Raw genomic sequence first — 72089 nt, forward strand, 5'->3', positions numbered from 1 at the left:
GGCCCAAAACCTTTAAATCAAAAGTAATGAATGGAAAGAAGACGATCCCGAAGACTAAACCCATCGCCTCTCAAATGCTTTATGCCTCTGACAGAAAAAAATAATAATAACTCGCCTATTCAGTAAATGCATTACGTATTGTCAGTCTTCATTAACATACATAAACTCGTTTTATGAATACCTGTTAATGTTTTTCAATGAGAGCGTTACATTTACATTTAGGCAGAAAAGGCTCGACTGAAGGAAGACACTGACTGAAGAACGGTCCTGGATACGATACGTCAACTTTATAAGAGAAAATCGACCACGCTTAGAGAAAATATAGACTGTAGCGATGTAGTTTGGCCAAATTGACAGCTCACACAATCGATCTTGTAGCCCAAACCGAGTTAAAATGATATAGCCTATGATAAAGAATAGTGATCAATTTAAAAATCTAAACTTAATTTTATCCAAAAAACATTTTATTTACTTTCATTAGAGAGCTTACAGAATGAAAACAACTGTAAATGTCTTATATGTATATGTATGTATATAGAGTATAAAAGAGTATTAAGACATCATTAATGAAACCTGCATGTCCTATATAAACCTTTAATGACCAGTTTAACTATCCCCTGAAATTATACTCGAATAATAATGTTCAAAGACTGCATTTAAAGTCGTCTGAGGCTAAAATTTGTAAATAAGGCTATATCTAGCTATAGAAATTCAGCATTAAATTCATCCAGTTAACTGAACAGCTTGTATATGATTCAGCAACACAGTGCGTATATCAATATTGTGAATACTTTTTTTTTTATTACAGATTACAGTGTATTACTATAGGCTAAACAAGCGAAATCCACAATACATACCTTTTCCTGGTCTGTTTTACTTTCCCGATCTGAAATCGCTGCTTGCTGTTCGTCCATAGTCTTCGTCTCTAGAATTAAATTTTCCACATTCTTGTAGGTAAATTTATGGCAGACTACATGAAGAAGAATCCTGGAGAGTATTTGATAAAATTCGCTGCACCATTCGTCTTTTCAGGCTCGTGCTGTCAGAGCGCTGCGCAGCGGCTCATCCTCTGGAACCGACACTGTTGCCGAATGTTTCTGCCTCTCGCGCGGCCTCATTTTAAACTCACGTGACGTCAGAGATCATGGTGCTGAAACTGCAAGCGCTTTGCAAACAACACATTTACCTTTACTTGGAGAAAATTCAGTTCTCAGTGAACTTTTACTTCAGTGTCACACTTGAAGCAAAACCACACTTTTAGTAAACACAATGAAAATAATAATAATAATAAAAAAGTTAACATTAAATCAAATCTCACAGTTTTCACATTCCTGCTCTTGTGAGCAATTGTTCTCGTCTGGATTTTTCATCAATATTTAATTTTGAATATCTTTTGCAGCCTTTGAAATGTGAGTAATTGTTCTCGTCTGGATTTTTCATCAATATTTAATTTTGAATATCTTTTGAAGGTGCGTCCCAATTTACTTATTGACTATTATATGCCATTTTGTAGTATTTCTGTAGTTTGAGTAGTGGATTTTAGCCATCCAATCAATTTACCAATAATACAAAACCTGTATTTCATATTAGACATTAGATTACAGCAATAAATCTGGGTTGCAAATTAGTGTAAAATCAGTTACACTGACTTTTAATGCACATTGAATGCAGAAAAATATTATGTGGTGGGTAAAAAGATGTTAATTAATATAACAAAATCTTTGTTTTCATCAATTTCACATTAAATTATTTAATTATTTTATATTTTATATACACAATATCTTTAATGTGGCATGAAATGATAAAATAAATCTAGCCTACTAAGGTTATTGTGTTGATTATGCTTGTCATTTTGCACCATCCTTTTAACTTTATATTAGCATTTTTTCTTATGTTTATTGATAATAATAAAACACACAAGTCTTTTTCTTCATCCATCTGTTGGCAGTGAGTAAATAAAAGCCAAAATTTAGGAGGAGAGTGTTAGGCTGTGTCCTAGGTCCATCCTTTAACATATCCTTCATAATAACGTTATAATATGCAATTACTAGCTCCACAAGACAGAATAATGCAGACAATAAAAGATCTTAGATTTTCCGTGGAAATAAAGCCTTTCACAGATCCCAAATATGTCTTGAATAAAAATTACTTACAAGACCATTTATTACAGTGAATCATTTTCAGCTCATAAATATAATTTTCTGTTTCTGCTTACTGTTTTTCAAAGTTATGCATCATTTAGTTTGACAACTCTTCAATTTTAAGGTTTATATATTTGTTGTATAAGAGGACATGATTTCTTTCACCTAAATGCAACTTCTGTAATTATCAGATCTGCTTTTTATGAAATCACAGAGGGGGAGCCTATCAGAATAGCTGACAGAGCAAATCTGCCTGTTGCACCAAATTGTCAAGTAAGTTACTGATAAATTATGCTTATACAGTTTAAAAAAGGCTATAGTTGACTCTTTACACGGCATCACAATCTCTCTGTCAAGGCCGATTTGTTGAGAGTCAAGATAGATGCAGTTACATTCTTATTCGGAAATGTTGGCTAAACATTTTTCTATGCCTGGTAATGCACGATTGACCTTAGAGTAATTAATTCGCAATTTGACATTCTCCATCAGAGTACAGATGGCAGTAATATTAGTATAGGAAAAAATATATAGGAATAAAATCGACCACAATTGCACTAAAAACAGCAGATGAAAGGATGGCATGAGCAGAGAAAAGTAATTAGGCTAAATCCACAAAGCACAATAATTGGACTGGTTCCGGCATAAACATAGATAAATGCTGAGAAAGAAACCACTTGGAAGGAGCAAAGGAGATGCATCTGTTTACTAAGCTGCAGACAGATTTAAGGCCTTGAGGAGTGTAGAGGAGATTTGTATAAATTTATGTTTAATCTCCAAATGGGGCTGGTTGCCCTTCCTGCTAAATGTGGTCTAAATAAGTGTCCATTTTGTAATAGATATTCGATCTTTATTTTTCCTCTTCAGGATAGTATTGTATTGTATTAATGACATTATTCCAGAATTGGTTTACTGGTCCATCTTGCGTAATAAAATGATCCAAGACACTGAGATTGCAATATGGACATGTTTATGACTTTTCTAGACAGATATGATGTGTTTTCTATATAATTTTAAACTGGTTAAATTGTTTGTTACAAGTTTCGTGTGAAATCATGTGTTCCTTAATAGCTACAAAAAGCAACAAATCAACCATTATTTTAAGGAGTTAATGATGTAAGACCAATGACCAAAATATAAAGCAGAATACATTGTGTTGGTTACGTGATTATTATATTATATACATTCAGTCCAGTGTAAATGCTTCACCACAGGCACAGGCTGCTACATTTCTATTAAAGCAACACTTTTATGGAAGTTATATGGACTTGAGTTGTTTGTTTTGCAGGGGGACTTTGTTTTAATTTTAAAGTCAATTCAAACTTGTAATAGAAAGTTACTTCCGAATTACATGGAGACCTGAACGGTGGTACATTTAATATTTTTTCTATAGGCCTGTTTTCAACCAAAGAAAAGCACTGCAGGGGGTCCATACTCCATAGAGAAGAATATTCATAAACAAACAAACATTTGAATTTACCAAGGATAAAACTTTATGGTCAAGCTTTTTGTATAGTGGGTCTGGGTCTGTAGAAGTTGAAAACGTGCAATCTAATTTACAGAAGTTCTGTATTCTAATGGACTACATAAAGACATAAAAAGGCTGGATGCTGATAAATTATTGTTGAAATTTCTTAGTTTTAATTAGCAGACAAGCCTAATAAAAAAATGCGTCGTAATAGCGCATTTCCACCAGCAGATGGGGTCAGTGTCCATAAGCGGTCATGCTGTCCGGAAGACAGATGTAAATATTTTCATGACGTAAAGAGACAATCTCTGTGCCCATCTTCTACTGTCGTCCACCGCTAGAAAACACTCCGTTTCTCTCCCTGAATAACCTATTCTTCGAAACAGCCTTCAATCCTACCTGTCACAAGACCATGCGAGGTTGTCGTTGACGGCATTCTGTCTTTATTTATTTATTGTAAAGCAAACAGCGATTGGTAGGGTGTGATAGGCTATTCATAGCTTACACATCACTGCTCTGTCGGCGAGTGAGTTGGTGTGATCTGCGGATCAGATTGCTCCTGTTTGAATTCTTCTTTTTACTGCCGAGAAGTCAGCTATTAGGATTCATCATGCAAAAAAGGAGGAAGCCAGAGCCGATCCAGCTGAACCCAATTCCAGACGGGAACGCTGTAAACGGAACCGGGGCCACAGAGTGAGTGGGCTTTGGTCTTACGATGTCATTTCATGTCGAACAAGCTGTTAGAGGACTTCATGAAACCAGAGCCGTTTCATTCATGGATTGTTTGGCTCAGTGCTTCCCAAACCTGTCCTGGAGGCCCCCCTGCCCTGCACTTTTTGTATGTCTCTCTTATCTAACACACCTGTTTCCACTCATCGGCTCATTAGTAGAGACTGCAAGAACTAAACTGGGTGTGTCTGATTAGGGAGACATATAAAATGTGCAGGGCAGATTATGGTTGGACTCTAACAGGGCTGCTTAATAGATGTGGCATTGCTAGATCTGCTTGGAGTGGGCATTAAATTGGTGTTAGTATAAATATTTTCAGTATTTTTGAGGTTGTGTTGATTCTAAGTGTCAACAGAATTATAAAAGCCCACGAATGAATTGTAAGCTAAAGGTGATTATTATTAGTTGACTAACATAATGCCAAATATGGGTCATTGTGCAAAATGGGTGCCTTTTTAAGTTTGATAAAGTGATTTTTAAAGTAAATATCCATCAGATTTTAACATTCTGTAAAATTTAAACACTCTTTGAGTGTTAATAAATTGTATTGTGCCATCTGAAGATAAATTCATATATTGTAGTATATGTTCGATTATGGCTATGAGATTTGTAACAGGTTTAAGGATAGCAAGGATAGCAAGGACAGTTTTACAGTTTTAGCTATTGTGCTTGAGTTCATGATGCTAAAAAGTGTGTTTTTATGTGTGTGTGTCAAAACACCTTAATTCTAACAAGAAATGAGCACCAAAACAGCATATTAGAATGATTTCTGAAGGATCATATGACACTAAAGACTGGAATAATGACTGCTGCAAATTCAACTTTGTCATCACAAGAATATATTACATTTTAAAATATATTAAAATAGAAAATGGATATTTTAAATTATTACAATATTTCACAATAGTACTGTTTTTACTGTATTTTTAACAAATGAATTCATCCTAGATGAGTATAAGCGACTTCTTTTGCTCCAAAGATACTGTTTTTTGGGCTGTGCTTATAAAAATATCTAATTAACACAGTAAAAATGCATGCTGTTTGAGGAATAACCCATATATTGGTGTTGTTTAGTATCCATCAGGTGCATATAAAAGAGCCCGCCACCAAGATCAATGAGAATACCTTATTGCATTTGGACAGAGCTGCCAACACAACACTGCTGTCCTCTGTAGTATGTTGTCCAGACATAAAGACCCAAGATAAAGTATTATAGGAGCCGAACTGGAGAGCTGAAGTATTTGAAGTTGTCTGTGTGTTTACAATTTGCAGAGGCCAAAAATCCAGGTAGTGTTTTGTTGTCCCTAATGTAAAAGAGAAATGTAAATTAATGTGTTATCATTCTCTGAGCCAAAGTATAAACATCCAGTTTACCTCAATATGTGATTATTAAGGATTTTAACTGAACATTAAATATAGATGCAAGTGACGGCAAAGTATCAATTTGTTTGTCTGCGTGAAATCCCCACAGACAGATACGGTGACAGAGCACCAGCTCTGTCTGTGCTACCTTCATTTGGCAGGCCTGTGATTTTTCTTCTCTTGAAGCTAAGCCAGTGACAATCCTCAGCCTGAGCCAGCGGTGCGTGTCATTGCCTCTTGTTTCGTCGAGCTCACTTGAGAGCTTAGACACTTTTCCCCTCATTTGACATTAAAACACTATTAATTGTTGCAGTTTTGTATATAGAAGCTGGCTATTATTTGGTCATAAATAATGAGTATTAGCTGTGCTATAGTGCAATAGAAGAGGTGTTTGGGAGAATGACAGTAAAGCAGAATTACATTCCTTCCTGGAGAGCAGGACAGGCTGTGGCGAGCTCGCTTTGGAATGTGTGTGTGTGTGTGTAGCGGTGATTCAATCCTGTGGAAGTCAGTGCTATAGAGAGAGGCTCAGTGGAATGTTAAATACTGTGACAACACTTTTTATCCCCAGAAGCCATTGCTTTAAATCTGTCATGGCAAGCCTGTCTCAGATAGTGCAGTTAATATTAAGTTTTTGCTTATTGCTTGGGAAACACTTCATATGTATCACCTCGTTCATGCATTTAGAATTTGTAAATTAGGAGTAATACAGAAAGAGTATCTGCCTCCAGTGGAGAGTGAATTGTTTTGGCAGTCATAAATATTATTTTAACAGCAATGAAACGAAAAGTTTTTTTAAAACCAGATGTGATTTTCTTCATATTTTTGTTTTGGTGGCTTAAAGGCCCATTCACACCAAGAATGATAACTATAAAGTTTTGATAATAGTTCAAACTGGAGAATAGGTAAGTCCACACCATAACTATAACGATAACAACAGAGAGGAACAATATTGTGGAAATCACTTTCAGAATGATTTTTGATGAACTGATAAACAATAGACAACCAGTCAGAATTCCTCCTTCCTTCAAGAGCTCGAGCTTTTAAAGTGTAGGTGATGAAAGATGAAGAATTTGATTATATTGGGCAGAATGATATGGTACGTTGATGTGGATGCAAATATAGTTATTGTGGTATCTTTATAGTTATTGTTCTTGGTGTGAAAATGCCTCAATTCAATCCTACATACAGTATGTCACCACATGTACGCTGAGGTTCAAAAGTTTTGGGATGTTCTCTAATGCTCACCATGGCTGCATTTATTTTATTAAAAATACAGTAAAAACAGTAATATGGCGAAAAAATATTTTTTTGTTTACATTTAAAATAACTTCTATTTTATTATATTTTAAAATATAATTTATTCCCGTGATGGCAAAGCTGCATTTTCAGCAGCCATTACTTCAGTCTTCAGTGTCTCATGATCCTTTAGATACCATTGTAATATTTTGATATGGTGCTCTTGGTTTCTTACTATTATTGATATTGAAACAGTTGAGCTGCTTAAAATTTTTGTGGAAACTGTGATAAATTTTTATTTGAAGTGTCAGACTTCAATTCTGGTGATATAATCAAGACTAGTAACCTTGTTTTATTTACTCACCAAAGCCTTCTTGCATTTGGCACTTGACAATGCTAAATTTGTAAACTGCCAATATTGTTTCATCTCTCTCTATTGGCAGAGGTACATTTGCCTTTATTGCTTCCCATGAGCTATATGCGGCATTGTGTCTTTTCAAGATTATCAGTAGGAAACCACACAGTGTTACAGTGTTACACAATCACACACACACTCCATGGCACCATCTGCTGCTCTCCATTTTACTTAAGAGTGCTGCTGGATGTATGAATGCTGCTATAGTGCATCAAGAAGAGCTTGATAATTCCCAGACATTCCCTACCTGTTCCATAATTCTCTTCCTTTATCATGTTTATGTCTGAGATCTGTTTAAATTGTGGATTTACAGGATGACAGCACAGATGTATATCATCCACAGGAATGATTTATGGAGTGTAGTTAAATATTGACCAGGGAACACAATCTCTGGTTATGTGCTCCTCCCCAGAGAAATATGGTTTGCTTCTGTCTGACCTCAGCTGATCCCGGTGCTCCCTAGTGTTTACATCCACATTCCAGTGCATTACATGTGAACCTGACCACTGAGTTCCTGTGCTTGATCATACTGTATCCACACAATAATAAAAAAAAAGGAAGAAAAAGTTGTAATTTTTTTAAAGTACTGTTCTTGGACCTTCAAAGGCTTTTCTGGGTTTGAATCTCAAACTATGAACAGCTTTACTTTTCACTTTTATGAATTTTTTGTATCTTTCCTCAGAAAATAAGCTGCTCTTTCTATGTAAACATAATGGTGTATCAAAGGTTAGACTAAATAATTTATTGCGTAGTAGAAGCATTTAATTATTTATTACTTTCATACAAGTTGTAGCATAGCATGCTATGCACAACTACACCCTACATTAATAGATAGAGTATATGTTGTTTTTTTTCTTTTCTTTTTTCTTTTTATGAGGCCCTGTGATTACTGTGTTGCAAAAGACTCCCTTGGAATAATTAGTTTCGCATTATATTATGATCTGTAAAAAATAATGTATTGTTATGTTTTGAACATTTTAAAAAATTAGTAATTATTCAGATTTCAATACATTTTTAAAATGTTATGAATTGATTTTATTAGATGCTCATTTTTTTTTTTGTTTTGGGGGGGGGGGTATCTTTCCTCATTCCCTTATACTTGCCTTGCAAACTTTTTTTTTGTGATGTATTGATTGGTTTTTTGAAGGACCATGTGACTAATGCCAGTTATCTTAAATGGTAATAATATTTTACAGTATTTCTGTTTTTACTGTATTTTTGTTCAAATGCAGCATTGCTGTTGTAAATTTATAAACCAATTTGCTGTTATGCAATTTATAAACAAATTTAGCAAATTATAAATCAGTAATTTATGTTTTGCATTACATCATGTTTTTTTTTATTAAAAAATATTTATGTAATAATATATAATTTTCAGATAAAATTGCAAAATAAAAAAACTAATATTGTTTAATAAAATAAAAAAACAAAAACAGTACATTTTTAACTAAAAATCTGAACTACTGGTCTGTCGGGCCAACAGAAAAAATCTGGCAGCAGAGCTCTTTTGTGAGCGTTATATCCTCTGAGGCTGTTCACACTGACTGAAATCACTCTGGATATGGCCTCCTACATGCAACACAAGGTTTGAGTTGTGAAGTATTTTTCTCCACTCTGGCATCTTCTGCATTCTTCACCATTATCACATCTCCACCACAGCGTGCCCACGCCACCCACTTACACCCACACAGCAGCCTCGTAACCATGGTTATATCTGGCCTTGCTGTCAAAAATGAAAACACTCCGCCTCATTCTGCATATAAATGAGACAAAGACATCTTGGAGTACTTGTGCTTTTCTCATCCACCTGAGTCATGGTGTCATTCCTGGAGCTAAAAATGTTGCAATATTTTACAGACTGATCAGCACGCTTTGATGTTAATTTATGTGTGAATGTCACTTGTTGTGGACTGAAACATTGTTCAAGAGCAGGACAACATGTTTTCAATCTGAATTGGCTCAGTGTTTAAAAGCCCTTGAGGCTCATGGTGTCCGATGGTCCTGAAACATTAATTTGGAGATACAGCATGATATAAACCCACATCACAGATGTTTGCAACATGTGTGGCACCAAAGCTTTGGGTATTTCTTTCAGCTGGAACACAAGCTGCAGAAAACCTAAGATTATGTTTAGATAATTCCTAATTAGTATCATTATCTGAATCATAAGACTTTTAATTGGTTCGTTCGAGCACACAAGAAGATTCATTTATGATTCCTGAAGAAGATTCCACCTGGTAAATGCAGTTATGCAACAGTGAAGAACGGAGTGGTGTTAGAGGAGATGCAGAGAGGATGGAGAGCGGAGGATCATGGAAGTTCGGTCTTCCAGCAGAAAGCTAAGGAAATACATCACCATGACAACAGGGCCAAGGGAAAGGCTTGCATGCTTCGAGAAACTCCCTGTTTTCTCAAGACAGAACTTTAGGAAGAAGATGTTATAAAGCCTTCCCACCACTTCCCACTCACAAATTGTACCTATATATAACCTATTCAATATTTCTACATGTTTTCTGCCTTAAAGATGGGGATAAGTTTCAGTATGCAAGAGCTTTGGCTTCTACTGATCACGAGAGAAATTCTTGTTGTAGACATCTTAATGTATAAAATAAAGCAAGCCTAAGACTGTAGCATTGTTATTTTAGTATATTTATATACTGTTGTAGTAGTTATTAATATTTTGAAGGAAGTTTTAGTAATTTTATGTACTATTTTCATTTATTTTTATATCGTTTTAGTACTTCAACCACTGCTTATTTTATTTTAGCTCAAGGCAATATTTCAATTTTTTTATTTTGTATTTTAATGCAACATTTTTAATGTTATTTTCTTTCAGTTTTTCAAAGAATTTCAGTTAACAAAAATGTTTGTTAACAATAACAACACTGGACTGTAGTTTGAAAAATGTCTTATTTAAAAATACATTAAATATGTAATGCATACATACAATGACTTAAATACACGTTCTGTGATATGCATGCTTACTGATTTCAAATTAATTTTGATATTTTTTGAGGGGCATGAAGTAAAAATTGTCAGGGTGATACAACTGTCCTGATATTGTTATGAATAAAAAAAAAAAAAGACTTTTTGAAATAAATCCTTGAATAGAAAACCTTTAGTAATTTAGCATAATTATCTCTTAGGAAAAAAAGATATTTTAACAAAATTGCTTCACTGATTATTAAAATTCGAAACGTTCACTTAACCTAGAGAAGCCCTGTAGACCCTCATGGCTTTGTTGAAGTGTAGATTGATCTGTTTAGTTCATTCAATTCATTTTTCTGTCTGTGTTTGTGTTAGGACAAATCTGGAAGCTCTGCAGAAGAAACTGGAAGAACTGGAGCTGGATGAGCAGCAGAAGAAACGCCTGGAGGCTTTCCTCACCCAGAAGCAGAAGGTCGGAGAGTTAAAAGATGATGACTTTGAGAAGATTTGTGAGTTGGGTGCAGGCAATGGAGGAGTGGTCTTCAAGGTCTTACACAGACCCTCAGGCTTCATCATGGCCAGGAAGGTAAGTTATGCTAAAATAATCTGCTACATCCAGGGATGATGTTTAGTTTCAGATTCAAGCTTCCAAGAAAGGTCACTGAAGTCCATTGATAGTCATTACAGCTTTGAATCAGTCGGATGCAGTTTTAGAGCTGTTTGCCTCAGAGCCAGTTCTGCCTCTCCAATATAGATTGAAAGAAGTTAGACATTACAGCAATAAGGTATGCCATTCTGTTCTTAGCATGCAGAATGGATCCTGTGACATTTATTGTACATGTAATACATGTAGTGAAGCTAATTGCACTTGACTCAATAGTTCTTCCTTTAGAGTCAAATGGCACTTTTCCTAACAAACTTGTACAAGAAAGAAATCTACTTTTTAAGCCAAATTACCACTAATCCACTACAGGGTGATGAAACATATCATCCTTAATACAATACCACCCAAGGAAGAAAACGAGCTGAAGTGCAACCAACACACAAACTCCAAACAGCTCATTTACAGCATACATGCAACAAAGAATTGACAGTTTGCATGCAGAGAAGCAACTCCTTGTCAGCTAACTATAAAATGCAGACACCTTAGCAATTACACAGAGAAGCGCTGCCTGGTACCGAGAGAACTTAATGAGGCTTTAGCATTATGCTTTGCACTACAAAATCAAAACATGGTAAACATCTGTTTGAATGTAAAACATCAATATAAAGTAAAAAATATGCAAAAGTTTCTTTATTTTATTACATCTTTATTAAAAGTAATAGATTTCCACCTTTTTTCTTCTTGTAACACAGTCCTCCTTTTCTTATTTTCATGCAGTTGATCCACCTAGAGATCAAGCCAGCAATAAGGAATCAGATCATCAGAGAGCTGCAGGTGCTGCATGAGTGTAACTCTCCCTACATAGTGGGCTTCTACGGAGCTTTCTACAGTGATGGAGAGATCAGCATCTGTATGGAGAACATGGTACTGTTCTCTCTAAGTGTCAAACATAAAACAGAGGAATATGAGTTCTCTCTCTCTATATATATATTCAGTTTATGCACTGGTATTTATATACATACATATATAATATACAATGTACACACTACTGTTTGATTATTTGAGGTCAGGAAGATTTTTTTAAAGAAATTAATCAGCAAGGATTCATTAAATTGACAGAAAGGATATCTAAAATGTTTAGATTTCTATTTAATATAAATGCTGTTCTTTTGAACTGTCTATTCATCAAAGAATCCTGAAAAATTACCATGTTTCCACAAAAAGATTGAGCAGCACAACTGTTTTGAACACTGATAATAAAAATAGATTAAAAAAGATATTTTACATATATTAAAATAGAAAAGAAAAAACGGCAGTATTGTTTTTACTGTATTTTTTTTATCAAATAAATACAGCATTGGTGAACATAAGATAATTCTTTCAAAAATATGTATTTCATTTTAGCATTCCAGTATCCTTAAAAACACTGACTGTGCTTTTATATGTGCCATATAAGTATTGCTGAATATTTCTCCATCAAAATGTTTTACTGCAGGATGGTGGCTCGCTGGATCAGTGCCTGAAAAAAGCAGGCAAGATCCCAGAACAAATACTGGGCAAAGTTAGCATTGCGGTTGGTATCTCTGCAACCTTTCTCAACAATATCTCCCAATGGTCTCTTATGGACAGTTTCCAGAAGGCAAGGCTGAAGCACAGTGCTTAATGTTGTATGGTCCTGTTTCCGTTCCATTCATGCAGGTGATAAAAGGCCTGTCCTACCTGCGGGAGAAACACAAGATTATGCACAGAGGTGACTGGTGTGCATGTTATCTCAAACATGTTATTTTTTTTCTTTTGAAACTGTATTTACTGAAGGAAAGACCCTTGTCCTTTTCTTGCAGATGTAAAGCCATCTAATATACTGGTGAACTCGCGTGGTGGATCACGTTGTGTGACTTTGGTTTGTGAGTGGGACAGCTCATTGACTCCATGGCCAATTCCTTTGTGGGCACCAGGTCCTACATGTCTGTAAGTTTACATTCCCAACAAAAATACCAATCTTCTATCAAATCATCTCACTATAATCCCATTAAATTATCAAAAAAAAAAAAAAAAAAAAAAGGCCCATTGTAATATAATATATTTGTTCATATATTATTTAAAAAAGATCCATGTTAATATAATATGTATATAATATATGTTAATATAATATATATATAATTAAAGGCATATACACAGTTGTCAGAATTATTAGAAGGCTGTGAAAATAAATCTGCATTGTTCATTCTTTTGAGCTTTCATTTAAAAAATGCAAAAATGTCTAAACTTTGATTGAAGTAAAACAATTGAAATTGGCCCCCTTTTATTTAATATTTTTTGCTATAGATAACAGTTCTGAGTCTTCTCCTGTAATGCCTGATGAGGTTGTAGAACACCTCACAAGAGATCAGAGACCATTCCTTCATACACAATCACTCCAGATCTTTCAAATGCAGAGGTGCCTCTCCTCTTCATTTCACCCAGCTCATTTTCTACAGGGTTCAGGTCTTCATTTTGTGCTCAGTGACCCATTTCTGTGAAGATATCTAGCAGAGGCAGTCAGGTTTTGTTTTTTTATCTATTGGTATTTCATATAATCCACAATGCCAGGTATCTGAACAAGGTGTCCAGGACCTCCAGCAAAAATATAGGCCCACAACATTTTAAAGATCCAACAGCATATTTCACCTGTTTGAAATCCCAGTAGTGTCTGGCTACTGAATATGCTGGAGTTTGTTTTTGAATGACAGCGGAAGATTGTTTCTTGAAACCCTTCGTAGCAACTTTGGGTTGAAGTAGGTGCTATTTTTAGGCTTTCTGACCCCATGACTCAACTCATTAATGAAGTTTTCTGACTGTGATCCTTGGAAAGTATTTGATCACTCAAACTAACCTTCTTGCCGTGCATTAGGACAATATAGACATACATAGTCTTCCAGGGAGATTTATAAGTGTTAGCTCATATTTATACTTCTGTGAAACAGGAAGTCATGGCTGGACAGTTTCATGTTCCTAGTAACCCTGGTGAGTTAAAAATGAAATGTAAATCAGCAACAACATTAAAACCACTTAGGCAGCTGAGAAGAAATTATTATATCATTACAGTGGCACCTGTCAAGGAGGTGGGATATATTTGTCAACAAGTGAACAGAGTTTTTGAAGTGCATGCCTCACCACATCAGAGCTATTTTGGCAGCCTGAGAGGACCTACACAATATTAGGCAGGACGTTTTAATGTTCTGGGTAATCAGTGTATTTAATTTAAAAAATCCTTTATATTTTCTAGATCTTTTGACAGTTTAATTCTTCAGCCAGGATTTGATTCCTTGGATGTTTGATTTGGAGTATCTCTGGGCGGTAATCTGTTTGTTCTCCTGTTTTTCATCACATTGCTTCCTGTATAATAATGTTCATTTCCTCTCTCTATGATCCTCGTCCTTTTATCTCTGTGTCCATCTGTAGCCCGAACGCCTTCAAGGAACTCACTACTCTGTCCAGTCTGACATATGGAGCATGGGTCTCTCTCTGGTGGAGATGGCCATTGACGCTTCCCTATCCCACCCACCACCTGATGCCAAAGAGCTGGAGCAAATCTTTGGTCAGCCCCCTTGAGGGTGACCCCTCAGCCAGCGACGCCTCCCCTAAACCCAGGCCCCCTGGTCGACCCGGCAGCTGTGAGTGTCTCTGTTATCCTGTGGGCAAGAACGTGGGAATGCTTGGAGAAACTGATCAGTTATGCTAGAGTTGTTTCTGAAAATATATAATAATCATTACATAATAAAGTGTTTTTTTTTTTTTTATCTGTTTGTCTTTTCAGCATACGGCCCAGACAGCAGACCTCCTATGGCTATATTTGAGCTGCTTGACTATATTGTCAATGAAGTAAGCTTTCTGTGGTACTTAAAGGATCACTAAACTGTTTTATGGCAGTGAATTAATTAAACTGAGGATTTATTGGCTGCTTCACTTGAATGTAATGGAGCTGTTTCTCTTTTTTTCAGCCACCTCCCAAGCTACCAAGCATATTTGGTACAGAAATTTCAAGACTTTGTTAACAAATGGTAAGTAAAAACTGCACTGTAGCTCACCTAGGCAAGATTCCCAGACAAGTGGCGTACTGATAAAAATGCAGAGTGAAGTAAAAGCAGCTTGGGACAAAATCATCTTCTAAATGCACAGATTCTTCTTCAGTGGTGCTTGCTGCCCCATCTAGTGGTTGAACTTAAACCAGTTTGAAAACTGTTGCTGTACTGTAGAGCCCCTAAATGGACATGGTGATGGGACTTATGTTTTACCCAATAAATGTTGCAATTTTATTATGTTTTCTCGTAAAAGTATTGCATTCCTCCTAAAGAGTTAGTGGTTGCTCCGAAATTTTCTTTGATTACATTTTGTGATGCTTTCTTGGGGAAAACTTTGTGTTTGCTCATAAAACTTTAGCTAGAGAACGCAGTTTCTCAGGGAATGCAAAACTTTTACAAGAGAATGAAAAAAAAAGCTCATAAAACAATATTTTTTTCCATCACCTTGTCCTCTTAGGGTCTCCGTACTAGACAGACCATTGTACTGACATTTTTAATTCTGTGTCTCATTGATTTTCCATGTTTTGTGCAGTTTAGTCAAAAATCCAGCAGAAAGAGCAGACCTCAAGCAACTGATGGTAGGAACAATTATGTTCAGTCAATCCTCATAAATATATTTTTCCTATGAATGCACTTCATAATGTCTAAATGATCTTTTTCAGGTCCATCCCTTCATAAAGAACTCAGAGGCAGAGGAGGTTGACTTTGCTGGTTGGTTATGCAGCACCATTGGCCTAAACCAACCAGCAACTCCGACTCACAGTGTGGGAATGTGAGAGCAGCCATCTTTTTCTAAGCCAACCATTTAGTGTTTCTTCACCTTCAACATCTCCAGTTCCACCCTGCCAGTCAGTCCAGAGGCCAACAGCAAACTATTGCCTCCAGAATACACCTTCTTATTTTAGATGTTGTATTAACAAAAATACTGCTGTAATTAACGATGCATCACACCTCCGATAGGTCGCTTGAAATCTATTCTGCCACATATTGGTGGTTAAAATGCTTTGATAGCATCCATAAGACCTATATTACAAAAACTTAATTTTTTTCCTTACTACAAAATCTAATTTTCATGTTGATTGCAAAAGTTACCAAAGGCTGAAATTAAACCGCAAAAACTTAAATGCTAGGGATCCTCCTGAATGTCAACTTGCTGTGCTCATGATATTATACTTTCTGAACTCTTAATTCTAAGGTTTATGACTGCACTCATCTACCCCTGAAGTGGTTACATTTCATTGTAATGTTTTGCTTTATTTCAATGGTGAATTTACAGCCTTTCACAAAGTGAGAGAAAATCAGGTCATAACTTATACAAACTTGTATATTTATAATAAAAGATTTATTTAACAGATTGACAACTGATGGAATGTGGCAGTGCTTAAGTGGTATGCAGCTGATTAAAAAGGACAGATTTATCAGAATTTTCAACAGCTGTTTTATTTGAAAATCATTCGTGAACTCCATAGTCTGTTCATGAGCTCTAAGCTTGAGCTGGAGCAGGAGCAGCTGCAGGCTTCTTGGCCTTGGTTTTCTTCACAACCTTCTTCTTCTTCTTGGGTTTTAGCATCTTGGCCTTGATCTGCACAAAATGTACAAATTTAGAAATTGCTTAGCATGTTATCACACTATAGTGACACTTGTGGGTCATGAGGGTACTTACTTCAGGTTTGTGTGCCAGGATAGCACGGCGACGGGCTGACTTGGCATATGGGTTGAGCTTCATCATCACTCTCAGGTTCTTCAGAGGGTTCTTCTTGAGCACTCTACGATGAATCTTGTGTCTGCAATTGTATAAACAACCTTGTTACTCGTACTGTAGACTAAAAAATAAGTTTGAGTTTTAAAGCAAGATGGCTCAGAACTTCCATTACAATCATTAGTCATAAACACGGACCTGAAGTAGAAATCTCATCACTGCAATTATGATGGCAATATAGGAGGTCAAAGTAACAAAAACGTACTTACGCAGGACGAAGTGCCTTCTGGACCGCCCTCGCTCTTCAGGATTCTGTGCAGATCTGTATTGTTCATTTTTGTGCATGGGCAAGCTGGAACATGACAAGGCAAATAAGTTAATGCTCAATATTTACAAATTTTAAATATCTATAGGGTACATCTGAACAGGTGGGGTGTTTAGAAAACCATATTTTTCACTCAGAACTTCTAATATTATCATTGTGTTCATAAACACGGACAGAGTATTAGCTCATCACTGTTGTTTAAGGCACAAGCAGACAGGGTTAAGAATGAAGGGTAAGGGAACTTACTTGTAGTCAACTTTAAGGGAGGAAGCTTTGCGCCAGGTGCATAGAGGTCATCCAGTTTGCGGAATGCACCCTCAGTCCAAATGCAAAAGCGTCCAATGTGTCCACCTGGAGCAAGCTTCAACAGGTCCAGTCTGCTCACTGACTGCAGTGTGATGCCTGGAAAAGAGACCAAGTGGTTAATAATTTTGAACCACCTAGATTAACACATTTTTTGTGTTATCAGTTAGGTAGGGATGTAACGATTCACTCACGATTCGATTCATTTTTTTTGATTTCACGATTCGATTTTCTCATTTTTTTTTTTAACAAAATGAGATTGAAGACATTATACAGTAAATGAGGTGTCCTTTTTTTATTAGGCTATTGCTGCATGTTTCTTTGTGAAATTGAAATAAAACTAAACTGAAATTTTATAACAAACCCCAAATCAAATAAGTTGCAAGAATTAAAGAAATATCTTAATATAAACACACTAAGGCTTTGTCTGTGCTCTTTCCATTTAAATTAGAGACAACCACTGGATTTTAATCATGATCCAAACAAAGATGCAGGATACATGCAGCATGAGCATCTTTTAATCTAAATTAGACTGTATAATTTCAAAATCTGAAGCAAAAACAGAATGGTTTGACGTTAGTTTTGTGAAACTGTTCTACATAAAACACATCTAAGCAAAACGGGAGATGAGCTATAATGAGACGGCAAATTCCACTCTCTGACAGCACCCCCCCGGCGCTTATGAACAGCAATGTACATGGTTTACTGGATTACCGTTGTAAACAAAGCAGAGCGCTGTTCTTCACGAATACTAATATAACATCGTTCAGAGGCAAGATGAAAAGAAAATAACACAGAAACTTTTCTCATAGGACAATCAGTTCCCTCTCAGAGATACAATCTCATATAAAACTCCTACTACGCTTGTTGTATCACGATTTGGTTTTTGGCATCCCAGACCCGATTGTTTGAATAGTCACTTTGAAACGCATTTCAACCGGCTAACAGTTTAATCGTTACATCCCTACAGTTAGGGATCAGAACTTCCACTGAAATCATAGGATTCAGTTAACACGGACCAGAAGTGGGACATCATCATGTGTGTTCATGTGAAGCAATCGCAAATACAAGATCACTTCTCGTACCAGGGATGTTTCTGAAAGCTCGTGTCACACCGTTGTCTTCGTTGTAGATGATGCATGGTCCCTTGCGCTGGATACGCCTTCGGTTCCTCATCTTACCCTTACCGGCACGCATACGCTGAGAAGCATAAACCTAGAACCAGAAATATGCATCAAAAAGAGTTCATGTTGGTAAAGCGTTTTATGTAAAAGATGTAAAAACATTTTCAGTCAGAGTTTGACAGTAGCTCACCTTCTTGATGTCGTTCCATGCCTTAAGCTTCTTCAACAGAAGCACAGCCTCCTTAGTCTTCTTGTATCCCTCAACTTTATCATCAACAACAAGTGGGACCTCAGGAATCCCTCAATAGCGGTGACCTGAAACATTTGCCATTTGTTACAAGTAGGGTTGGGTACAGTTTACATTGTAAATCGGTATCCAGAGTTTTGAATTGATTCACATTGCCGGTGCCAACGTATATTGATGATTAATCTGTTGTAATATTTTTTAACGTTTATCTTTGTTTGATTTTAAATTTGATATTATAAAATTGACATATTTAAAGATGTACATATACTGTACAAAAGTACTATCAAGAGTTAATATATTTCTGTTACATTTTAACCATACTTGTGTTTTTGACCGGATTTTTGCCATGACGTTTCTTGTGTGTGTATACAGTATGATGGATGCAAATTTTCCTCAAATGAAACGGTTTTAAAATTCTCGTGAAGTTGACTCTCACAGCAGCTCTGGAGATTAAGGTTTGTGTTCATGCCGTCATATAGTGAGACCACAGGCCGAAAATCACCGCTACGTCACGCATGCTTCAGTATTTGTGCAATAAACAAAACCACGTTTCCACCATTCATACATACAAAGGCAAGCGGAACATGCAGGATTCATATTTAAACCGTCTTTTTGCTTTTTAATATTCACAGACACTAGTTTATATCGCGATTCGAATTAAGTGGCAGACCTACTTTTGATTTATTCGTCCAAAAATTGACTAATTACATGGCATTCCGCGCTATGGAGTAAATACAATTTTTAGAGAGTTCGGTACCCAATCCTAGTTCCAAGTCAGGAAAACAACCAAAACAAAAAAAAGTTGAAATTTAATATCAAATATTCTATATTTACTGCTCAGCCTTCGCTCAGCCGTCGAAAGGGAAAAAAAACCAACTGTTCGGTTCAGCCCTTCTGCAAACTGAGGTTTATGTTGCACTGAATTGACAGCAGAATGCCAATATTGTTGGCAACCCACATCATATACACAGTGCAGCACAGGCACTGAGGGATCCAGGGAGACTTCCAACTAGTAGAAAATGATAGTACGACGAAGCTCTGGACATAATGTATTTCACTCAACCTTTGGCCATGACCAGGGCGCAGGCAAGCAGAGGGCAGCCAGGGCAGAGCAGATGGCATAACGCTTCTGATTAACGTTAACCCTTGCGGTGCCACCGGCGCCAGGTCCTTTGTGGGGGCCAACATGCGGCCAACCACGACACATGAGTCTACAGTGGAGTCAGGGTCACACATTTTCACACGAAAGGCCTGTTCACACAAAGGTAAATATTCAGTTTTTTATACTGAATTTTTCTGCTTGTGTGAACAGCCTTAATTTTTTAAAGTATATATCGGTGAACCAGCTCAGACTAATAGTCATCAACCTTCCACACCGCATGAGAGAACAGCAGGCAACTGTCGCTGTGCGTAGAGTAAGACGCAAATTACAACCATCACAGCAAGGGTTGCTTATAATCAAGATTTGACAAGTTGCTCAAGTAAATATCGCGATAGTTCAGGATACATTTCCAAAAGCACCCTGTCCGGAGCGGTGGGTGCCACCACCACGCACACGTGGGATACGGGCAACGGCTCTTCCTGTGCCCCAGGACTCAGCACTGGTCTGGTGACCTGAAACATCACATATTTTCGAGTTATATTTGATCATGTCATATTATAGTAAAATATATCACTGACAGATAAAAATTGCCGCTCAGAACTTTCAGCATAATCAGGTGTCAAAACAACAAGGCCCTTGACGGTGCAATCTTTGTTAGTGCTATCACTGCTCGAATGAACGTTTCAACAATGTGGAATTTTAAACTAACACTCACTCGAGCCAGTCTCACTGACAGCGATAGGGGCTGGCGCTTGTTCATCTGCGCATATTGGTATGCACAAATTTCACAACATCAGGGCGGATGGGAGCCCCTGAAACACGGCAGGCTAGACCCACATTTTTGCCGGATTGTCTTCCCTATTCTCGGATAGTAGACCGAGCGAGTTAATGGTCGGAGCAACAAGCTAAACAACAAAAACAGAAATATGAATTACCTCGTTATTCTTCAATTTACATAGTTTTGTTCATCAATTACAACAGCTGAATCTTGCTCATTATTTTTTTTTCAAATCAACCTTCTGTGCCAGCAATGAAGACAGCAGGCAACTGTCACTGAACACAGAGTTAGGACGCATCAATGACACATCATGCAGAGTACTCCAGTTTCAAAAATAATAAATAAACGAACAAGGTGCAAATCATTTAGCTATATGAGTATTAGTAAGAGTTGCTTAAATAAAGTATGTTGAAGTGGCTAGAATCAAACGCTGGTGGCTTTCTGTACTAGCCGACGGTTGGCTCGTGAGACTGTTATGCGATTCCTTAAGGTGAGTTCTGTTTCTTATTTTCCATTGCCTTTTGTACGTTCTGGAATGGAATAAACTACTAAACAGAGGGAAACACTTCACAATGGCTCGGGTCCACCCTTTAGAGTCAATTCAACTCGGTCGTAATATACGACAAATATGCGGCTAGAGTCATGCGAAATACTAGAAAAAGGTTTGGTGTGCGAAAGAGTTGGGGCAAGATGGGCAAGAACGACAAGGCGCCACAACTGTGCAGACCCAGTTAACAAAGAGTGATAATGGCGCGTCGCTAATCTACGCAGGATTTTTTATGAAGCTCACACGGAAGAGTGAAGGGGTGAATAGCCAGATTAGCACACGCGACGGTGTCACCCCTAACCGGAAGTATAAGCTCCTTAGAAGTCAACATGGGGATGATCGATTGAAAATGCCAAGGACTTAGGTAACCGCGGCACCGGTACCCCCACTAATCAATCCCCGGACCTGTCTCACGTGTCTATGCTTTTCTTTTCATCGAAACTACGTTGGACTCTCGACTAAAACAAGAATAGACCTTATTAAAACGCTGTAAGCGTGAAAACTTCGCTGTCTCACCATTATTTAATTTTCACCTCGCAGAACCACCTCCCTACCTCGATGCGGCCACGGAAGACCGGACGAATGAAACCTCCACCGCACCTTCATATCCTCCGACATATGTCACTTCCGCCCAAGCTGTTATTTTAAGTCAAAATCTTACTTTATAAACATGATCTTGATTTAATTATAAAAATAATATGCATTATTTATTATTTTAATGACAATGAATTGCAACAAGAGACATGCGTTGAAATAATAAACGTGGCAGCACGTTTGGCACTATTTAAGTAGTGGAAGCTGGCGGATGGGTCATATGGATCTACTTTCAGTAATTCATTCAAATATTTAAAAATGTTTGGTTTTTTTTTTTTTTTACATTTCATTAATTTAATCTTTCTTTAAAATAATACTGTAAAAAATAAATAAAAATGTTGTTGAATATATATATATATATATTTTACAAGAATAGGTGTGGCAAAAGGACGCCTGCGACGTAAACCCTCATGACGTACATTAGGCGTCAAATAGTTTTAATAGTTTATTTAATCAAATAGTTTTGAATCCTGCAAGGTTTTAATGTAAACGGATATAATTTATTATATCTATATCTTTTTTTTTTTTTTTTAATTAGGGAATGGGATCCAAAATAGTTTCGGGTGCCAGCGCATTTGCTAAATTTCTGTAGAGTGAGTTATTGAAACTCTTTTCTATAACGATTGACTGAGGAAATCGAAAAACTGGCAGTTCTGCGACGTTTTGCTGACGTACATTATATATGTGTACACATATGTAACATATATGTTTATCTTAGTTTTCTTCCCTTGCTTGTTTTAGGTTGCGTCAAGATGAAAATAAAGAGACCTGCACGTATATGGTAAAACTAATGCAGATGAATAGAAGAGATGTTCAGTCATGCGTGTGTTAAAATGCATTTGTATTTATTTATTTATTTCAGGATGATATTTCAATTACTACTGGTGGAGAAAGAAGAGCTTTTGCACGACATAATCCAGTGGAAATCAGCCTATCTTTGTGTGTAATGAGAAAGCAGTAAGTCGGTTTGTGATGGCCCCCTCATATCAAGTGCTATTCTTATTAACAATGAACATTACATAACTTGTGAACCTACTTAATGAAAAGCAGCCAAAGTGTGAACCTGAAGCTACAGAAACTTCAGCTGAAACCAGTGTTGTTGAAGATACACTCTTTAAAGTGGAGCAAGATCTAGGACCTCAGCCTCTCTCTGTCACGAAAGCAAGGTGAAAGAAGCTGCTTGTTAGTATGATTGAAGAATTAGTTTTCCCTTATGAAGGCTGAGCACAATTAATAAAAAACTGTATACAGTCAGCTGCAAAGGTAGAAGTCTTCATCATGCATTACTTAAAGAGATAAGTACCCATAAAGAGATTACTCTTTGTGAACGGAGACAATGTTCTGCAGGTCCAACAGGAGATGAAACCTCTTTCACCACATTAGATGAGCTAAAACAAGAGCACGAGAAAAGACATCGTCCTTCTACAGTAAGATTTTTTTTTTTTGGGTTGGTTTAGCTTCCTATAGGTTTCTCAATGTTAAGTATCTGTTAAGATGTTATGATAATTTTTTTTTCAGGTGGGGAACGAAAGGCTATGCACAGTACAACCTGTTTTGCTCCTAAAAAAGAGAGCCATGATGTTTAGGTCCCAGATAGCAGAGGTAATAGCGAGTCTCACATGGAACAATGTGGAGAAAGTCTTGGAGTGTCCTCCTTGTCTTCTAAAGCATCTCTGGTCAGCAACAGTGCCGCATCCAGTTCCCTTTGACACTTTTAGTCCCAGTTACTCCATTTTGATCATACTGCCCTATTGAGGTTACTAAGAGTATTTGGTTTAGCTTTTTTTTTTTTTGTTTTTGCTATTTTTCAAATTAGTAGAGTCCAGTTGGGACCTAAGGAGTCCTTGGATCAGACCTAGAGAGAGTGAGTTCTTTCTGGTGAGTGGTAGAAAAAATGTGTTTCCCATAATGCAATTTTAGTGGACGAGTATATTTTTTGAGTTGGAAATTAGAATTGTGTTTTTATAGGTTAGATGTCTTTATTTAGTATAAAGGTTTTAGTAATTTTGTTATTAATTTTAGTTGTCATTTTAGTATTTCAACTTATTTGAAGTCTCTTCATTTAAGCATTTTAAAGTCTATCATTTAATATTTTTGTGTTGTTTCAGTTTTATTTCAATTAATGGAAATGTATTTGGAAATAGTTTTTAGTTAATAATAACAATGGTTTTTCCTTTGATAAGTAAATAATAAATTCATAACTTAACAAAACAATAAATTGATTTATTCTAGATAGAGAAAAATGTTAAACACTACAATATATATTATCATATTTTGGGTAATCTTTATTATGTTATAATTATTTTTCATGTCATCAGCATGTATTGGTTTTTGTTTTTAAAACATTTGGCTAGGCTCTGGCAGAGGGCTTGGGAACAGGAGAAGCTAGAATGGTTGGAACCACTGGAGACTCAGTCTCGCGGTGTGACCCTGACAGAACACTCATAGAGAATTATAGCAGCTGTAGTGATTACAGTGAGAGAGAAATCTATTTTACTGTATGTATAGAGAGAAACCACAAATATAGATATAAAATGCTGCTGATTGTCAGGCCTTGGGGTTTGCTGCTTTGAGTGTAAGCGTTATTGCAGTTTGAGGGAGATTATTTGCTGGTTTATGAAGCTGTGAACCTCCCTTATTTTAGAGGAAAGCTTAGAAGAATGTTGCAGAAAGAATTGCAGGACAAACTGTTTCTAAAAGCTACAGGAGTAAATTCATATTATAATATAAGTATTAACAGCCCAGTTCTTCATTTCACGTTCGTTATATATAAAGCCAGTATATTTATTGCTTAAAATTCTAATTTTGAGTTCCACTAAGAAAAAAGATTTGGAATGAATGAATGAATAGGTAAACAATGGCAAAAGTTTAATTTACGTGTGAACTATCCATTTGATCTTTTATAACAGAAACAAAAAGCTAAGACAGATGCTACAGCAGCCTTCAGCTCAGTGGTGATTGAGAGAGAGAGGAGACCTGGACTTTCTGGGAACAACTGTAGGAGAGGAGGATGAGGAAGGGTAATGTTAGCTTTGGGAATTTCACGAGAAATACAGCAAAACATCTTTGCTTTTGTAACCAGATGTAATTTTGCTGCCTGATGGGAATTTTCACGAAATACAGCAAAACATCTTTACTGTAACCAAATGTAATTTTTTTTCCTCATAGGTGTAACTTCATATCAGGACATAACAGAATGCCTGAAAATTGTGGTGCATTAAATTAAATTATGTGAATAAATGAAGATCTAACATATTTTATCTTTTTTTTTAGCATAAATATTGTAAAATGATGTAATGAGGATTTTTTCCCTTAGATCCACAAAAGACAGCAATAGCACTCTCAGTAAGCTGATCCTGCAGTCGTATACCAGCAGCAGATAGGCGCCATGCCTCTCACTGGCCTCACACCACGCTAATATGCTGCTAGAGCTTCGGCCTGGACAAGATCAGGAAAGACTTCATCAACTACCTTATTGGTACATTAATTTATACAGTTCAAAATGAAATCTAGCTCTTTTTTTGGTTTAGAGTTCGATTTATCTGCTAATTAACTAATTAAGAGTTAGTTCTCCTTATTCTTTTTTTAGGAAAGGAACTTACAACTCTCAACTATTTGGTAGGAAACAATTTTTATTTTTTATTTTTAGATTTAGGTGAATATTAAGCTTGTACTCAGGGGTGGTTTATACATTTTATCTGCCATTTTTCAGAGTTACTACTTGGACACAGGGTGGACCTGCATGAGCAGGTGATAAGAGTGAAACTGCACCACCTGCTGGAGATCCTGGGCTGCAGCACTGTGCTCAGGTCTTCCCCTCGCTCCTCATGATCGCCTCTTCCTTTTCACTCAGTAAGTTTCCTGCCCTTTCCAGAAATTGTGATTCAAAATGTAGAGAAATAATATGAAGAAATTGTGATTTATGATGGCACTTTTTTATTATCAGAGAGCACTGCATATCCCTTGATGGTGCATTGCAAGAGAATAAAAGATGTCCTAATCATAATATCTGATATCAGGTCCTGTTTACCCAATACTACAAAACATCCAGCTATGATGAGAACCAGCTATCTTCCAGCTGCAAATTAAGCCTGCACTAATTAGCTACTTTTATGAGAAGTGAGTAGGTGCTGCATTTTTCTTTTTCTTGTGTTTTTTTATTGTATATTTTCTCCAGTTGATGTAAGATGTACTAAACAGTGTAATGACATTTACAAGTATGAATTAATATTGGTTTATGTTATTCTCTCAGGGGAGTAGCCATTCTCTTGGGCTATGGAGAGGTGTCGAGTGGACAGGGGTCAAAGGAAGTTAAGACAGCACTGTATCTCAGTGACAGGCCCCTAGTAGATCACGTCAGGTTTGACTTAGGTGAAGTCACAGATTTTTTTTTTGTCTTTTGTTTATTGAAACCCAAAGGAAACATGACATTTAATTTATCTGGTCACACACATGCAGATGTACCCTTGGATGAGTCGGTGAATGGAGAGAGTGAGGAAGATGTGCTACAAGACCAAAGCGGGGAGGTGAGCTGTAGTCTCATCAAGCTACTTAACTAAGATACCATTTAATGGAAATAAATTCACAGAAAATGTCATTTTTTTATTTCACAGAAAAAGAAATAAAGTCCATAGAAGAACCAGTGTTGTTGTTTTTTTTTTTTTTCAGTAGCTTTTACTATTTGCCAATGCGTAATGCTGTTTCCAAAAGTATAGGAGTCATTTTTTATTTTATGTTTATGTTTTTTAGAGAAGAGTCACCAAAGTACTACATTTATTTGATAATACAGTAAAAAAAAATCAAGTGTGAAATATCATTACCATTTAAAATAACTTACAGAAGCAGTCGCTTTTGATCAATTTAATGCACATAATTGCTAAATAAAAAAGTCTTAAAAAAAAAAACAAAATTTACTGACTTACCCGAAAGTTATAGAACGGTAGTGTATATAGAGCCACTTCGTGTGGGCAGAGTTGTCTAAGGTAGCAGCTGGGTTTAGGCACTAGTTTGTCCACATATACTTTCCAACCTAGATGACTATTGCCTATATCCATTTCAGCATATTACTCCTTAACCAATACAAATATTAGTCACCAAAAAACAAGGGCCAATCTGTTTTTGTTTTGTTGTGTCCCTTTACAAAATGTGAGTTTAGTTTTCGTTTGCTGAGTAGAACATGAGAGAAGACAGCGCTGATCAAAATCAGAGGGTGCCCACGGTGGGAACCGACAACCTCGGTCACCATCTCATGTGGCTGGTTAAGGATCTTGAATTAACACACAAATGTCCTTATCAGCCCAAACATAACAGGCAGAGCCCCGTTCACACTGCTTTTTGCATAACAAGAACTCACAATGGTAATATATTTCTGCCAGAGGTTGTGTGATGGTGTGATGGCTTACCATGAATAAGTCTCAGAATAATTGGCAGCCGTTATTCCGCTGTTCCTCTACTGAGAGAGAAATCATCTTTAGGACGGCAGCAGGGACACATTAACCCTTGAGGGCCGGGTGTAAGCATCACAATAAACCAGCACAATTGCCAGTTAACTGGGTTTACAAGCAAACATAAAGGGCACATACAATTATAAAGCGGTTCTTTTTGATGGACAAACGTTTCAGTGTGATTCATCCAAAAATAGTAATTAGAGTATTAGCAATAGCAAACATTTCAGGTTCTGATTAAAAAAATAAATAACTCTTGATAAATCAGATTGGATTATTTGCTGATAATCAAAAACTTCAGCAAAGCAAGCTATCATTTAAAGCAGCAGATAGTTCATCAAGTGTTTATGTCGACTGAAATTTCTGCTTGCCATTCCAATAAGCACTATGTCATTGCGGCTTATGCAATTGCTTGTGATGAAAACTTGACAACATAGTATGTAATTTATTATAATAATAGAGTGCAACAGTCGGGTTCCATAAGTAACAAACTCCCATTCATTAAAAAAAAAGACACAGTGATGATATATTCTTTTGTTGAAGCCATCAGCCCACATTATTTCTTTCTTATTTTTTTAGACTAATCCTTTCAGGTGAAAAAACTACATTACCCAGGGACTCTGCAAATCTCCAATCCGAGAAAAAACACACACACCACACAGACACAAAAAAATTATTTAGTGCCACCTTAATTATGTGTGTGTGTGGATGTGTGTGTAGGTGTGTTTCTGTATACATAATCAGCATTTCCAATGTTTTTATTTTAATTCTCATTTCCAATTATTTACACTGTCTTGTACCTTTATTTTTTTGTTAATCATTCACTGAAGCTTGTAGAATATGCCCTCTGAAGACAGCTTTCCCAAGATCAGAGTAGCCAGAACTGGAGTAGTTGCTAATGTTACTTTTTTCCTACATCCACACAATCATGTTGATGTTTTTTTATTTTTATTTGTTTGAAGTTTTAGGCCAAGCCGAAAAGAAAAGAACAAGTTACTTCTATCTATACCATAGTGTTTTAAACTTTTCTTAATGCACTGGCTCAAACCATTGGCATCGTCTACATGATCTTTATTTTCCTTGGATTTTCTCCTAGCTGGAGGGGGCAAACAAAGAAAAATGTCTCTGTTGTTTCAGGACTCCCCAAATCAGTTTTGTCTCAATCCATTCTCATGGTAAGCGTACCGAGTCCCAGTGGACCACTAATGGCAAGTAGAAACCGTAGTCAAACCACAAGAATGTGGTTAGCACTAATAAGAACTGGGAGGAGCTAGAGGACAGACAGTAGAAAGCAAAACGCGAGTATAGATGTTCTCATGTTATGTACTGTTCAAGAGGAATTTGTTCCCATCTGAATTTGTTCTAATGAATAGGTTAAAAGGCTACAATGATTTATTTCTTTTAGTCTGTGATCAACAAATTGGAATTTTTCCTGTTGTGCCCCAGTTCTTCAAACTAAGTTCAAATCAATGATCACATGAACCTGCAGGCCAGGAGCTGATTGCTGGTGGAGCAAGTCTCTGTAGCTTTCCTTCTCCAGTTCTCAACCCTGCCGATGATGATAGAGATTCAGAAACATTTACCAGTCATTTGTCTCATTTATTCATACTGTTCTCTTACAGATAGAGGCTTACACAGATGGACACGTCCTTTCAGGTTTCTTCTATTCCATAATCTGTGTTTTTATGTGGTATTTAACTTGTATTCAGTTAATTACACCACCTTTAAATACATAGTTTTATAGTAAAACCGTTTATATATAAAATGGTTTATTATGGTATTGTAATCATCTGAAAATAAACATTTGGAACATGTCCAAGGCAATTGGAGTTTGTTCAATATAAGATGACAGAAAGAACATGTCCAAAATACCATTTCTATGTTAATGTACATCCTAATCTTGGGGGTTCTCACAAGAGGTTTTGTTGGTAGGATAAACAAAATGGTGTATTCACATTTAATTGGAAATGTTCTCCGCAAACATTTCATTGACTCTATATAGCATGTTTCAGTACCAAAACAGTATGCCTCTAATCCAAATAAGATACCGCAAGACGGCTGTCAAACAATCTGGCAGCAGAATCAGTTAATTCAAAATGTTAATCAGTGAGCAAACAGCACTTGCCTTAAAAAAACAAAAGCTCTTATTCACTGTAACTGTTTTGGTTCCCTCCAAGTCCTTTGTAGTCTTTTGAGAATAGTATTTATATATATATAGACTTCTATCGATTTAAGATATAATAGATAGATTTGTGGAATTTATGATTTAGCTTCAGTCCCTTGTAATGTATAAAACAGAACAACAAAAGAAAAATAAACTGCTACTTTTATATATCTCTAGGACTGCGTGGGTGATTATGACTATATAACAAAATAGATGTACCTACTCCTCTGATTGGGAAATCCATTGGACTTGATGATGCGTTTGATAAAACGAAACAGAGGCCTTGGGGTAGCGAGGCTTATTTTTGTTCCTGAAGTCCACATAAGAAACGCCGAACCTCTCTTAATAGCCCTCATCCCACTCAACCATTGTCTAGAAGGGACCACGGCAGTGTAGCCCTTCACATTACACTCCATCCCTGATAGCTGCAGGATAACGACAAATAAAAATACATCATAATTTGTACAATTTATGACAAATTCGTCATAATTTACTCACCACCATTTGTATGACTCTATTAAGATTTTTTGAAAAACTTCTCAGTGTTTTTTTTTATTTATTTATTTTTTACTTGTCCATTACAATGATTCTTAATGGGGTCTAATAATTGTTTTGTACCCCATTGAATTCCATTATATGGACAAAAATACGTTTTACGCACATTCTTCAAAAGATCTATCTTTTGTGTTCCTACAGGAGTAACGTAGGTCTGCTGAATTGTTTTTTGAAACAACATGAGGTGTGAGTAAATGATGACAGATTTTCCCATTTTTGGGGTGACCCATCCCTTGACTCATTTGTGGACTGTTACCTTTGAGTATTTCATTGATTGTACGGCCTTGTATCTACGGTATCCTCCATTCAATCACACAGTTCTGTTCTGTGCACATCATCTTCTCTGAGAAGCCCAGTTGCAGTGATGTACGATCATGGGGTTTTCCCATATTCGAGTCTTTCGAAGGTCAAAGAGCATAATTCAAGAATTGTCCATTCTCTGACATGATGCAAAAGACATTACATCTAAAGATATATTATGAATGAAACAAGATCAAGATTCAGCATGAGGAAATGGATTGAAACCGTGTTGCCTTCTTTAAACAATAACACGTTTGTTGTACACCTTTATAAAGTTTGAGCAGACGGCGGGAAGCACCAGGGGAACCGACGAGTAGAGAACACTCCGCCCAGGATCAGGCCACGTGGGTGCGACCAACTCCGCTACAGTCCCAATCTGAGAAGTAGGTAGTAGCCACGGCTGTGAAGGGAAGCTCTTTTGGGTGATGTAGCGTGTGGGTGAAGTGACCCACGCCTAGGAAGGTCAGAGGTTGCCTTTGATGGTAACTCTTCTCCTGAGAAGAAAAGGGGGGAAGACGAGATGTTCCCCAAACCCTGCTGTGCGCTTTTTCCTCCCTTGGATACAGAATTGTCATTAATATGCTGGATTGTGCCAGTTCTATTACTTCACATACTCAACATTTACTTTGCAACAGTACCATATGAAGTTCCTTCCATCACTTGAGGATAATCTCCATGAAAGAGGGTGTAGCAAACCAGCCTATTGTTAAAAACTTGGACAAATCCTCTGCAAGCCATCACCCCTCCTCATGTCCTTCTGGTTAGTGATGTCCACAGGCTCACCCCAGTCCCCGGACAGTGAAATGCCCACCATACCTAGAGAAGGAAAGCAAGCCCGGAAGGGTTCAGAGTGTCATTGTTAATAAACCTTAACGATATTGGTAAGCACATAACCTCTTTGTTTGTTTCGCCACCTGAGTATCGTAAGTGTGCCAAACCTTAGGCATTGTGCCTGGTAGTAAACCCAACACACACAGTTTTGTGCACATAACTCCATTCTGAAAGTACCGGATGGTACAGATTGTTGTGGGTCAAGGCGGTGATGGGTCACCTTAATGAGGTGGTTGAGCTGCTCTGTAGGCCCCAGTGCCCCTGAGCGTTGAGTCCCGGAGCTATGTTCTCCAGTTTCATATCCTAATCTTCCTGCCACTGACTGACACACAACATGAGCATTAATAAGCACATCCTTGTACACAATTTGCTGATATTAACTAGATATGAAACTAGAGTGAGCATACCCAACGGGGTTGTTAAAAGTTAGCCAGTATTTTGACCAGGTCCCCATAGCGTTCAAAAGCAAGATTGGCAAAGTCATTGAAATAATTAATCATGCTGAGGTATCTGCCATCCACCCATATTTCTCCTGGAAAACCTGTCCAGCAATGTTACAGACACCGATTGATAAATGATAAAAACTTTCCCTAAAAAGGTACAGACTAAATCCATTATTACTGCAGTCAATACAGTGAATGAATTAAGGTGAATTAAAATGTGTATTCATCTTTTTACTTGACAGATACTGTTGAAAGACATTGTTGAGAGGGTCAAGTAAATGTAAAATGAATCGAATTGGCTCTCTTTACTTAGAAAATGAAAAGGAGGCTGTGAGGGACAGACAACTGGTCTGTTCTTTATTTTAAGAGTCACATTAGCAAAACTTTGAAGTTTGTGGGCAAAAACGGTCTATTATTGGCGAGTAATGTAGGGAGTATTATAGTGTAGAGAGATACACGTGGGTTTAGAAAATACTTACCCACCCTTTTAAAAATAATCACTTTTGTTGCTTTTGCAGCCTGACAATGAAGATGGCCACAGTTTTTGTTTGTATCAGGCTGTATTTTACTCAGTGTACCTAGTATAATAAGGCTCGGATAAAACAAAACTTTGCGTTATCTGAACAATTTAAAAACATAAGAGCCCACTGAACAGTCTGCTGCCTCACAGCCTTGCTTTAATTCAAATTAAATATGCCATTTTAGATCTATTCATCAAAATGTTCTAAGAGAGGTTTTAATAATATGAATATATAAATAACGCCTATTAATAAGGGCCTATTGGATTATGCAGGAATACCCACTGTGCAGCGGTCCAATGATAAAAGGGTCACAATGGGAGTGATATTGTGTTTCAAGCAGCTCATCAATAAGAAGCACTATAGTACTGACACTCCTTGTCATCACCCCCACATGGTCAGCTGCAACTGCACAGGAAGTGGAGCTCAAAATCATAATGGGAATTATTAATAACAAATATCTTGACGATAGAGCATGCAGTACAGATCACTTATCACTCTGAGTCCACGCTTGGCACTGAATACCGGGCCAGGAGATGCAGAAAGAACCGGATAGTGATTCAGATTCAGCTCTTTCATCAAATTGTGAAATATGCATCCTATTACAAGAAAAAAATGAAAGCAAAAATGTTGTTGCATTTCAGCTGGGGCTTTCGTAGTCAAAACGTCCATAGCAAGTAACCAAAACACGGTCACCTTGATGTTTAGTAGTACCCTCACATGAAGAGTCTCCAGTATCTTCAAGAACGTCCTTTCCCTTCTTATGAGGTGAACAATCAAAGTATGCTCAGTCCTTTTTTTTTTTCCCCCCCCTGCTTTGTCCCAGGCCTTCTTCTGTTTTGATAGGCTGAACTTTACCGGCGCCCCACGAAAATCCTGACAAGTCGTGATAAGGGGGTCAGGAAATTGAGAAATCAAAAAATTCCCTTGTCTTTCGTGACATATAAAAGGTCATTGTACTTTGAAAAACATCCGGTAAGAATCAGAACTCAAAACTTTCTTTTAGTCTAAAAAACAGTTATTATTGAAGCCAAAATGACAGGGTTGTGGAATGTGACACTTCTAGTGGTGGCTAAAAAACAGCAAACTAGCCTATTTACTTCTAAATTATGTTTTTGATGATAAAAATCTTGATTTAACTGATGGAGTGGACCTCAGAGAACAGTTACAAAATAATGATACTATAAAAAAGGCAGATCATGCAGCTGAGAAAAAGAAGCTGTATGAGTAATGGTGGGCTCATACCATTTGGAAAGTACCATAATAGAAGGAGTCATTGGTTGTTCGCTGACCAGTCGAAGTCCTCAGAGCCGGCAGACAGACACAACCACATCACAAGCAAATGACACGCGCGTCCAAGACAGTGTGACGCATCATATTCCAGATCTCAGCTCCAGCTCGTGACTCTCAATCAGCACCCACGCTCTCCTGATCATGAGAGGTAGTTCTACTCATATCACTAGACATGATTCCAATTCTTCACTGTTTCTGAAACAATGCCATTTGCCCAGTAATGAATTACCAAACATCTTTTTCCAACATCCGGAAAAAAAAAAAAAAAAAATTGCACTCATACTCTTCATTTGAACATACCTCTCACAGAATTTGCATTGATTCCTGATGGAAATGGATTGGAAATTAAAATCAATGAAAACTATCCCACATCCAACTTTGAAGTTTGCCATACAGAGCCTGTTACTGTTCAGCTTGGGTGACAAAGCACCGTGCTGTACTAAAGGTGGTCCCATGACCCCAGTGTAGTCCCAAAAGCCTTACTATTGAGGGTCAATGGACTGTGATCACATTTTGCAATGGTGGACAGATCTCTTACAAATGGGTTTTCACTCTGTAGCAAAGGTAATGTTGGAGAGGCTGATACTCTTGTGTTACCCGTAACAATGAACGGCATATGGTGGGATAAACTGACCCCAAATTATTACACAACAGGTTTCAGATCTTACTTTGACACTTATGTTGAGTTATTGTGACTTTAAGTAGTGCATAACTTGTATTTTAGCAAGCAGTAATGTGTGAAAAGCAAATAATACAGGAAAAATAATATTGAATTTCAATTTAAAACATGTTTGGTGTATCCACAAACCCTACTTTCTACATAAAAACTTTATTAAAAAATATAAAAGTAAAAATATTAAGTATGTTTTCACATTTATTTTGTACTATATATAGGACATAGCCTACATATTTCTAAAACAATCTATTTTGCACTTTAAGAATATATAAATATTAAATATGCTTAAGGTTATATCAGGCTATATATAAGGTTATATAATCTATTATTGTGGCTTCATTTTCTTCAGAGTTGCCCCTAGTCTTTTTGTAAAGTGTAGTACATTGTTAACAGCTTTTTAGAAAATGCAGAATGCTGGTAGTGTGTTTTACTGCATTTGCAGGTTCATGCTGTGGATTTTAATAATACCCTGGCCAACAGAGGAAATACGGCTGTCTGATCATCATACTTGCCTTTATTACCATGTACCTTTATTAGGTGTAAAGTAAAAATGTCATTCACACGTCATACATCCCCCCTTACAGCAGGCACCACCAAAACACCCAACCAAACAAACTGCATCACTCTGTTAAAGAAACAGTGCTAAGTTGAAGTGTTTTAAAATGCAATTACGCTGAGCACCTTCTTCAAAATCCGCAGAAAATATGCTTTTCTCTAACTCTCTGTACATTAACAATGCTGCACGTGAAGTACAAAGTTATAATTCTGGCTCAGCTAGAACAATTGTCATGCCCATGCATACACAACCTATTCCACACACTCATCCAAATAGAAAAAAATACCTCTGCTACTTCACAAAATAAACATGTACATACCTAATACTTATCATCAGCATCATAATAATAATGCATTCAAATCTGAAAGCAATACAATACAATATTAAATAAAGCCTATATAGTACAGCATCTCTTGGTGAACACCATGAAATAGAATTGGTGCGATCTTTCATTTATATGTATTTAAAAAATACATAAAGTGCAGGGTTGGCCAACAGCACAGTAATAGAAGGAGTTGTATTTGTGCTACACATACTTCTGGAGGATTTTATAGATAGGTGAACCAACAGTTTATCTAAAGCAACACCAATCTAAGACAGAGAGACAGTTGTAGTCTCTATCAGCATGCCAAATGTGCAGAGACTACACACCTAAACAGGAGTAAATAATAACGCTTTCTTTGCAGGCACAGTCAGTAGTCATCATCGTCTTCCTCATCTTCTAGCACCATATCGAGGTTGTCATCTGCATCATCATCCTCGTCATCATCCTCTTCCTCCTCCTCTTCTTCTTCCATGTCATAGTCTATTTGAGCACCTAATACTAGTTTGGTCTGGTTGATCTCAGTCTCATCATCTAGGTTGACTTCCACCTGTGCACAACAAATATATATATATATATCATAATTTGTCATCTTAATTGTCTTTTAACTGGGTGTTAAAGAAACATAACTGAACCTAACCGATCTCAAAGTTTTGAATAGTGTACAGTAAATCATGAAACTTTATCATAATTTAATTTTGTTTTGTTCTGACCTGATTGTATCATGATGCAGCGAGTTTTAACATACTTGACCACAAATGTGAATTTATGCTTTTTTTCCATTATGGAGATTTGCAATATAAATCACTATTCACATTTGTTGCATGAAAGTCAAGCTTTGAAATTCTGCCTAGTGTTTTATGAAATAAATAACATACATTAAACAAAAATGTCAGGTTAACAGAAAAAATAACAGAAAATAGGAGCACAACATATTATATATTTATACTTATTATTACTTTTATTATTATAAAATATTATTGCGTGTACTACTCCTCAATAAGTATCACCAGTGTTTAGAATAGTGGAAGAACAACACTTTTTTTTTTCTTTTTTGGTGTTGTCCTTTTGTTTATTTACCTCAGGGGCAGGGACTTCATTTGGGCTCTCTTCAGACTGAGCATTTATCATTGACCTCAGAGTCCCTTCCTCAAACTGGTGAACATCAAGACCGTTTTAGTCAGTGTTATGCATAAAGACCACAATTAAGTATTTACATATGTTTGTTCTTACCTTAAGTCTGTTGAGCTGATCTTGCAGCATGACTTTAACTTTCAGAAGAGTCTCCTCTTCCTTTTTGAGCTCCTGAAGGCGACTCAGCATAGTGGATGAGTATTTCTACAGCATTACTGCACACAAAATCACAAGAAAATGTCTTTAGTTTGCTCTATTACAGGGCATGACCTCAGGATTAAGAAACAAACACTTATTGTTTTATATGCACTACAAATTATGTTTTAAATAACGTGGAAATTAACTGGACGTAAGATCAAATCGGAGATGGAATTTGTAATCGTGCTTGCTGTTTAGTTCATGAGTACATCTTGTTCCTGATTTCCTGTGGTTTAAAGGTTGTTATTGGTTTTCCAGAGAATTTCGCGGCCATTAAATGAGTTATCGAGTTTTAGTCAGACCTTTAATAGATATATAAATAACGCATCTTCTAAACGATTATTTTACTGACATTTTCTAATGTAAAACCGTGTCGTAACACATCTTATAATAATGTACTGTGCAGACTCAGCTCATTTAGCAAGCATGCTAGCGGAAATAAATACAGTTAGAAGCAATTTATTTCGTTTAACGTCACTCATTTCTTTTTAAGCCTCATAAACCAAAACGATTTGACTTACTTTACTGGTTCAACACGCACTGGGGGAAAGTGCATGATTTCGAATAAACTGTTAATTTATTTTCCTCTCAACTCCACAGTTGTAGCATTCTGAAGAACAAGTCACGCTCATTTCCGCGCGCATGCGCATAAAGCACGTGAAAAGTGCCGCGGGTCTGAACTGTCCAGAGTCATTCTGCTAGATCCCTTCTATATTATATAATATAAATAAAAAGACATTAACTATACATAATAATGTAATATTAATATTTATTTTCATATATTTGATATAGTTCTAGATTTAGTTTTTTTATCATTGTATTTTAAATATTATATTATATATAATTTATATTATAAATATTATTTTTATATTATATAATTTTATGTTAACCTCCTGGGACGAATAGACTTTTGTCCTCTGTAGTGGACATTGTATTTTAGTGAATTTCTCTGAGAACTTGCATGTCAGTTTTAAGTCTTTATGTCCTGTACAGAGCAAATTAAGGGCTTTTCAGAGATACAAAATATATTAATTTAGTGATCAAATTTACCACTCTTATGGAAATATGATAATATTTTGTAATTATCATTTAAATCTGACAATTTTTTTTTAAACTGTGTTTCATAAATCAACATCTCAGGAAAATGTTGTGGGGTTTTAAGTTAAAATATGACTTTATATTATGAAACAGGACATCATACATGTCCACTGTAGAGGACACCAGGACTGAAAGCATGTTTATTAAGCATTTTGGGAGACACAACAAATAAACAGGGAAATAAATGTCATATATATATATATATATATATAGATATATATATATATATATATCTATATATATATATATATATATATATATATATATATATATATATATAAATATAAATTGAGTCCTGATGTCCTGAGTCCAGAGGACACAGCATTACATAAAATAAGCATAAAATATAATTTTTTAAAAAATGTAATTTTTCATTTTTTTTTCTTCTTATGCTCTAAACAATGTAATGACATGAAAAAATACAAAATTCACAAAACTTTTTTTTCTGGGTCTCAAGAGGTAAAGATTGGGTTATATTTAGTACAAGATTTTATATTTTACCACACACACCACACACACACACACACACACACACACACACACACACACACACACACACACACACACACACACACACACACACACACACACACGCACACATTTTTTTTATCATTTTATTTTATATGAATTTTAAATTATAAGTATTCTATTTATATAATTTTGTTACTTTTGTTTAGCTACATTTAGTTTTAAAATAACAAATATACAAATGATGATGTCAGTGCATTTTTATAATTATGTTAGCTTTTTAAATGAAGAACATTGATTATTATTATTCTAGTTATAGTAATTATTGTGATATAGCTATAGTTTTAATATATATTTTTTTATATATTTAATATTGTTATAAATATTATTTTTATAGTTTTATTTTTAATATATTTTATATTCATGTTTTATATGTCTACATTTGTTATGTCTACATTTGTTGTTGTTATTATTATTATTATTATTATTATTTTAAATTGCATTAAATAAGCATATAAAACACACGGCATATTGTGACATTCTGCACGGAGCGCAGTAGCAACACCATGTGGTGAAATTTAGGAAATGCATGACCATAAAAGGATGTTTGGCTACCCATCAAAGTCTAAGGAATATTAAACAGTATTCGTGCTATTCATATTCATGCCTTTAATTTATAGATAGATAGATAGATAGATAGATAGATAGATAGATAGATAGATAGATAGATAGATAAGAGAGAGAGAGAGAGAGAGAGAGAGAGAGAGAGAGAGCAAAAGTTAAAAGATTACATCTGTCCCCCAATCACCTGCTGTGCTATACTGTCTTCACCTGCATATGGTGATGTTTGAACTGGCAGGTGTCAACTTTACAGCACCAGGAAGCCTAATTCATTGCAAATGTAATGCATGTTTCAAGTCCAGCACTCAAAACATAAACCCTGCTTCTCAGATGATTTGCACAACATTAAACTTCTAAACTGACATTATCCTATTATTGTCTGAATTTGTCAGAGTCTATTGTACCATTAGAGGGTATTGTTCTTGTTCTTTTATAGAACTGACCGATCTAATAAAACCATCAGTGTCAGCTTGAAAGCAATGAATGCTCAGAAGGGCATCCAAGAATATTTCTTGGGAACATTATTTATTGGGACTGTTTTATGTATCACATACAAAACATATTGTGGACTGTTCTAATGTATTTTTGTAATTTGTATTAATGTAATTTGCGTTGTCAAGATGACTGGAATTACTTATAGGACATAAAAGGAAACTCTACACACAAACTCATAGTCTTATTTTTCTGCCCTAAAACTGATCCAAACTTTTTTTGGGTATTAAAGCTACTTGCAGGTACCACCTCAACACATCAACCTGTTAGAAGACATGTATGAGTTATTCAAGTGCCCAAACATTTAAAGTAAACTCACATAAATCACAGATGGAACTCATTGATGTGGAGCACATCTAAAGCTCTCTTAATCAGTCTCTCAAAATGTTTGGAGAGCCCATTAGGTTCTTTTATAGGATTCCTTGACTAAACCCATCCAGATGTGTACACTGATACACAGCATGTGAGCACCACTGGACAGTGTAGAGAACAAGCCAGTCTGAAACATATATCTGTGTGTTTCATGCATAAATCATGCTAAATTTGTCATATTTAGATTATTATTATTATTATTACTATCTGATTATTATTATTTTTTAGGGATTTAAAAAAAGTTATTTATATTATTGTTTTTTTAATATATATATATTTTTAAAATATTTTAACCCATCCAGATGTGTACACTGATACACAGCACCACTGGACACTGTAGAGAACCCACGTGTTTCATAAATAAATCATGCTAAAATTGTCATATTATGATTTTTTAAAATTATTTGATTATTATTATATTTAGGGGGGTTTCTCCTATTTTTAATCATTTATATTATTATTATTTTTTAATTTTATTATTTAAACCCATCCATATGTGTACACTGATGCATATGTGAGTAGTCATTTTTTCTGATTATTTTTTAAGTTTTTTTTTTTTTAATCTATTTATCTATATACAAATTATTTTATATATAATAAGTTTTGCACTTTACCAAAGATTGGCATTACACCATTACTCCATTTTAAAAAAAAGTAAGGCTTTTTTCATTTCAAAATGTTTCTCGTTACATAATTGACATTATTTCATACATGATATATGAGTATATTATATAATTGACAAGAAGGTGCTTGCGTGAAGCTCATTCGTGCAAGACCCTGCTCCTGATTTTTATCAGCTCCTCAATCATTGGTTTCAATCTCCATATATCTCATGTGAGGATGGCACCAGCAGACATGTTGTGGCAGATATTGGCATGTCCAGATAGACTTGTTTCTGGCCAGGTGAAAGCCAAGGCAGTGACTATGGCTGAGAGACAGCCTGGTGCGGCCATCCGCAGGTGAGGTCACTGGGTTCAGTGAGTGCACAGCACTTGGATGATGGTCACTGGAGACATCTGAGGCTCTGATGACACAAACCTGGCCAACTTCACCCACCTCTAATGTCACGTCTCCTCTCTTCCCGGCCAGACCTCCAAAGAGGGCTTAGTGCTTGCGTGCTGTATTCGTGTGTGTATGCCAGACTGCTCAGAAGGATGTAACTGGAGCGCTCTGTCAGTGCAGGGGGAGGCCATAGTGCTGCTGCCTGTCTCTTTTGGGGTCAGAGGGGAAATGGTGCAGGACTTACACAGCTGCCAGTTCCAACCACAGACATGGGAGAGACTCAGCAAGTGAGTGGGTGATTCTCACGGAACATGGTGAGAAAAATATTTCACTCTAAAATCAAAGGAAAGAAATAACACATTGTTTTATTTTGCTTAAATAATAAGGTGTAATAAAATAAGATATACATAAAAAAGAATATTTTAAAAAAAATATATATATAGAATAACATATACAATAATATAACATATACAACAATATATACAGTAATATATACAATTATATTTACAATAATATAAAATAATTTTATTGATTTTAAATAATTGTAAAATAAAAATGTAAGATTATATTTAAGAGCATTCTGTTTTTAAATATATAAAATCAATATAAAATATTAATTTATAAGAGCACTAAGATTGTTTTAATAATCTAAAATCAAATAGAAATGTAAAAATTACAAAAATAATGTCTTCATAGGACAATTTTATTTTGCAGTGTAGAATAATAAGACATTATTCTACACTGTCCAAATCAAAATAATTTATATATAATATATATTAGAAAAAAATTAATTGTAAGATTACATTTCAGAGCATTAAGATTTTTATTTGATATTTTTATTTAATTTAATATAAAATAATATATTCTTTTAAATTGTAAGGTATTGTACCACTTTCAATAAATAGTATATATTTCACTAGATAATTGAAAAAAAATATAATAATTTTAAAAATGTTTTTGGGTTATGAGAATGAGAATCATTATGAAAAAAAAAAAAAATGGAACCGTAAAGTAAAACTTAAAGATAAAAGACTATATTGAGAAGTGTATATGTAAAATACGGTTAATTATTCTTAAAATAATGTCACAATGTAAAATATCATAATATTCTAAATTTTTATTTACATTTTTTTTCTTATGAATATAGGAATATATTCTTATATGGAATAAAATATAATATGTAACCCAGGCAGTTCATGACAGGCTTTGTGAGATATTCAAGATGTTCTCATGGTGGGCTTAACTGTGGACTCAGGCTCATGCGACTAATGTGATGCATACACCCAATCTATGCCCCCCAGGGCCCCCAGTTGCCTTCTTCCTGTCATCACAGGGGCCAGGTTGCTGCTGGCCTGCATTTTCTTGCAGTGAGACCTTTCCTCGAGCTGGCTGGATGAGTGCTGTGGGGGCTGCTATGAGCCCATCGCTGCTCTGTTTTGAAGGTGCTGTATGGCTGAGGAATGCGGAGCTGGGGCCTCACAAAAGGGAAAGGGAGTCAGATTGAACCAGTGGGATTGACCTTTGGACAGTCAAGTTAGGAAGTTATGACTGAATTTCACGAAGCAACAGTAATGGAGGGCTAAAAAAAAGCAATGAAATACGAAATATATACAGTCGTGGCCAAAAGTTTTGAGAATTACATAAATATTAGTTTTCAAAAAGTTTGCTGCTAAACTGCTTTTAGATCTTTGTTTCAGTTGTTTCTGTGATGTACTGAAATATAATTACAAGCACTTCATACGTTTCAAAGGCTTTTATCGACAATTACATGACCATTTATGCAAAGAGTCAGTATTTGCAGTGTTGGCCCTTCTTTTTCAAGACCTCTGCAATTCGACTGGGCATGCTTTCAATCAACTTCTGGGCCAAATCCTGACTGATAGCAACCCATTCTTTCATAATAACTTGGAGTTTGTCAGAATTAGTGGGTTTTTGTTTGTCCACCCGCCTCTTGAGGATTGACCACAAGTTCTCAATGGGATTAAGATCTGGGGAGTTTCCAGGCCATGGACCCAAAATTTCAACATTCTGGTCCCCGAGTCACTTAGTTATCACTTTTTGCCTTATGGCACGGTGCTCCATTGTGCTGGAAAATGCATTGTTCTTCACCAAACTGTTGTTGGGTTGTTGGAAGAAGTTGCTGTTGGAGGGTGTTTTGGTACCATTCTTTATTCATGGCTGTGTTTTTGGGCAGAATTGTGAGTGAGCCTACTCCTTTGGATGAGAAGCAACCCCACACATGAATGGTGTCAGGATGCTTTACTGTTGGCATGACACAGGACTGATGGTAGCGCTCACCTTTTCTTCTCCAGACAAGCCTTTTTCCAGATGCCCCAAACAATCGGAAAGGGGCTTCATTGGAGAATATGACTTTGCCCCAGTCCTCAGCAGTCCATTCACTATACTTTTTACAGAAGATCAATCTGTCCCTGATGTTTTTTTTTGGAGAGAAGTGGCTTCTTTGCTGCCCTTCTTGACACCAGGCCATCTTCCAAAAGTCTTCGCCTCACTGTGCGTGCAGATGCTCTCACACCTGCCTGCTGCCATTCCTGAGCAAGCTCTGCACTGGTGGCACTCCGATCCCGCAGCTGAATCCTCTTTAGGAGACGATCCTGTCGCTTGCTGGACTTTCTTGGACGCCCTGAAGCCTTCTTACAAGAATTGAACCTCTTTCCTTGAAGTTCTTGATGAACCTATAAATTGTTGATTTAGGTGCAATCTTAGTAGCCACAATATCCTTGCCTGTGAAGCCATTTTTATGCAACGCAATGATAGCTGCATGCGTTTCTTTGCAGGTCGCCATGGTTAACAATGGAAGAACAATGATTTCAAGCATCACCCTCCTTTTAACATGTCAAGTCTGCCATTCTAACCCAATCAGCCTGACATAATGATCTCCAGCCTTGTGCTCGTCAACATTCTCACCTGAGTTAACAAGATGATTACTGAAATGATCTCAGCAGGTCCTTTAATGACAGCAATGAAATGCAGTGGAAAGGTCTTTTTGGGATTAAGTTAATTTTAATGGCAAAGAAGGACTATGCAATTCATCTGATCACTCTTCATAACATTCTGGAGTATATGCAAATTGATATTATAAAAACTTAAGCAGAAACTTTTCCAATTTCCAATATTTATGTAATTCTCAAAACTTTTGGCCACGACTGTACATTGATAAAGTGTCAAGGAGAAGGAATGGAGTGTGGAAAAAATGCCTTTTTGAGTATCCCAGGCTCCAGCAGTTTAACATTCTTTTCATTGTTATTTATATCAAATTGGTAAGAGTAGCAAAGAATGTGGTCACTCTTGTCAAACAATCTATTTTCATACTCTCCGTCTGCTTTCTCATTCAAAAGATGTTTATTTGTATGGAAGGACCAACAATATATACAATGCTGTTATACAAAATCAGACCAAACATGCTGTTTACCATAGCCGCAGCACTTTTTTTTTTTTTTTTTATTATCACAAAATCTATTCTATAAATGAAAATGCAACAAACAACAAACAAAACCATAATGTCCAGGATGTTACCCCTTGAGCCCATAATAGTAGAAGGAGCCCTGTGCTCCAAGGAAAAGGAAAAGTGTGTGTGGGGAGACTTCAGACTCTTTGTTTTCAAAGCTCTGTCTCAACCTTCACCTTTCCCATCCGTTCACACTTCCTTCTACACATATCAACTTGTATGCATTCAGACACGCACACATCTCAAGTCTCGGGTATATACACTTCTGCACGTATACAACTATGTCAACACAATTGTCCTCAAAAGACTCCATATATTGGCCACTGTTCTGAACTGGAGCATTAATTCAGAATAAACACTGCTTCCTTTAAACCACAAAGTAAGGTCTGTTTTTTTGGAGGGAATTAAATTTTTTTCCCCAATTTTCGGTTTCACTTTCAAGGTGTGGTCTTGGGTTCCCTCTGCGGCCGTGTTCAAACACAGTTCACAGACTCAAGGCTGCAGTCCGTGTCTGCCTGCAGTCCAGGGCAAACTTGGCCGAGTTTGGATGTGTGAACACAGTGGGCTTCTTTATGCACGTTGCAATTTTCACTCCAAATGAATTTCCTGCTTTGAGTTCCCGCAATGGGTTATTATGACATCAAAGATCATGATTAATAAAAGAGTCTCAGACCATCATCAGAACAACCGGCCAACAGAGTGGTCTGTGTCTGTCATCACTGGGTTCACACAAGGTACGTACAAATCAAGTCCCGCCATTACAAATAGCAGATAAGGCAAGCTTACTTTCTTCCAATGACTTACAGAAGACTGACAGATAGCTTCTTCAGAAATATATGTTGGAATGCATTGATTTTATTTGGGAAGTAGTAAGGATGGGAATACATTTAGATGCCTCTGAACAATTCCAGTTCCGTCAGTTCAATTAACAATTTTTACTTCTTTTTCAATCAATCAATCAATCAATCAATCAACCAATCAACCAATCAATCAATCAATCAATCAATCAATCAATCAATCAATCAATCAATCACTTATTCAGTTTCCCTCAACATATGAAGTCAACATACCAGAAATAAATGTAATACAATTTGTGAAAAACGTATCCTTAATGTTTTTCAACTGCTTATAAGAGTTGTACATTCAGGAAGTGAAATATAGTGATGCTCCCAACCCTTGAAATGTGATAGTTTACAATGGAATGCATGCTGGCATTGTTGAGAGAACAAAGGATTGATGTGATTGGATGTTGATACAAGCTTTGAGTTCTGATTTAGCATCACTCAAATGTAAGTCAATGACAAACTGTCACACTAAACAAACTTAGCGTGGAGGAGAGCACTAATCAAAGCAGCGCAAATGATGCATGGTCATATTCTGGCAATAAGTCCATTTGAGCTACCATATTCTAAAAAGGCCTGTTGATTTAGAGGTGGACTAAATGGAAAAAGCTTCTTTTATGTTACAGCCCAGGGAATGCCTCAGATCACGCATGTGGTTTGTGTGCATGTTTGGACCTGCTATTGATCTGATGTGGTTCTAGAGGGAGAGAGAGCCTAAACTAGCATCCAAAGCCAGTCACTAGAGCACTGCTCTGCTCACAGCTGAAACTTTTAAACCAATTACCACCCGTATGCAGCAATCCTGCTCTTGGAGACCTGTTTTAGAGGAGCTGGGGTTGAGTGAAATCCCAAGCCCCTCTCAGACTGGCTCTGTGGCTTTTTGCCCTGTGGAGCTCTGATGTGGTTTAACTTGCACAGTCATTCAGGCGCATTCCCCCTTCATCTGTCCTGCTTGTTTACATGTTTCAGACCAGTTCACTTTCAGGACCTGGCATTCCGTGTTAAACGGCTCGGAAATGTCAGAAGTGCATGACACAAAAGCCATAATTCTTGCTGTTTTGTCATTGTTTCTTTCTTCCTTCTCTCTCCACATCACTAATTTTCAAGTCCATTTATTCCTTCCCCTATTCATGTCAAGGCCTTTTAATTCCAGAGATAGCATTCTGCACGGCTGAGTGGAGCGCTGAAAGATTTTTGGAGGGAAATTTAAACTGTATTTTCCCCTCTCTTCTTCTGAACGTCAAATAAGTGGAAAGGAGGAATTAGGAAACTATAAAAATAAATCCAGCCTGGGAAATGGTGAGAAAGGGTATATTTAGCCAAATGTCAAATGGCAGTCAGAGGTCAGGTGCCTGTCCTTTGTAGGTCTTCTTTAGAATGTACAAATCTATAGTTAAAAAAAGAAGAAAAAAAAAACGTATTTTGCATTGCAATGTTAATAGCAATTGTTCAAACAAAATAATAATCTCTGAGTCATTATTTACTCATCTTCATATTGTTCCAAACCTTTATGATATTCTTTGTTTCATTAAGCATAAAAGTACATTTCCTTTAATGAGCTTTTAACCACTTTTACCAAATCATTGAGTCACCAAGTTGTTTTAAAGAATCAGATCTTTATTCAGACCGGTTGTGTGAACTGGATCCAATGATTCATTTAAAAGATTTGATGCAAAAACGATTAGTTCATGAAATGAATGGTGTATAAAACCATATCTTACTTCCTCTGACAATTATACATGATAGCTGCTCTTAACCTGTAATCTAAATCCAATGATTAATTTAATTTAATTTAATTTAACATTGAAGGAGAGGAATAAATCCAAAAAAAACAGAAAAGGTACTGGTAATTTATCTGTTATGTTTCCAGACATTTCCTTATGCATGATTCGTATGTAATGTAAATGTATAAAATTTATATTGTAAATTCCTTCGATTTCACACACTATATAAAATGGATATTTGGAATTTAGATAATTCAAGGTATATTTTAGATTTTTGGAATGTAGATAGTAGAAGTCTTATCCTTGTTGGGCCATGGCTCAAGCCTGAATCAGTATTTCCCTTGAAACTCATGGACAAAAATCATTTGACAAAATAAAGAACTTTTCTCACTTTAGAGTTCCATTGGATTGATGAAAGCTTCAACAATGTAATGAACTACCAAAACGGAAAGTATTATTGATGTTAGGACTAGAGGGACAAATAAGCAGGAGAACAGAAAGGTGTGAATTCTACAGTGCTGACTGATTTGTGTAATGAAATGATGTGGTTGAGGGAAACTACTGAAGGTGGAAAAAAGTTGTTGTGCGTCATACCTGAATAATGTCCTGATAGAGTGAGAGTCTGTATCAGGGACAGAAGACCTGCCTTGGTTGTGTGGTTAGAGTCTGTACACTGTAACTATAGGGGTGATGGTCTGCATTAGATCCCGGGGGATGTGTGAACACATTGACAAAACCATTCATTTACAAACACTTCCACACTGAGGTCTAACACCTGCGCCCAAGCACACCCCGATGAACACACAGCTGTGTGTGAACAGTTGTAACAGCGGCATTGCACACTTTGATCGGCACTGCACACAGGCAGCCCTGAGATGCAGAAACATCACACATCTTGTCTGATATTCTGCATGTGCAAACTGTGAAATTCCAGCCATGCGAAACTCAACCCATGACAAATGATCAGCCAGGGGAATTCCAGTGGGTTCGTTGCCATACGACAGGGTGTGTGTGTTACAGCAGGTCCGTTTGGGTTCCGTGTGGATTCCTCCCAAACCGCACACACTGATCCAATGGAGACCTCAGCTCTGAAGCTACAGGAATCCAGTTTAGATTATTAATTGTTAAGCCCCCGAGGGGTGGGGGTGCTGAGTTAACACTGACCTTTAACAAGTCCAAGAGACAACATCTCACTGACTCACTTACAGACCACAGTTAAAATCAGTGTGAATTGCTTTTTTGTAACCAATTTCCTTTTAACTTCTGTAATGTTACATACTTATGAGTGAAGTAGGATATTCAGCAAGGAAAATCTTGATTTTATTTACTGGAAATTGATTGGACAATGGAAAGTGGGAATGGGAAAAGGGTCATTTCAGCGGAAGAGCAAGTGATATTTACATATAATATATTTACAATAACATTCCATCAGTCCATCCTGTAATATATTAAAATTTAATAACTAAAAGTAATGATAACTTGATGATTCATTGGTTGATTCATTAGCGTCTATGATGGATTCAGTGAGTTCTTTCAGTGAAGTGATGTGACGTGTGGCCTAGTATGGTGACCCATACTCAGAATTTGCGCTCTGCATTTAACCCATCCAAGTGCACACACACAGTGGTGAACACACACCCGGAGCAGTGGGCAGTCATTTATGCTGTGGCACCTGAGGATCAGTTGGGGGTTCGGTGCCTTGCTCAAGTGTGTAAACTCAGTCGTTGTGTTGAGGGTGGAGGAGAGGTGTGTAGTTTGTTTCTGCGGAGCGGCTGTGAATACACACACACTGTGAACACACTCACAACCTTCGGGTTACAAGTCCAACTCTATAACCATTAGGCCATGACTGCCATGAATTAACCCTGTAACGTTTTGTGTTTCACAAAACAGAACCGATTCATAAAAGTCATTTGTTAGCGAATATTTGATAACGCTGGTCTGGTTTCTTTTTTTTTTTTACCAACCCCCAGTTCACAGTAAGACTAAACATGCCTTTAAAAAAGCAAATTTTGATTCTGATTTACAGTTTTAGGAACTGTTTGCCAATTCACCCTACCAATATGAGAGGATAAGGCACATTAACAACAAAACAAGATAAACTTAAAGGGATAGTTCACCCAAAAATGAAAATTCTGTCATTAATTACTCACCCTCAAGTCGTTCCAAACCCGTAAGACCTTCGTTTATCTTCAGAACACAAATTAAGATATTTTTGTTGCATTCTGGGTGCTCTTTGACCCTCCCATAGAGAGCAAGGGTACTACCAAGATTTTGCATTTTTGGGTGAACTATCCCTTTAAAACCTGCAGACATAGTGAGGAGAAAGATCATTATAAGTTACAGATGAGGTTACTTTTCTGGTGGTTATGCATTAATGCATTCAGATTCAATATGCAATATGTTTTCACTCCAGTCTCTGTCATCACTATTGGAAATACTTGCAGCTTATAACCTAAATACAGCACCATAAAATATTTGTACGTTATGCAATCATGTCAACATACATTCAATGCCACAGCGAGCAGCATTAATCATACACTGTAGGTGTGAAGCCTGTAAAATGTCCATTTAATTTCCAAAGTCCGTTAAAACAAATGCAGCCCTGCGCAACTCAACAGCTGATGTCATTTCCTGTCCATTTCCATTGCCTGGGCTGGATGCCACCAAATACCACTTTCCTAAGCCATGCTAAAGTCAAATGAGATTTTCTAAATGATTGAGTCTCTTTTACAGCTCATTTCCAAACTTCCATTCAGCTCATGACATTGTCACCAGCTTCATCTGCTGCAGCCCTTCCCCATAGATCACCTTCCTGGTACAAAACCAATACAGTTGCCCCCTCTCCCAATGAATTCAGAGGTATTTCTGGAGCCGTGGGTCTACTCTGTCTCTTTTCATTTCACTCAAACAAAACTGGATGTTTACATGGTCAGGAAAATGTTTTATGCTTTCTCTGTTTCTGCTCACATAGCCTAGTCTATCAAGATCTTTTTTGTGTTGAGGTTGAAGTCCCAAGGGTGGTTCTATAAGTACGCCCTCTTCTTTTTTCAGAGATACTTCTACCGTAATCTGTGGGGTGCGATGTGATGTTGATCTTTGGCCAGCACAACAGTGCTATACCGGCTGGTCAGTGAATTTTCAGCGAAGAATGCTTTGTCAAGCATCTCTTACCTCGGTGGTGGGGGCTGTGTAACATGGTGGTTCCACAGCGGTGTGTATCAGGACCGTGATGTCAATGCGGCACAAGTCAGGAGTATGACTTCTAGTTTCTGGCATGATGTCCTGGGATGCCGCGCCACTTGAAGGGGAGAAAGCCCATGCGACGTAGAGTGGTCCCAGAACAAAAAAAAAACAAAAAGGTGATATGGAGATTACTTCCTTCAGCTGTGCCACTGTTTTCAGGTTGTCCCTCAGCTCTAGTTTGTTTTAAAGGATAGATTTAATTCAAAACATAATAATCTGTGCATAACGGATTCACCTTTCTTTTCCGGAACCATTATGCGATTTATATGTTATTTATTTATGCGTCCATAAATTTGGCAGGCCGAGGTTCACACATAAGTCCCCTTTTATAGAGAAATACATCCTGCAGGACTCAGAACAACTGGTGGGGGTAGGATTTTGGGCTTGCCGGAGGAAGTGTTTGTTGGAGGGGCCACTGTGTTTGGTTGCTAAGCGATGAGGGGTGCATGTTTTGGGGTAATGAGTGATAGCTGTCTTGCTCAATGTTTCCGGTTCTTGACGAGAACAGACATGCTGGCCTGGGACTGTGGTGGAGCTGCCACCATGGCCACCTGCTCATAGCAATCATCAGCCATGCTCAGGTCCAGCCACTGATTACAGCACACGACAGCCCATTAAGAGCCCCTGCAGATCCCAATCCAACCAGGGGGGCCATCACTAACAACTCTTGCCATGTGGCTGACAATGTCAGCCTTTTGTTTCCCCCCTCCCTGAGCACAACTCTAATTAACTAGCGGTGGATGTATAAGATGGCCGGCAATGTGGGAGCTACTCCATAGGGCCTGGGGCTCTGGGCAGGTAATCAGCTTAAATACGTGTTTATTTCCTGTCCGCTGTCTTCCTGCTGCCTGCTGCGTCCAGCAAGAGTCGCGATTCCTTTGATCTGTTTATCTCCAATTGTCCCTCTGACGTTGCATCAACCTGTCTGTCAGACTCACTGCACCTCACCGTTCGTCTAAGTTGCTGAGATTCTTGGAAGGCCATGCTCCTCATTCCCATCAGGATCCTTTCAATGTGATTGGTTTTTTGCGCGTTAGTTTTTCTGAACATGTCCTGGTTATAAAACGACAAGAATAACATAAAAATATTTAAAAAATGTAGAAAATGTATAAATATTTATCCGTGGATTATGTAGTAAATTAACTCAATCCTATACATTCCGCATTAGGGGACTAAAAAGGAATGGTTTAAAATTTTTCATTAAAGGAATAGTTTCACCTATCAAAATAATAAAATGATTCTGTCTATTTATCTCATGTCATGTTGGAAACATGAGACTTTATTTGCGTGAGTTTCTTTTCATACCTGGTCGGCTTGGTCACCAAAAACGATTAACCAACATCAAAATATCTTTTTAAGTGTTTCCAAGGAAAGAAATTCACACAGTTTTAGAATGACATGGTGACATAACTAATAGACATAAGTTATGTTTTTTTTTTTAATTCACGCAAAACAGCGCCATTATTGTCTAGAATACTGTTATTGGAATGATATTTTTCTTGTGCTGAAATTATCCACAAAAAGAATTATTTCAAGTATACAGACCATTACTGGTGATATAAAATTCTTCAATCATAAGATTTCTATCATAAAACATAACCACACATAATTTAACTATCCCAAGTAGATAAATAAAGGTATTCATAACACAACAAGCCGCTTTGAGATTATAGAGATCAATGCTGTGTGGTGCCTGAACTTTCCAAAGTTTGAATAGCCCCTCTTAAAAAGCAATCCCAAATCCAGTTACTTGGCGTGTTACTTGAACACACTGAATACCTGCAAAATAACATCCTACCCACCCACTACTGCTTGTTTTGCAAATGCGAAGGATTACTACACACCTATGCTGGAAAATGAGGGATATAAGGTGAGTGTGTTTTCTTTACTGTAACCCGGTAGATAATGACCAGTTTCAGTTTGGACTGTAATGAGTAGAAAAGAAAAGGCGGCAAATGAACATGTGAAACCCTCAAAATATCTCATAACACAGCGCAAAGATGAAAAGAGGTGCTGCTGTGTTTCCCAGCAGCGAGCCCTGCGTGGGTGAATTTCCTCTGTGTGTTGAGGTGTTGTGTTGGGGCCCGTGGATGGTTCATGTGAAATATTCTTTTCCTATTGCAGATCGGCTCTCATGCTCCAGGGTGCCATTTGTACCGTTGAATTTGTGGTTGTGGTGTCGGCGTTTGGTAAGTGTGAGCCTCAAGTTAAGTCCGTTTTTTCTTGGCAATTTTTCGGGCACTGCGGGTTAAATAGGTCTTGATTAATAAATTGTCATGTTTGTTGTTTTTTTCATTCAACAGATTTGAAATTGGGTCAGAGAAATTTTCAAACTAAAAAACTGCCTACAAAAGACAACAAACGCCAGCTGGCTTTTTAAGCATAAAAATGCCACTGTATTTCTTTTATGCTTGTGCGATCGGTGTGAAATGAAGACGCTAAAATCTGTCTCAGGGACAAAAGTTGTGCGGCTACAACCACACAATTCAGCAATCTGTGCTCTTGTGTTTTCTTCTTAAAATCAGGCTACTCGAGTGGTAACACCGTCACTGCGTATATAATAATGAAACACTTTTATTACTTCCCTGCTAAAAACGTCATTAAAATGTGTCTTAAATTAAAAGTTGGCTTTGTGCTGCGATTTAGTCACTTCCACCTGACCTGGAAAGTACTCATGAGGACCCAACCGTTTTAGAGATCTCCAGGTTTTTGATTTATGTTATTTGTCTCGTCCTTATTTGGTATTTGTTCTTTTTATCAAAAGGGCAGTAATGTTATCTACACTCCAACTTTTCAACATGACCTCTGTCAATACCAAAATTGTTTTAAAAAAATGTTTTAAACCCCATAAAAGCAAGCACCTCACAGATATAAATGTGATCGGATATGTTACTTTCATTTAAAAGTTGAAAACCATTTTCAATTATGAAGCATATACAAGGCTGAATACTCCAGCACAACCGTCCAATGTATTTTTTCCCTCCGCTGCTTCCAGTAGATGGCACTGTTCGTCACATGGTTGCTACACCATACGACTTGTATAGCACATTCAAAACTCAGAGTCCAATTCAAGTCTGTATGTAGCAACCCTAAACGTTTTCTTACTACTGTGAAACATCTGAACGTCATTCTAGATAAAAGTGACCCAACCCAAAATTTAAACCTATATGTTTTTTATATGATTATGTCCTGTTATTGAAAGTTCAGCAAGAAATCCCTGAAGAAAATATTAGAAAATAAAGAATAAAGTTGTCAGTCCTAGTTTAATACTGTTTTACATTTTACACTAGTTCAGTTAGCGGGAGACAACCAAAATTGGTAACCAACCAACTGATATTTAAAATTGGAAGGTCTCGCAACCACAAACCAACAACAGGTTGTGTGAATGGAACCAATAGTGGCCTAGCAGTTGTAGCCTACATCTTTAGTGCACATTGTTGCACACTGCGTGCCCTGTGTTTGTTGCATTTCTCTAGTATGAAATTTCGTACAAACAGAGACTGTGAAATATGCTTGTGTTGCCATCTGAAAGTTTCAGATCCAGCACCAGAGCTCATCCTATTCTGATTTTGTGGATCCAAATTCTGGCATATTCCAGTAAAACAAACCAAACAAACAAACAACAAAACTTTTTCTGTTAATTAGCATGCACTTACCTCTCCATGAGCCTATGTAATGCAGCTGAGCTACATTTTTCAGATATTGTGGATGGCTGCTATCTTTACTATTTACTTAGGCTTTATGGTACAAGTAATATGAGGTTATGGCTTCGTTTATTCCTACGAAAAAGAAACGTGGATGTCATGATGAAAAGAGTTACTGATTGAAAGGCTCAGTGCTTTTTAAATCTTATTGTGGCAGGATTAGTGAAGCCCTTTCCTGCTTGAATTTGCGTTGGCTGGTGGTTCATTGATTGTCCTATCCTTGGCAGTGAGCGAATCAATTTGTGGGTGAGGGTAGTATGCATCGTGGAGTCATGCTCAAGCGGCAACCTCCTGCTCTCTCTCTCGTAGCCCATACGGAAGTGAATTAACCTGTAATTCATCGACTGGACCGCTGGAGACTGGCTGCAAAAAGGGAGTCAATCTCATAGACTCCCCATGTTAAAATGCCCAACTTTTTACAGCACAAAAAAACATGTTTACAGCCTGGTTCAAAAAATTATCTTGGTCTATATAGCTAATTTTGCCATTCATGACAACCGTGAGGGGTGGTGAATTTTTTTATAATTCATCGTTTAATTATATTAGCCTTAAAGTTCTGCATAATTAAGGGCGTGATTTAATTTGAGTGACAGTGGATTGCCGCTGCTGTCACCACCGTCCAATGAGTAGGCTTAGTGGTTTTAGCAATCAGCTACCGCCTGTTTGGCTCATTTTGATTATCCGGGAGTGTTGCCGTGTGATGCGCTGCCAAGATGGTGACGGGTCGGCCTCCGCCATACTTTAGGCTTCAAAAACGCTCTTGGAAACCTATGGGTGAAGTCACGGACACTATGTCCATGTTTTTTTTTACAGTTTATGGTCATGCCCCCCTGGCTTCCTGTGCACAATTAAGCGCATCCTCCAGAATGTCATGTGTAAGGCAACTCTGTGGCGAGCATCTTCTGTGGTTGCCCATTTGCAGTAAAGGGAGGTCGGTTGCGATGTTGTCTGATGTTTATGAATTGCGTGATGTTATAGCAGTCTTTTTTTTGCATAGTTTGAAAGTTGAGTGGGACTGATTCAAGCGCGACTGGTGTGGTGGTTGTCAATTTGGGGATGTCTGATGCAGCCCTTCCCTACTCTGTGACAGGCTCCCTGAAGGGAAAGTTGTGGGCTAGTGGTTTAGAGAGTCTGACTCAAACCATAAGGTTGTGGGTCCAAGTCTCGGACCGCAAGGCCATACCACGACTGAGGTGTCCATTGCGCCAAGGCGCACCGAACCCCCAGCTGCTCCTCAGGTGCCGCAGACTAAATGGCTGCCACTGCTCGGTGGTGTGTTCATGGGTGTGTCTGTGTTCATGCTGTGTTGTGGGCACTTGGAGGGTTAAATGAGAGCAGAAATTGAGTATCGTCACCCTACTGGCGATGTCACGTCACTTCAATACACTTTCATTTGCAGGCCGTGTATGTTGTTAGTCCGCCAGGGGTGACTGAGGTAGGTAAGGACGTGTTTACTACTGTGGGGTCTCAGGCCTGTGACAGTAGAACCTAACTCTCAGGAACAGAGATAGAATCGGGTCGATTTTTCTTGCACTCAGGTAGGACAGACACGAGGTCATGTTACGGTCTCTGATTACGCAAAAATAGTGATCGATTCTGTGCTTTCTTTCTGCTCAGTGCGACACTGATTTGTGTTTGTAAAACTGTGATTATCTCAATGCCATTCCACCGTATAGATGAGTGGTACAGTCCCACAGCGATATCGGCGCCTGCCCCCATCGGAGATATGAACGTTGTTGAAGGACTCCATATCACACAGCTGCTTGAGCTCCCAGATTAATCGGAGCGAGAGGTTGCAGTCCGTATGCCTCTCCCATCCTTCTTCCTAGTCAAAAAGAAGGATGCCTTCAGTTGTTTGAATCCAAACAAAGGAAGCATGCGTTTTACTGCTGCCTCACAATCCGAAGGAAACCTGGATATCATGGACAGGGGCCCGTGGTGCTCTTCACTATGCATTGTGGCCAGGGTGGTACAATACCATAGATCCAGTCACCTCCAGTCACAAAATGTATTGTTTGTATCTCCTGACAACCATCCATTGAGTCATTTGGCGTGAGCAACAGCTGGGGCAATGGCACAGCCGAGGTGCAGCGTATGGGCACTTTTGCTCAAAGCTTGCTGTCTTTGACTGTGAAGGTCCGGTGTATACAAGTCCTGGGAAGAGTAACGTGTACTTGTGATGCTCTTCGAAGATGTGGCTCCAACTGATAGGTGAGGCGTGGGGCAGATTCTCTTACCTCTGCGCCAACCCGTCATCCTCCTGTTTCGGCTCTGTCCCCACTATGTCGCAGCTGGAGGGGGCAGAAGTAGTAGCAGGATCGCAAGCTGCATGCTTCAGGTTTTCCCCTGGTCCATTCTCCAGTCTGATGTGATGGATTGCTGCAAGCAGAATCCTATTTGGATATTGGATGGTTTTATCCGTATTGGTGGCGAAGGGAAAAGCTACGTCCCAGCTTGGGAGGCAGCACCGTTCTCTATGTGCCGCTAAGAAACAGCTTGATTTACTTTCACCCGTGGGGACCGCAGTCAGGGGACATGAAGGGTGATGTAACTGGTTTTAATTTTGATGGCTAGGGAGGTAACCTTTCAAATTGCTTTTGCACCCTCGGAGTTAAGAGACAGACTGTTTGTAGGGTGGTTGCACCATGAGCAATGGACCAACTGGAATAGAACATACCGACTGTAGTCTAGTCAGCCAATGTTGCTATTGGCCAGGTATGGCAAGAAGATGTTATCCGTGGTGTACGTGTGTGTGATTGTTTGCCGTCGGCTAAGGATGGGCAGTCCTGTTCCCTCCAGTTTTATGGGGCTATATATTGCGTCTCAGGGCCAAATGCGACTCTTGGATGTGGTTCTGCACACGTTTGGGGTTTCCTATTCGTATCCACTCTACCCAGGGCCTTATGCAATTTTGAGGGTCATTCACGTTATTCAGCAGCTTTTGTAGTCTGTACAAAAAAGTAAAACGTCGATCCCGGCACCACACACCTCAACACCATCCTGCAGGGGATGGCTAAGTGCCTCGATTTGGTTCAATAGAACCACTTTGCACAACGCAACCTTTTGCGCACGTTCTTCGCCCTCCTTCAAGTAAGCGCCGTATAATGCGGTGCGTCTTCAGTCCTGTCCACAGTACTTAAATTATTAGTCTATCCAGTACCACTACCCATCACAATCACTAGCGTTTTGCCATAAACCTTACGATTTGATCTGTTTGTGGTCCAAGAGCCCTGTACTGTTGCTCCTGCAGTTGATTTTCTTGTTGGGTAGAGTAGAGGAGATGACTGCAGGACCGTGTGTGGGGGCCAATGAGTGGTTTATCGAGCACATCAAACCCGATTGCAGGTAGCTTTTGAAGGAGACAGGAGCAGCACCTTAGAGTCGCTACAGAGCGCCATAGGCACAACATGACTCACATGTGTGGGATATTCCACTGGGGGAGGGTTGAAGCCTAGTCATATAACTTTGGAAGATGTCGGTGTGAGATAGGTCGATCAAAGATCCATGACCTAGTGGAGTCCAGTGGTGTATAAAGGGGGTGAAGGCCCCTAAAGAAGGCGGTTCAGTTTATTCTACGCTTTGGATAAGGTGAGGCAGGTGCATCGTTCTATGTTGAAGGCTCGAACACAGGACGTTTCCTGTCCATGTACCCACTCACTAGCCCAGTAGTCGAAGTGGTATCACCTTTGGGTGAGAACGGCTCAGAGGAGAGTCTGAGTAGGGGGATTTGTGGGTTGTGGTTTCAAAAACTTCTCTGGCTGCAGATGTTTGGGGTACCAGTTGACTCAGGGCATTTGGGGGTCCTCCACTAGCAGCTGGACCTGGGGCCCCAGATGATTTGGGGTCAGCCTCTTGAAAACGAGTTTGCCCAATTGCCAGAAAGTTTTGTCCGATGTTGGGGTAATACCGTGACAGTCTGGGCGAGCTACAGCTGGTCAACATTCCAATATCCACCATCTCCCGCGGGCTGCAAGAGGGGTGGGGTGGGTAATGACGGGGAACTGTGGGAGGGTACCTCTAGAACTGTTTCGGTATTGTTTCCTCCTGGAACTGGGGAATGTTTATTGATCATCGAGGCGACAATGCAGAAGCTGTGGGGGTAGAGATTGTGGCAGGATTAGTGAAGACCCTCTTCCTGCTCGCCATTTGGTTGGGTGGTGGTTCATTGATTGGCATATCATCGGGCAAGTGAGCGAATATATAAATTTGGTGGGTGAGGTAGTATGGCATCGCGAGTCTGATCTGTCTAAATTGTAATTTCATTGCAGACAGACCACGTGACATCATTTGCAATTTAGCTTCACTGTTGTTGGGACTACGTGGGAAATATCCCATCTGTGAGACACTGTTTGTTTTGTTTTGGTTTTATTTTTATTTTTTTTGGTCTCATTGTGGTTTTGTTGGTGTGTGCGCGTGTGTGTGGTTCCTTGGTTTTAACATTTCCTTTTTTATCTTTTGTATTGATTGGAAGTCTTTATTGTGAAACATGTTGGTCACTGTGAGTGTGCTCCTGAGTTTGTTTTAATTGCGCTTGAGTACTTTTTGTTTGGTGTTGTACTAATAGTAATAATTGATTATTGTTCTGTTGTATTTTTTTGGTGGATTTAAGTATTTGTAGTTGTCATTCGTGGGTGGGCAACTCTCCTTACTTGTAATCCATCCTCTTGATAGGGACGGTCTTCAAGTGTATAACCTGATTTCTGCTTGTTACAGGAGCTCAGTGCCTAAGGCAGGGTTAGGATTCTTGGTGTTGGTGTTTCTTTCACGAGTGCTGGTTGGTATGTGTGTGTGTCACAGGTATAAGTGAAGGGTGTTTTTTGCTGTGTAGGCCGATTGTGCCCTTTGGTCCTGCTGTCAAGCCTCGGTTCCTGTACCTTGATCCTTGGATGTCCTTGACGACCCAGGTTGCCCATTGTGGGTATTGTTTTGAAGTCTGTTATATGTGAACTGTTGCATTAAGCGGTATTGTTTCTCCCTGTGTTTATGTAATAAAAACATTTTTTTTATTGTAATAAAAATTATTTTTGTATACCTGCGTCCCCTGCCAATTAATAGTGAGCTGACCTGTGTTGCCTAAAAAGAAGAGAATTTTATTAAATCAAAATGTCCCCGGGCTAGACCCAGGGTCTTTTACCACTCTGCCACATTATGAAATATAAAATAATAGCTTTTAGTGAAACACATACAAAAAATGATACAATCATCAATACAAAATGTATAATTTTATGAACCTTATGTCGCCGCAATAAAGAAAAAACAATCACAGTTAAAAGAGCTCTACATTTACTAAAAAGGGTAACTTGAAATATAATGGTGACCTCAATCGGGACTGGGTCTTCAATCAGAATGTAGAATGTGAGTGGGTCCACAACTAGAGTTTTGGACATGGCCTTCTCTTCATTTGATGTGTGTATAGGCTTGGTAAGACTGCCTCTTGTAATAACCTATCTGCAGCAAAAACCTGCACCTGTGTTGGTGACAGAGGGTTAAGGAAATTCTTGGAATGTGTGTGACTTTTGATTGGCCTTTCACAACATAAATACTCCCCATACGTGGTGAGTGAACTATGTGCTTAGTCCGCCACACGTTTTTTTTCTCTCCATTTTCTCTTTTGTAAGTAGCCTTGTTATGTTTGTTCTCTTTGGGGATACACAATAGTATAGGGAATGACAGAGATGTAGATGAACCAGTTCATTTTTTACTTGCTTATTTTTAACACTTCCTCTGTGCCTCAATTCTCTCCCAGATTCCCTGAGCAACATTCAGAGATTATACCTATGACTCAGTGTTGCACATCTATACTTGTGTCTCGTGGCATAAATTATGGTCCATTTTGCAGTTTAATTTGGATTCAGATCCCCTCACTGCTGTAAATACTGTAAATAACAACCACATTTTGTTGTTTTTACCTGCTGTTGCTGTATGAAAAAAGACAATATCAAACCTAGCAATATACAGTCAAACCAAAATTTATTCAGACACCTTCAGCATTTCACCTTACAGCATTTCACACAGTATCACAAGTTGTAGTGGTAGTCCACTGTATGAAGAATTTTTTGGGTATAATGTGTCACAGTTTACTTTATTTTGCTATCCTCACTCACATAAATGAACTATAGTGTCCTGCACCCACTAGTAATATCAACAATTAATATCTGGTGTCTAAATAATTTTTGGTTTGACGTGTATATTGGCATTTATATATAATATATATATATATATATATATATATATATACACATGTCATATTGCCTATTGGGTTAGAAATGTAGAAGGTGGGAGCTAAGAGGTAGTGCAGGAACAGAAAGAGTGATTAAAGTGGGGAGAGGGAAATAAATTGGCTGGTATTTTTTCTATTGGCCTACGTCACGGGTTTCTACATCTCGTGGGTCTTGCATTCTCTCTCTCTCTTGCTCTCTCAGTCATTTTCCCTGCCGCACCTGCCCCTCAATATCCCTCTGTCTCTCACACTCCGTGGTGCACTCTGGATGAAATTTCAGCAGGGTATCGAGGGAATGGTTCACAGAGTTTAGCACACCTTTTTTAACATAGGCAAAAATAATGACGTCTCCTAATGCTCTAATTGGCGGTGGTTTGATGATCAGGTATCATGGCCTTCAGGCTTGAAGCACCTCGTTGTTTTTCCCCTGGCCTGGTGAAAGAAGCCTGTCTGTAACTTCTTAAATGTCCTGTCTTTTACTTTTCTGATGGTTTAGTACTTTGAGAAAGTTTTTTTTTTTTCCATGAAAAAATTCAAGAGAATTTTGAAATATACTGTCCAAGTTCCCACTTTTTATTAAGCTACATTTAAAGATCTGACGGCTAATCTTCATATATATATATATACTATATATATTACTATATAGCACACACACACCCACACACACATAACATACATACATAGAGTGGACTGCACACTTATCTCAGAGTACAGAAATTAAGAGCTCCTTTGTTCAATATAAATAAATTCATAAAATTATCCATTCATTAAAGTATTTATTTATAATTACACCCACATATAATATTATCACATTATTTATGAATTATTTTATATATTTATTTTATTTAACAATATTTAAATATACATTTTTAAGAGATTTACAGGAACCGTTGTTTTAGTAATAACTATAATAATTAATAAAAATGGGCATTGATTAATCTTATCGTTAGCACTAATGTAATATTATACCTTAAGAACACCAGTAAAGCCCAACAGAACATATGCTCAGAGTCTATTTTTATTTCTTAAGCTTACAAATCCAACGTGGTTGCTTGGCAACAGACTTTGGCGTTCAGGCCTGCCACTTTCCATGAATGTAGAATCCAAAACAAGAGTTCATGTTTATGCTTATGAATATGGCAGTTTCTCACATAGTTTTATTTAAGTACCTGAATTTTCTGTTTGTGCAGATTGTTTGATGGATTTCTCCCTTCTTGAGGAGAAGAGACTACTGTGGATCAGTTTTTTTCTGCTGCTAAGAGGAAAGACAGACTGTCAAATTCTTTTTTATGGTTTTGAGTTGAAACAAAACTGATTCGAATAATTGCTTTTATTTATTTGAATAGTTTTTTTTCCCCTTCCTGCTGTGGTAAAAGCAGGGATGTTTTGATGCCAGACCTTTTAATCTATGCCAGAATGGGTCCATGACGCGTTGCTTGCTTGTAAATCAGTGTTAGTAAACTGAATTTATGATCAATGAATCAAGTCTGCTCACTGCGACCCTTGACAAGTCTGGGCCTCTCTGCCCAAACCCATGCATGATCTACAGCTCCGCCATTGTTTTGCATCCAATACAAACAAGGATTTGCTCCTTTTTTTTACAGGGAACGCGCTACACTCCCTTCCCGGGATTTTATGTGTCTACTTCTAATCTAAACTGTGGTGCAGATCAAAAGATAGCTAACTTGTTACAAAAAGTTTGCTCTGTATTCAAGATTTTTTTTTTCTTCTTCTTTAGTCGTGTTTAATTAATATGCAATACAATGATTTGCTTATACTGTTTACTTTTAACCTTTGCAACTGTAGCAGCCATTCAAGCACCTCATCCTATTCACAACATTGTTCAATGAAATGCTATTTATAGTGGCCTCTGTCCTGCTGAGCGTCCTCTGTTTGTTGTGAATGAAGCATGGTGGTTATGATAAGGTTAGTTTGATTACAGTGGGAAGGGGTTTAAACAGTTCAAAGTGAAAAGAGTGCACATTATGTCTAAAATACACCACTTTTTCAATGTTTGGGGTCAGTAAGATTATTTTAATGTTGTTGAAAATAGGCTGCACCCTTTTTTTTGATATAAAATACAGCAATACGTGAAATACTGAAATTTTTTTGAAATGTAATTTGATTCCATTGGTTGCAAAAGATGAATTTTCAGCAGCTAAATTGTCACATGATCCTTTTGAACATTCATTCTAATATGCTAAATTGATGCTGCAAGTAACATTTTCTTATTATCATCGCAAATGTTAAAACAACACAATTATACTGCTTAATATTTTTTGTGGAACAACCATGATATTTTTTTCAGGACACTTTAATGAATAGATAACTTGGACTAAAAGTATATAAAACAATCTTAACCAGCCCCAAAACCCCAAAAACAATAGTTTATGGTAATGTATTTTTGAGTCAAAAACAGTTATAAATTTTCATTTTTCATGACCTCTTCCCACCCTTTCTCTGACTCATGAAATAAGCTGTTTTTGCTGATAGGCCTTTAAGGCTTAAAAACACTCACAAGTCTCAAGCTGGAGTTCTTGTACTTCAGTCTGTTTTACCTTCATTATACTTAAGGATCATTGAACTTGTGAGTTGCTGTTGTTGCAACTTAAGGTACCAATACATTGAGAACAAGTGTAAATGAGTGAATGGTTTTGTTGTGGTTTTGTTTTGTTTCTTCTGAGCCATCAGTTTCATCTGTTTTATGTGATAGCTAAATCAAAGTGTACGTTTTGTCACGGTCAGCAATTTCTATTCGAGACAAGAAAGCTCAGAACGCTTGACCTCAATTAATAGGGAGCTCTTGGCAAACTTCAGCCAGTTTCATACTCATCCCCTCATCAGTTGAGGGACATAAAATGCTGATGCACAAAAAGTTAGTGCATTGTACAAATTATGTGAATTTTAGGAATTTTATGACACTTTTTTGGCATTGTTTTGCTGTAGTTCAGCCTCAAACCCCATGAGCATAATTTTGTATGTTATCGCCAAACAAATAATACAAAATGCAAAAATTAACAAAGGATATGAAGAACAACACTTACAGAATACACATACGTGACCCTGGACCACAAAACCAGTCTTAAGTCGCTGGGGTATATTTGTAGCAACAGACAAAAAACTAATTGTATGGGTCAAAATTATCAATTCTTCATTATTGCCCAAAACTCACTAGAATATTAAGTAAAGATCATGTTCCATGAAAATATTTTGTAAACTCCCTACCTTAATATATTAAAACTTAATTTTTGATTGTTAATAGCATTGCTAAGAGACTTTCATTCTGACAAACTTTAAAAGGCATTTTCTCAATATTTTAGATTTTTTGTACCCTCCAGATTTTTCAAATAGTCGTATCTTGGCCAAATATTGTAAATCTCAATTTTGAAACTCAAGACAATTTATTACTGGTTTTGTGTTCCAGGGTCACATATTAGATATTATTTTACCGAAACTGAAAAGCGACATACTTTGAAAAAAGCTCTTACGTTGTTAAGAAGCATTGAGCTCATTGTTATGCTAGTTCTGTCAAAAATAACTCTGAGCGCTATTTTCCTAAAACATCCGTTGTTGTGGTCCAAGGGCCTTTTGCTAAAACCTTCAGCTGAGTGGAAGACAAAATGTTTTTTGCAGGATTCAGGGTGGCAAAAAAGGTAAAAGAGAGAGAAATGAAAACTGTATTTTCTCCATACCTATTTTGCTCTCGTTCTTTCTTTTTCTTTCTGGACTATTGTGTCACTGGCCACTCTTTCAACCTGTGTGGCTTTAAGAGGCCTGAGGGTCTTCATCAGCAACAGGCGACTGGAAGACAGTACTGTGATAGGAAGAGGCCGTCTCCTCTGGCCTCCCACACCCTGGCCACACTATACCTGACTCAGGCCAAGGAGCCTAAGCTGGGTGAATAATTAGATGGGAAAAGCCCCCGAGGGAGTGTGGCTTAAGGAACAATTCAATTACAGCTTAATTACTGTACCCTTGAGCCACACCAAGAGAGAAAAATGTGAGCACAATACTATTCATAGGCATTGTATGTACAAAAACACCTAAAATAAATAAATTAATTTATGGTGTCTTCAGAGACAGGGCCCCCCAAAAATATGATGGTCCCCCATAAAGACGGCCCAAAAATATTATGATTCCCCTGCCTAGGAACCCCCCTTCCGAAATTATGAGGGATATATTTATATTATTAGTATTTTATTTTTTTATATTTTTTAAATTTTTTATGTATTTTTTTATTTTGTTATTTTTATTTTTTTGAAATTTTGAATTATTTTATTAATATTTGTTATTTTTTTATTTTTTTTTTATATTTATTTTTAAATGCAGTGTTTCTGAGGATGAACACTTATAAACATATTTTACATATATTTAAACAAACACACATCATTAAAAAAATTACATTTTAAATTTATAGTTTGTGTGTGTGTGTGTGTGTGTCTATTGAGATCCTGGTCTGCTGAGAGTTTCACTGCTATCCTCATCTTTTCTTTTTTTTCCCTTGTTCTGCTGTTTCATGTCCAGCCATCATCTCCGGGCCTCAGCCAGGCTTAAAACACTTGTCAAACAAACAAACGCTGGTGATCTCCCTGGCTAGTTTAATATCCGCGGGGAGCCCCTGTGCTGGATGCTTATTTATGCCCCTAAGCTGCGGAGCAGGGTTGCAAAGCCAGCGAGTCGGCTACTTCTGGGCATCTCCCAGGAAGAACATTGTCACTGTGTGGTCAAGATAAGCTGCTTTTGGGGGGATAAACTGCAAATGAATACTGGTGTGGTTGTGTTTTGATAATTTAACAGAGGCTGCATGAAGAAAACCCCTCAAAGTCATCCAAACACTTACGTGCCTTCAAGTCTCTCGGAGTACAGGCCTTTCTGTCCCTTCTGCTCTCATTGCAAGTAAAAGCTACTTCAAAAACATGTTCTTTTGATACATTCCTCTCCATAACAGATCCCTTATGTGACCCTCTTTCTTGCTTTCTCTTAATGTGATCATAAGTGTTTCCCTTGCAGCTTGTGTGCCAGCCATGTTTTTTAGGGAGATATTAGCAAAGTACTGTTCAGAAAAGCCTTTGAATTTTAATGGGATCTGCCAGTGTGTGGCATTTATTTTTCGTAGATGGTCGTTATTATTCATGCACAGGATATCAACACCGCCTGGGTCTCTAGCCCTCCTCTCAAACTACATCCGCCAGTCACTCAATAACAAAAACAGGCTGTTCTGTGCACACAAACACACACGTCACGCACAGCCAGTGATTCTCACACAAGTCTTTTCCAAAAGTCACTCTTAGTTGTTGTTAAAACCATTTCCGTTTATATTCGGAACTAATCCTCCTTTAAACAAAAATATTTTTTCCTGTGTTAACTTCTCTGTGTAATCACTTCAGTGAAAACAATTGCCCGAAAGACCACTCAAAATTAGCAAAAAGTTTATTTTGTCTAGATTTTCTGCTTTTATTTTTTAATATAGTGTTTCAGAATATTTTCCACTTGGCAATATTTCCACTGACAGTGTTCCCCACAAAACTCTGCCAGTATACAAATTTACTATTATGGACGAATTAGATTTTTTTTTCTTTGCTGAAAATATGGAGCAGGCTTATTAGATTCACTCTGATACATTTGGCTCAAGAACGTTTGCCCCAGGTATAAAAGGTTTCTTTATAACTGTATGTAGTAGGAACAAATTAGCATGCTTCATTTTCATAGTAGAGCATGTTTTTTGTTATCATTCTTATAGCATGAGTGATGTCAGCCCATATTACTCAGGGTGTATTTTGGAACATTTTGAGTCCAATTTAAACTATTATAAAGTATTTATTAAAATGGTACAGTATATTTTTGACTTTGGTTCAGTCTAGCACAATAGAGCTATAACGTTCAAAAAAAATGCACATTAAAGGGATAGTTCAACCAAAAAATTAAAATTACTCCATGATTTACTCACCCTCAAGGCATCTTAGGTGTATATGACATTCTTCTTTCAGACGAATCCAATCTGAGTTATATTAAAAAATGTCCTGGCACTTCCAAGCTTTATAATAGCATGGAATGGGTGTTATTTTTCAATAGTCCAAAAGAAGTCCAATAAAGTGCATCCATCCATCATAAAAAGTGTCCCACACGAATACAGGCCTCCTGAAGCAAATCAATGTGTTTTTGTAAGAAAAATATCCATATTTAAAACTTTATAAACAGCAAGCTCTATCTTCCCCTAACTGTCTGCGGAAAACAAGAGTGAGTAAATTATGGCTTTTTTTTTTTTTGGATGAACTATGTTGAAAGTATTGATTAACTATATAGAGGCAAATATATATTTTGGGTATTTGTTATATTTCTGATCTTGTAGTAAAAATAATTCAGCATTGTGATTCTTAAAAATTAATGCTTTTTGCTTCTTGGTAGTCCTTTAACCTGAAAATACAGACTAATCAGTCTAATCAGAAAGCCCAGTCAGACACATTCTGTCAGCGAGTACTGAATTATTTTCCACTCAAGTAATTCTTTCTAATGGTGGGCCAAAACAGCCTGCCTCCCTTCTGCTCATTAGCTCTTACACCACCACCTGCACTACAAATAACTTAATAATAAGACCCAATTAACAGCAGCCCTGGCCCTACTCCAGGTGCATTTTGGGTGAGTGCGACCTAAGGAGTTGGATGTACCTGGTTTACTTGAATTTAGAGGGAATTAATGGAGATCTGGGAGTAACAAAGAATAGAAAGAGTGTTTCAAGAACTGACTTAAAAGTCTTACGGGTGAAGTTATTAAAATAGTGTCTCCTAGTCCTGGTTTAATTTGGAGAGATGACTATAAGTTAGCCATTCCTAGGTGTTGTTGGTTGTTTTCTCTGACAAGTGTTTCAAAACATTGCTGCCTTCCGACTCATCAAGAATGACTCTGCCAATGTCATGAATTTGGGGATGGGGCCAAGGAATTTTCAGACCAATGGCGTTTAGTGGTAGGGATTGTTTGAGCATCCCATCTCATTAAGATTGACTCTGCCAGTGTGAGTTGGAGGCGAGCTGTTTTTTTTTTTTTGACCAATGGCAGATAGGAGTAATGTTTGGGAAACCTGATTGAAAATTGTTTGACATTGCGACTTTCAACACTTCACCTTTAATTAAGTCTCTGATCTGTTTAAATCTGGTCCAAGTTGCTGCAGTGAACTCTGGCCAGTCCTGAATCCATTAGGTTTGCCCACATGCTGACCACAAGATTTTGGCATGGATGAAAACGAGAGGAAGAGGATGAAAGTGGAGCAGAAGCATTTATCCATGGGCCATGTGTCTTACTTCAAGTGAAAGAGAAAGAAAATAGCAAAGGGAGGAATTAAAGTCTAGGTGGCTCTGAAGGGTGGCCTGAATATTAGGTCAGCAGGGACTCGGTCACTGTCTTTAGGGAAGGTCCAGATGGCCTTTGGGGGTCTGTAGAGACATGTCCCCATTGCTCCCTGATGGCCCCATTAAAGCTTGGTCCCTTAGTCAGACCCTTTTTTCTTCTGCCAGTCCACTCAGCAATAGAGAACCCAGGCAGCAAGTACAAAATAAACAAAAGTATGATCACATCCCCTTAATACACTGTTTACAGCCATTTATTTTTTTGTTCCTGGTGGTGTTTTTCTTGGGTTTCTAGCACTGCTTGCTGCATTTCAGAGGAAATACCACCCAGATCTTAATAGGAGTCAGTTGCATTGGAGAAAAGAAGCAATGTGCTGCTCGTTCTTGCCAATGAGACGTGTTTTGTTTGCATCGACATACTTCAGATGAGAATCAGTCAATGCGTGCAGACTAAACTACCCTAAACGTTTTCTTATTGCTAGATGATTGGTTTGGATCTTTACAGGGAAAAGATTGAATTACCATAACTTTTTTATCCTTTTTGTTTTTGTCTTCATGGTATTTGTTGTGTACATAAGCAGAATGTGATGACTTGTGTTGGACAGAAAGAGGAAAGAATAATTAAATGAGAGGAACACTTCAGATTTTCCATCTGAGAGAGTTGCAGTCTGTATATACTGCCAGATCCAGCCTGGAGCTTGGCGATGACAGCCGCAACTTCCCAGAGTGTTGGGACAACTTCAGAGGCCAGTGTTTGTTCACCTGCTGGACCTGGATGGCCTGTGACTTCAGATGACATTGAATCATACTGACCCTCACCCTAAGCTCTCACCTCATTTGCTATTATGACTTCCTGAATCACAGAGAACTGTTTCAGAGGAAATGCAGAGTACTTATTTATATAATTTTATTTATTTTGTGGCCCAGATGTGAAACAGTGAGAAAGTGTTTATTAGCAAAAATTAAATGCTTTGAGTCATTTTAGTAATTGTGCTAGACTTACTCACTGAATTAGACCATTCCATTGCTTTTTATGCTTGATTTTGTGTGTGTGTGTGTATATATATATATATATATATATATATATATATATATATATAGTATATATTATATATATATTAGGGCTGTCAAATGATTAATCAGTGATTAATCACATCCAAAATAAAAGGTTTTGTTTACATAATATATGTGTGTATACTGTGTATATTTATTATGTATATATAAATACACACACATGCATGTATATATTTAAGAAGAATATGTTTATGTTTATATATTAAATATATTTTATATATAATATAAAATATAAGAATATAAATATTAAATGTATAATACATGTAAATATTTTCTAAATATATAATTTATGTGGTGTGTATTTATATATACATAATAAATATACCCCTGTACACATACATATATTATGTAAACAAAACTTTTATTTTGGATGCTGATCAATCGTGATTAATCATTTGACAGCCCTAATATATATATATATATATATATATACATATATATATATATACATATATACATATATATATATATATACATATATAATATATACATATATATATATATATATATATATATATAATATATACATATATATACATATATATATATATACATATATATAGATATATATACCAACACACCACACACACACACACACACACAACACTGTACAGTATATGAGGCTGGTTTATGTTTGTTCACATTAAACAAAGATTGTATTAAGCAGCTAGATTGCACTTCAGTCTCTTATTGATGATAATTTGATCATTATAAAAGTATTCAAATCAATTTTTTAAAAAATGTTTATGAATCAGAATATCAGATTTTAAATCTATTTGAGATATATTTTAATTTGTACTTAAATATATTCTTATATGTATATTTGTTACATTTATACTTTTTATTTTAAATAAAAATATATATATGTATATTATGTAAATATAATAAAATAATTTCATATGATTTTTATGTTATAATTTCCCCCCATTCTATTAACAACAAATAATTATGTCTGTATCATTTTCCTAATAACAAATTACTGTGTCTAAACCACACTATACAAGTTTGCAAATTATTTTGGAACATTTCGATTTACAAATACAATTAAATATGTAAGATGTCTATTAATCTACTGAATATCTTATGAGATTAATATGCAAAAAAATCATTCTGACAGCATGTTTCATTGGGTTTTGAAGAATCCAACAAATACCATTCTTTGCACTCTTGAAAAGTATGAAATAGATACTGAGATTTAAATGTATTTTTTGACTTCATTTGATTGAGACTACTTTCTGAAAATTCCCTGTTTATTTTGAAATGGGGTATGAAGGATTTCTTGTGCCCACTGGTATGGACTCGTGTCACAGAAATACTCATAAACTGCTGTTTAACTCAATCTGAGAACAGTTTCCATGACTTGCTTTCTATTAGGCACAAAGCCAATCATTTTAAGAAAAGTTTTTCTTTGCTCAGGGTATTCTTTCTCACTTTCTTTCAAAAGGTTCAATTTCCCCCAACTGGTTCATTCTTTAATTTGTCTCCTATCATCAAATATAAAGGCACATTTGTAGAGCAGCCAGTTTTAGTTTCCTTCCTACTGTAAAGTGTTTTATTTTTCTTGCTCAAGCAGGTCCCTTTAAATCCTGTGCAGACCTAATAGAGATATCAAAACATTCTTGACTGTGTTTAGTACTCAGGTTAAGAAAACAAAAACAGAATCTTAAGATAAAAAATTGTTGGCCCTCATGGCAAGGCAACAGGAAGGAGTGACATGGAAGCATAGAGAGTGTGTTTTCAGGAAAAAGTCATCACACGCTCTTGTAACCCCTCATAGGCATGACCCTGACCACATTTTAGAGTTTCCTGTCACCTTCAGTCTTCTCTCCCCCTCTGCAGTGACATCAACAGGAAGTACCCATGGCTTATATTTTTTTGCAAGAGAGCTCTTATTATTTTGAACCGTCTTAGGGTGTACTGGCCAGTAAAGTTTTTTTTAAATTCTTATATTTATTTTATTCATGTATAGTGAAAATGATATCTAATAAAAATATCACTATCCAATGCTATCCAATGAGTTATACTATTTAGTGAGATTTAAATAAATCTCAATTAGGGGAACATCGGCAACTCTAAATTGGTAAAGTGATGAATAGTAAATACATCAAAAACACCCTAATTTACATGACCGAGTTGGAAGAGACATAATGCTTCAATGCAGGGACTTGAACCACCAAATCACTTTTAAATTTAGTTTAATTTACATGAAATATATCTGAAAGAACCAATTCACTAGAATGAATCTGACTTTTCAAAGCTACATACATTATGGTTCAATATGATAAATAAATAAACTAAATAAATGCTTTTATTCAGCAAGGATGCAGTAAATTGTTCAAAAGTAACAAAAAATATTTATAAAATTACAAAAGATTTCTGTTTGTTTCAGAAAGGCATAGAGGAGAAACAATAATGTACAATATATGGAAAATAATGTGTTTTTTGAACCTTAAACCGCATAAACTGTTCCTCACTGAAGCCCACAGTGTGTTGCTGTGTGTTTCGTTGTGAAAGCAAAATTAATTAGCTTGGCCTTCCAAAAGAGGACACAACTAGAAATCAGTGGTTGAGTTGTATTTACAACACTGTTCCAGAACAGTTCAACCCAATATTAAGATGTGTGCAGTGCATATTATGGAGGATGAGGAATGTTTCCTGAACCTGCAGAGTAGCCTACAATGCATCTACACACAAAGGCTGTTTCTATAAAGTGGGGCAGTTCCAACTTTGCAAGGACAGTCTGCCATTTCTGACTCACAGCCTGTAAGTACACGTTTATATTTAAAGAATTTGCCACTGACAATTCAAAAACGAGTTTTGAGCAGTGTAGAGTAGCGCTTGCTGTTTGTCATTTCTCCAATCAGAAATGCAGACAGGGTTTTATGTTTACGCGGTGTGATACGCAACACAATGCGTAAAAAGACAGTATAAGTCTTAGTCAATAATACTGTTCTTTGATAATGTAAATGTTCTTTGCTCACGTTATCTGTATAATTTATTCACTGTTTGGATAACCGTGAACGTGAAAGAATTATAATTAGTAGTAACTTACAATCTTTTATTTAAATTTAATTATGATCAAGCTAAATGCAAATCCAGTAGTATAAAATGTTGACATGACACCCATATCTGGTACTTGCCTAAAAAGACGGGTTCATGATGTGCATTGTGAAAAGATTACTCTAACATTATAGGATACTTTTAGATTTATACTGGAGCTTATGGTCCTCTTTTGGTCTGCTTATAGTCCTTGCAGTTTCAGTGTGTGTTTAGAACAGGCCTCTGCTGCTTGGACAATGCAAACACACTGTCATTTTCCACATGATTATGGGGCAAACAGAGTTTAGCGAAATATTTTAAAGACACGTTCTGTTTTTAGTTTTTTTTTAAGATATATGGATGACCGCTGAAATGACATGCTAGAGAATCCTCTCCGCCCAGAGCTGAACCCTCCTTTGTTCCACAGCTCACTCCAGTCTCTAAATTACTATTGCTGCTGCCAAGAAGAGATGCAATGCGATGTTCCCCTCCACCACTACCAAGCCTTCTCATGTAGTGAAGACAAAGAACTTTCTGGACACAGTGACAACATTTTGGGAGTTTAGACCGAAGACTCCCTTTTTAGGATGCGACGAGCGAGTTGGTTTGTAATTTATAATGTCTGTGTCTTAAGAGGCTAGTCAACTAGTAAAGACATCAAAGTCTGTGCTGCAATAAACAGTCTTTGATCACCATTATTTGATTATCCATGTGTTTATCTTCTTGACTTTTTACCCAGGACGTCCCAGGACACAGAGTGCTTGGTCTGAACAAGTGGGGCCCTTGAACTTGGACACAAAAATTTGTTTATTGCATGCAGGGTTGTGTGCTGAGTGCTTGTTTTTTAAGTAGAAAAGTTTGTGGACACAGCCCTTTATGCAATGGAAAAAAAAAAAAGAAAGTCTCAGTCTCAGTCTCTCCACAGCTGGACCAGTGCAATCTAACGTGATGAATTGGATGTGGGCGCGCGGGCCTGTGGCGAGGAACCGAGAGCGGAACTAATCTAAAGAAATGATTCCCTCCTTTTAAGCTTCGAAACTCGACAATCTGGCACTCATTTGACAGCTTGAAGTTGGTAACTCTTAGCCACGGTTACAAATAGCAAGTCAGGAGGAATTTACTGAGTAATAAAGACTTTTTCTCTCCTCTCCTGAGTTAAAATAATGTTGTTCTGGATATAATCATCTAATTAAGACAAGAGGGCTGCTCTTGGGAAGGCTGAGGATCGCATTTCAAAGGGTCCATGTCTGCCAGCCTCCACACTGATGGTAAGATATCCAGTGT

General features: G+C 37.2%; 1 protein-coding gene, 6 non-coding genes and 4 pseudogenes across 7 annotated transcripts; 2 read left to right on the forward strand and 9 right to left on the reverse strand.

Annotated features, from left to right (window-relative positions):
* The first annotated feature begins 3968 nt into the window (after nucleotides 1-3968).
* On the forward strand, nucleotides 3969-16299 carry LOC122148593 (annotated as a pseudogene).
* Nucleotides 16300-16358: 59 nt separating this feature from the next.
* LOC122148639 lies at nucleotides 16359-21687 on the reverse strand (annotated as a pseudogene).
* LOC122148692 lies at nucleotides 16799-16867 on the reverse strand. The gene has a single exon (XR_006162563.1). It is a non-coding gene; the product is annotated as a small nucleolar RNA SNORD18 (small nucleolar RNA).
* On the reverse strand, nucleotides 17098-17165 carry LOC122148695. The gene has a single exon (XR_006162566.1). It is a non-coding gene; the product is annotated as a small nucleolar RNA SNORD18 (small nucleolar RNA).
* Nucleotides 18245-18315, reverse strand: LOC122148693. The gene has a single exon (XR_006162564.1). It is a non-coding gene; the product is annotated as a small nucleolar RNA SNORD18 (small nucleolar RNA).
* Nucleotides 19483-19618, reverse strand: LOC122148701. Its single transcript, XR_006162572.1, has one exon. It is a non-coding gene; the product is annotated as a small nucleolar RNA SNORA35 (small nucleolar RNA).
* LOC122148698 lies at nucleotides 19987-20086 on the reverse strand. Its single transcript, XR_006162569.1, has one exon. It is a non-coding gene; the product is annotated as a small nucleolar RNA SNORD16 (small nucleolar RNA).
* Nucleotides 20734-20837, reverse strand: LOC122148699. Its single transcript, XR_006162570.1, has one exon. It is a non-coding gene; the product is annotated as a small nucleolar RNA SNORD16 (small nucleolar RNA).
* Nucleotides 21688-22204: 517 nt separating the features above from the next.
* Nucleotides 22205-26222, forward strand: LOC122148640 (annotated as a pseudogene).
* A 4142-nt stretch (nucleotides 26223-30364) lies between these two features.
* Nucleotides 30365-33827, reverse strand: LOC122148641 (annotated as a pseudogene).
* Nucleotides 33828-34807: 980 nt separating this feature from the next.
* On the reverse strand, nucleotides 34808-36752 carry LOC109092236 (snRNA-activating protein complex subunit 5-like). Its single transcript, XM_042775347.1, has 4 exons — nucleotides 36619-36752; nucleotides 35999-36114; nucleotides 35846-35920; nucleotides 34808-35315 (listed from the first exon to the last, which is right to left on the reverse strand). The coding sequence occupies exons 2-4, from the start codon at nucleotides 36086-36088 to the stop codon at nucleotides 35136-35138; spliced, it is 345 nt and encodes a 114-aa protein (XP_042631281.1). The 5' UTR covers nucleotides 36089-36114; nucleotides 36619-36752; the 3' UTR covers nucleotides 34808-35135.
* Nucleotides 36753-72089: the final 35337 nt, after the last annotated feature.

Source organism: Cyprinus carpio, chromosome A18 (assembly GCF_018340385.1).
Source record: "Cyprinus carpio isolate SPL01 chromosome A18, ASM1834038v1, whole genome shotgun sequence".
NCBI lineage: Eukaryota > Metazoa > Chordata > Actinopteri > Cypriniformes > Cyprinidae > Cyprinus > Cyprinus carpio.

What these genes read in the sequence shown, in the direction of transcription:
- LOC109092236 (XM_042775347.1), bottom strand. Translation starts at nt 36,088, where the DNA reads ATGCTGAGTCGCCTTCAGGAGCTCAAAAAGGAAGAGGAGACTCTTCTG. An exon ending in ATCAGCTCAACAGACTTAAG is followed by an intron (nt 35,921 to 35,998) that starts GTAAGAACAAAC and finishes GATGTTCACCAG; the next exon opens with TTTGAGGAAGGGACTCTGAG. An exon ending in ATGAAGTCCCTGCCCCTGAG is followed by an intron (nt 35,316 to 35,845) that starts GTAAATAAACAA and finishes TGTTGTGCACAG; the next exon opens with GTGGAAGTCAACCTAGATGA.